Source organism: Corticium candelabrum, chromosome 3, assembly GCF_963422355.1.
Source record: "Corticium candelabrum chromosome 3, ooCorCand1.1, whole genome shotgun sequence".
NCBI lineage: Eukaryota > Metazoa > Porifera > Homoscleromorpha > Homosclerophorida > Plakinidae > Corticium > Corticium candelabrum.
The window spans coordinates 5,128,250-5,189,197 of record NC_085087.1 but is presented as its reverse complement, the minus strand read 5'-3'; the positions used below and the strand labels follow the sequence as shown (position 1 = coordinate 5,189,197).

At 36.1% G+C, this 60,948-nt stretch overlaps 7 protein-coding genes and 2 long non-coding RNA genes across 10 annotated transcripts; 2 read left to right on the top strand and 7 right to left on the bottom strand.

Annotated features, from left to right (window-relative positions):
• Positions 1–524: 524 nt before the first annotated feature.
• Positions 525–4,224, bottom strand: LOC134177660 (uncharacterized). Its single transcript, XM_062644435.1, has 6 exons — positions 4,182–4,224; positions 3,156–3,425; positions 1,355–1,936; positions 1,103–1,288; positions 999–1,056; positions 525–696 (listed from the first exon to the last, which is right to left on the bottom strand). The coding sequence occupies exons 1-6, from the start codon at positions 4,222–4,224 to the stop codon at positions 525–527; spliced, it is 1,311 nt and encodes a 436-aa protein (XP_062500419.1).
• A 102-nt stretch (positions 4,225–4,326) lies between these two features.
• On the top strand, positions 4,327–5,254 carry LOC134177291 (uncharacterized). Its single transcript, XM_062644073.1, has one exon. The coding sequence runs from the start codon at positions 4,329–4,331 to the stop codon at positions 5,133–5,135; it is 807 nt and encodes a 268-aa protein (XP_062500057.1). The 5' UTR covers positions 4,327–4,328; the 3' UTR covers positions 5,136–5,254.
• A 1,860-nt stretch (positions 5,255–7,114) lies between these two features.
• Positions 7,115–8,723, bottom strand: LOC134177280 (uncharacterized). Its single transcript, XM_062644063.1, has 4 exons — positions 8,156–8,723; positions 7,948–8,097; positions 7,805–7,871; positions 7,115–7,557 (listed from the first exon to the last, which is right to left on the bottom strand). The coding sequence occupies exons 1-4, from the start codon at positions 8,511–8,513 to the stop codon at positions 7,401–7,403; spliced, it is 732 nt and encodes a 243-aa protein (XP_062500047.1). The 5' UTR covers positions 8,514–8,723; the 3' UTR covers positions 7,115–7,400.
• Positions 8,724–21,085: 12,362 nt separating this feature from the next.
• LOC134176811 (uncharacterized) lies at positions 21,086–30,663 on the bottom strand. Of its 2 annotated transcripts, none has more exons than XR_009969361.1 (7): positions 30,549–30,663; positions 30,359–30,484; positions 24,801–24,853; positions 22,678–24,589; positions 22,019–22,609; positions 21,667–21,959; positions 21,086–21,405 (listed from the first exon to the last, which is right to left on the bottom strand). It is a non-coding gene; the product is annotated as an uncharacterized LOC134176811 (long non-coding RNA). The 2 variants fall into 2 exon arrangements; XR_009969362.1 differs by having other exon boundaries at positions 21,810–21,959.
• A 1,589-nt stretch (positions 30,664–32,252) lies between these two features.
• Positions 32,253–36,758, bottom strand: LOC134177351 (uncharacterized). Its single transcript, XM_062644124.1, has 7 exons — positions 36,647–36,758; positions 35,559–35,888; positions 34,656–34,931; positions 33,322–33,891; positions 33,109–33,255; positions 32,951–33,014; positions 32,253–32,621 (listed from the first exon to the last, which is right to left on the bottom strand). The coding sequence occupies exons 1-7, from the start codon at positions 36,756–36,758 to the stop codon at positions 32,456–32,458; spliced, it is 1,665 nt and encodes a 554-aa protein (XP_062500108.1). The 3' UTR covers positions 32,253–32,455.
• Positions 36,759–38,722: 1,964 nt separating this feature from the next.
• Positions 38,723–41,818, bottom strand: LOC134177659 (uncharacterized). Its single transcript, XM_062644434.1, has 6 exons — positions 41,674–41,818; positions 41,003–41,275; positions 39,790–40,284; positions 39,578–39,724; positions 39,392–39,461; positions 38,723–39,063 (listed from the first exon to the last, which is right to left on the bottom strand). Exons 1-6 carry the CDS (start codon positions 41,816–41,818, stop codon positions 38,889–38,891), a joined length of 1,305 nt encoding a protein of 434 aa, XP_062500418.1. The 3' UTR covers positions 38,723–38,888.
• A 43-nt stretch (positions 41,819–41,861) lies between these two features.
• Positions 41,862–46,127, bottom strand: LOC134176660 (uncharacterized). The gene is made up of 3 exons (XR_009969321.1): positions 46,016–46,127; positions 45,842–45,944; positions 41,862–42,012 (listed from the first exon to the last, which is right to left on the bottom strand). It is a non-coding gene; the product is annotated as an uncharacterized LOC134176660 (long non-coding RNA).
• A 7,780-nt stretch (positions 46,128–53,907) lies between these two features.
• LOC134177540 (uncharacterized) lies at positions 53,908–55,865 on the top strand. The gene is made up of 5 exons (XM_062644323.1): positions 53,908–54,195; positions 54,249–54,377; positions 55,208–55,345; positions 55,405–55,521; positions 55,599–55,865. Exons 2-5 carry the CDS (start codon positions 54,270–54,272, stop codon positions 55,716–55,718), a joined length of 483 nt encoding a protein of 160 aa, XP_062500307.1. The 5' UTR covers positions 53,908–54,195; positions 54,249–54,269; the 3' UTR covers positions 55,719–55,865.
• A 1,776-nt stretch (positions 55,866–57,641) lies between these two features.
• Positions 57,642–59,248, bottom strand: LOC134177501 (uncharacterized). Its single transcript, XM_062644283.1, has 5 exons — positions 59,194–59,248; positions 58,513–59,103; positions 58,305–58,454; positions 58,166–58,232; positions 57,642–57,892 (listed from the first exon to the last, which is right to left on the bottom strand). The coding sequence occupies exons 2-5, from the start codon at positions 58,991–58,993 to the stop codon at positions 57,736–57,738; spliced, it is 855 nt and encodes a 284-aa protein (XP_062500267.1). The 5' UTR covers positions 58,994–59,103; positions 59,194–59,248; the 3' UTR covers positions 57,642–57,735.
• Positions 59,249–60,948: the final 1,700 nt, after the last annotated feature.

The following is a 60,948-nucleotide window of genomic DNA, read 5'->3' as shown; positions in this document are numbered from 1 at the left end:
GAGTTAATCAAGTATATAATCTCGCCATCACACATTGAAGTGTCATCTTTGTTGTTGTGATCGATGTACTTACATTCTTACAAGGCATGCAGACAAGCTCATCTATCAATTGTTTGCTCTGTGTGTGAGTGTGTGTGTGTGTGTGTGTGTGTGTGTGTGTGTGTGTGTGTGTGCGTGTGCGCGTGCGTGTGTGTGTGTGTGTGTGTGTGTGTGTGTGTGTGTGTGTGTGTGTTAACTTATGTAAGCGTTTGTTTAATTAACAACAATTTATGTCGTTTTCTACAAATCTCCCTCTACATTTTACAGTGTAGCCACATAAATTGCAACACTGCATGCCGTCTATTTACCTTACAAGCAAACTTTCTGTCTTTGTGAAAATGCATACATAGTGATACTCTCATCTTATATAGCACACTACCGACAAAATGCATAAATAGGTGTACACTAGCTGCTCCACAGTGACCCGGATGTTTGTCTAATTAATTAAGGTGGACCAAATAACAAACACATTTTGGCAAAAAGCCTCACTGTGATTCAACTGCTAATTCGTAAGCTGCATTTTCTTGAACAGCAATATCTGATAGTGAATCATGAGATGACTCTACCATGACTTGCCACACTTGATCCTCTTCAACGTACTCGTAGACACCTTCCTCAGCAGTTGGATTAGATATCCCCACTGTAACTGTTTCTTCACTAAAAAGTAATTTTAGTTCAAATACAAATAGCAACGTCATATAGGTAGAGATATATAGCAAAACAAAATGTAATTAATTAATAATATATATGGCATATTGATTTCAATAACATTTATGTGATAGTTATTTTATCTACCAAATTTTTAATTTAATGTTTCGCTAATTGGGTTTACATTTATAAAACTTGGTTTGTGCAACAAACGTTTATTCGTTCGTCGTTTATTTGTATTAGTAGTAATGCGCATGCGTAGTGATAGTTTGCGTAGATTATCGAGATACTCGTTGCTTCACGCAGATTACCTTCTAATAAAAGTTGCTTTCTGTTTGTCGTATTCATCTGTAAGAATTCTCTGTTCTCCTTGTAACAAAACGATTCAAGACAATACAACAATTTAATTAGATACTTGCAACCCAAGCAGTTAACTTTAAGCTGTTGAAGAAACGAGTCATACCACTTTTTCCATTGTCTAGTCTGCGAGTTAAGAAATTCAAGCGTTGACGATGTTTGTAAAAGAGAAAAGCAGTTGGTAGAGCAAAGACAAGAATACAGATCGAGACGACAATGAGTACTGTAGTCCACATTTTTATGTCTAGATCAACAAAGCAAAGTTGTAAATAGTTTTCAATTAAATTAGTAAATGATAAAATGATCTAACTTTCCGACGTGTTGGATCGTCTAGTGGAGTCAAGACTTGACGTTGTAGCTATTGTCGATGTCAAACGCCTTGTGTAGCCATTTGCTACTTCCGTGGTAAATTTATCGGTAGGCACTAATCTTTTCGTTGTACCCGATGTATCCGTTGTAGATGTATCTGTTGTACTCGGATTATTCGTTGCAGAATAAGATGTTTTTAATTGAAGCTTGAAATACAATTTCGTATCTCCATCTTCATCTTTTGCTATGATTTCGTATATTCCACTGTCTGATTGTTGTACGTTTGGTATGATTAAGAATGGATGGCGATCAAACACACGATCCGTTGTCTTCTCATTATGACAAAAGTGTAGTTTATCGTGTAAATGTTTCACAGTGTATTGCATCGTTAGTGTGGAATTCACAGACACGGTGATTATTGATGCATTCGACACCACAGTTTTCCCATTGTAAATCAAAATGAATGTGTTTGGTGATGTGCTGGAAACACGGGTTCTATTAGTTGTTGTAAGTTTTGTTGTATGTGCTTCATATTGAGTGATATTTTTTGTACACTGAAACGTAGTTGGACTAGGAGATGGTTCTAAGCATAGAAACGACATATTTAAAATTACAAACAACAAATCCAAATTGAATAGGAGAATGACTGAATATGTAAGATTACACATTGGTATTAATTATTGAAGATTGAAGTCATTAGGGTTTACTATTAGATGCATACTTTTGTTGTAAAGTACAGCAGCATGTATTTTGTTTTCTTGTAAGAGTAAACAAAGACTGTTTAAATATTGTAGAGCAAAGTTTCAGTAGTCATATCTATAGTTTTCAGTTATTTCAAGAAATTTATATTTTAACAAATTAAAATTTATTAGATTTATATTAAATTTTTTGTTCCGTTAAGGTTTCTAATATAATGTACACAAATTTTATGAATTTTAAAATTCTTAAACAAAAAGGTGGTCTCACCATCAATGTACAGCAGTTCAAACTAACCAGAAATAACAAGGGTAACAAACTGTAAAATAATATTTTGTACGGTTGTGCTACGTAACTCATTTAGCAGGCGCGGATCTACCATAATTATAAGGCAAAGACGTGCTTGAGCACAAAGGTCCCTTGAGGGTTGTAACTCATTTTCCGGATGTTTCTCGGCAATATTTATGCGGCAATCAAGGTTAAAGCGACTATGAAGCTATTATTAATGATTTTGCTAGGTTTAGAACGGAACTTACGAAACCTTATTGATAAAGAGTTTTCATACGATGATCCTTGCTGATAGTCATTGCCACATCGTTGTCAGTTGACCTCTACTAATATTATCTGGGCATCATCAGTTGAACCCTTTATTATTATTATTAAGTGGGCACCAAGCAAATTTGAACACTGGATCAGCGCCTGGTTAGGGCATGAGTTTATTGCTTATTACTTTAGTAAACGTAGTTACACGGGCTTAACATATTGCAACTAATGTACACCATAACGTTTTGGAGATGAGCCAGAAACTTGTATTGTCAATAAATGTCTATAAAATTATGAGTAAAAATATACTTTTTAGGTAATGCAAGTTATAATGTTTAATTTAATTAACATGCATAAAATATTTTAAAATTATAATAATCAAAGTTTGTCTGAAATCAAGAATACATGATAATGTATAAAACAAATTATTTTCAATATTTCAAATATTGTAAAACATAAGTTGTAGCTAACTCACTACAGAGCCTGTGAAAAGGTATATTTCAGATTATCAGTCATATACACTTTCTCTCTGATTTTATTATTTAGCGCATTTTGCAACTTACTTTGAACAATTTGAATTTGAAGAGTCAGCTTTGATTTTCCAAAACAATTTTTCGCTATTACAGTAACATTTCCGGCGTCGCTAAGTTCTAGAGGTCTGAAGTAGATGCAACCGTTTTCTGTGTTAATCGAAGACACATTGGCGCTGTTATTGTGTGTTTTGTTGATTTTGAGAGAAGGCTTGGGACTTCCTGTGATATTGAAACAAGCCTCGACGGTAGATCCCAATACACCGAGCAAGTTGTCGGATTGCCGTGAAATAGTTGGACTAGCTAATTGCACAAAGAAAAATATTTTATTATTATTATTAATTGTAGAAGATAATTTGGTTAAATAATAATTAATTGCACGTTTTTTATTTAAATATTAATAATTTTACTTTAGAAATTAAGCCTCGGTGCACATGTGCGGCAGATGCATACAATGGTCTGTCGGTCTGTCGGTCTGTCGGTCTGTCTGTCTGTCTGTCTGTCTGTCTGTCTGTCTGTCTGTCTGTCTGTCTGTCTGTTAATATATATATTTTCAAAGAACAACACTACTACATTCTAGTCTGGCCCAAACGGCCGACGCCATAATTTAACTACGTGCGAATGAAGAATGTCCCAGTCTTGTCAACTTTCTGCTAATTACACTAGCATTACACCTTTGCAAAGCTACCGACATGCATTTACGCCACAATAACTTAAATTCATGACTGTTCTTTCTTCCGTCTTCCTCTATAGACTGGAGTGACAGGCGGTGTAGGAATTGAGCTGCCTGTTTGTCTGTCCTTTTGTCTGTCTGTCAATACATATATTTTCAAACATGAACTGCGATACAGTATCAATAACCGCTAATTACTTGTGTCAATAAAATGTTCTTAAAGCAACTGCATACTAGTAACTACATAAAGGGACATAGATGTTCCTGTCTAAATAATTAAAGAGCAACTTGTGTCTGACTGTCTGTCAACGTTCTTCACTTGACGGTTGATCTTCTTTGATAACACTTTAGCATTACATGATTGTAGAGCAACTGATAAGCATCACTTCCAATAATTCTTGAACAGACCTTGGTTTTTCTTGCCAACATTCGCCAAATTCGTCTGTCGGTCTGTCTGTACACGTAGAGGATCTGTAACAATAAAGTAATTTGTCTGTCTGTCTGTCTGTCTGTCAGAAGAAGTTATCAAAAGCATGAACTCAGAGAGACATGTTGCAAGGATCAGGTCCTTACACGGAAAAGGAGCTGGAGCATGGCTAGAGGTAATACCAACTTCAGACAAGAACGCACTGAAGCCGAATGAATTTCGTGTAGCGTCTTGTATGAGGTTGGGTGCTGGTTTGCCTTTCAGCCGGCTGCTTAAGACGTGTGACTGTGGAACTGAGGTGGATCGCGAGGGCTATCACCTTTTGACATGTAAATATGGAGGTGGACCTGTGTGGACGCATAACTCCATAGTGTCTGCATGGAGTGATTGCCTAAGCGATTTACTCATTCCCCATCAAATAGAACCGAGACAGCGATTTGTAGACAACGAAAACCGGCCTGACATCACGCTTTACGACACTGACACTGGGATCACAAAAGAATGTGATGTTTCGATAGCTCACCCTTGGAGCAAAGACATTATTAAAGGTGCAGCCAGAGAAGGTGGCCATGCAGCAGCTAAACGAGAGGCAGCAAAGTCAAAAAAATACTCAGAGGAATCGCTTGCGGATGGATCGAAGCCTATAGTTGTCCCACTCGTCTTTGAACACTTCGGCAGGTGGGGCTTAAAGGCTGACGAGCTGATGAATGAACTGGGGAAGAAGGCGAGAGGCTTTGATGGAAGAAGAATTGCGGTAGAGTTTAAAACCTTCTGGAGGAAAAGACTGTCTATTACTCTTCAAAAATGCAACAGCAGAGTGATTTTGCGGAAGCTGTCAAGGCTTTCTGTGCGCTCATTAGGAGATGACAGTGTTTTGGGAGTAGATAGAGACATTCAGTGTTTTACTCATTAGCAATAGTCTCGGACTACAAGTAGAACATTTCATTTTAACAATAACTGTTTGTAGTAGTGAAGATTGTTGACAATAAACTTGATTCTGTCTGTCTGTCTGTCTGTCTGTCTGTCTGTTTGTCTGTCTCTCTTTGTCTGTTTGCCTGTGTTTGTCTGTCTGTCTGTTTGTCTGTTTGTCTGCCTGTAAAAGAACGTATTGAACACATCAATGCTAATACAGAAAAGGGTACGTAAAACACAAGAGTTCAAATAGTGTCTGTCTGCCTGCCTGCCTGCCTGCCTGCCTGCCTGCCTGCCTGCCTGCCTGCCTGCCTGCCTGCCTGCCTGCCTGCCTGCCTGCCTGCCTGCCTGTCTGTCTGTCTGTCTGTATGTCTGTCACCGCTGTGTCTACTTTCACAGCAAATTGTAACGACCAAATATAGGACTTCTTCAGATAAGAAGCGATGTTTCCTATAGAGTTTTGGTTCATGGATTTCAAAGTTAAAACTTTGTTTTTAATTATAAGTGATTTTTCGGTGCACATGCGCAGTAAAAGTATATAGTATAACGTGCACCAGTATATTATTGCGCATCGAAGCATTGGCAGCCACGAGTCTTTCATTATTTCATTACTAATCTGTATTGTTTTAGAATTTCGACTTACCACCAACACGTAGAATTACCGTTGCCGAATAAAACGTCCCATAATTACTTCGTTGAACTGTATACCGGATGAGCAGATCATTAGATTTTGTAATCACAAGAGGTGTCATGAGCGTTTTGAAACGTGTGTAAAACGTTTCCGGAGTTGGGGTTCTAGCAAGTCTTGGCCACTTGTAAGTAGAAACTTTTCCCAAGTCGTCGACTGTCCAAGTGTAATCGCTGGACAGTGCAGCTGTAAGTGTGACGTCAGACAAGTTTGGAAAAACTTTTAGACGTAGTCCAGCAGGTTGATAAACCGTTATGTTGTCTTTGTACAATATTATTTCGCCATCTAAAACATTAATTAATTAACAAATGTTTTTGAAATTTTGTTAACTTGTAACAATAATAAATTACAAACAATATAATAATAATGCTAATGTTTAATGTTAATGTTAACATTATAATTAATGTTTTTACCTAATTGGAACTACGTAATTACTTGGTTTGGTAGGGCAGTGGACAGCGTTGTCTGAAGAGGCTGAGTCTAAACTAGCAATCAGAATAGACAAGCCAAAAGTAAGCAGATTAACGTTAACGTCCTTGACGAGCATCGCCAATTCTCTATCTAGAGTAAAGAGTGAATTAGAGTTTAGAACAAGTGTGGCTTACTTTAGCAAAGTAAAACAAAATTTTGTTAAATGTTTGCAAATTCAAGTGCTGGTAGTTACATTTCCGAACGGAAAGTGAAGGTCTTGATGGCCTTGTCGATATCGCACAATTGTGGCGTGACAGCTGTGAGGTTTAGCACGTTTATGATATCCCGTATAAACCATCTTTAATTAAAACTAGTGACCGAAGCTGTATTAATAAATTGCACCGTCTATTTTACACCTATGAGCTTCTAAAAACCGCGATAGATAGAAATGTTTGAGAAAAATAATATTACGGATGAACGTTATTTTCATATTAATTAAGCCTAGCTACTTGTAACTTCTATCTAAAAATAGTACAAAGCAACTGTTGTTTTCATGACCACAAAGTCCGTATGTATAATTACGTAACACAACTAGAATATTATCTGTAATCGGCAGAGTAATGAGAATTAGTGCATACGGAACACACTAATTAATAAGCTTCTGTATAAATGTTGTAAGCCACGAAAGTGATTGATTTCGCGTTAGCATTTGGACACAAGAAAGTTTATTTCTAACCATCGCAAACATGAGTTACACTGTTCTCGTAATTATTATCGAGTAAACTATCCAAAGTCAAATTTTGCAAAGATTCAGTTTGAGCTGCATTTACTCGATTTACCTTTAATTGCTTTTGCAATTATAGTCTCTAGTCTTTACTAATAGTCATACTTATATGTGTTGCCGATCTTGTTGGAGTTAGTTGACATAAAATTTAGGCCGTTCCCCAGATCTCTCTTTGGATTCTAGCCACATAAATTACAACACTGCAACTTAAGCCATTTATTTGCCATACAAGCAAACTTTGCTGTCTTTGTGACATTCACTCATCTAATAGTACAGTACTGACAAAAGCAGCTGCTCTACAGTTACCCGGATGCTGGTCATATATTATAGTCAAGTGAATACAAAACACTTTTGGCAAAAAGTGTCACTGTAAATAGCTGAGTTTAGACTGCTACTTCGTAAGCGGCATTTTCTTGAACAGTAACATCTGATGGTGAATCATGAGATGACTCCACTGTGACTTGCCGCACTCGATCCTCTCCAACACATTCGTACACAGCGTCCGCAGCCGTTGAATTCGATATCATCACTGTTTCCTCACTAAAAATAATTTTAGTTTAATAATAAATATCAATTCAAAAATAGTCATTTGAGTTAGAACTAACTGATTCTACTAATAATAATGTGATAGTTATTTTATCTAAATATTGTTAGTCTAACTTTCTAGCTAACCATAAAAATTCGTTTTAGTATTCGTTCATATCTGTGTCGTTGTTTGTGTAATGTGCATGCGTTGTGATAGTTTGAGTGTAGTATCGAGATGCTTGTTGCTTCAAGCACGGATTACTTTTTGCTAAAAGTTGCTTTTTGTTTGACGCCTTCAACGTTTGAATCTGTAGGACTTGTTTGTTCTCCTTTTCGACAAAACGATTCAATTTAGATATTTGCAATAAAGATATAGTAAATAACTGTTGAAGAAACGAGACATACCTCCAATTTTTCCTTCACTAAAGTTGGCTAGCCTGCGGCTTAACAAATTCAAGCGTTGACGATTTCTGTAAACAAGGAAAGCAGTTGGCAGAGCAAAGACAAGAATACAGACAGAGACGACAATGAATGCTGTAGTCAATACTGCAATTTCTAAATAAAGAAAGTTGTGAGTACTTTTTTGCTAAATTAAATGAAAAATAGATCTAACTTTCCGACGTGTCGTGCACATGTAGTCTAGACTCATTGTGACCTGATATTGTAACTATAGTCGATGTGAGACGCCTTGTGTAGCCATTTGTTTCATCCGTGGTAACACTTTCCGTAGGCAGCGATCCTTTCCCTAGATCTGATGTAGCTGTTGCAGAATAGGATGTCTTTACTCGAATTATGAAATACAATCTCGTATTTACATCCCCATCTTTTGCTATGATTTCGTATATCCCACTGTCTGATTGTTGTACGTTTGGTATGATTAGGAATGGATAGCGATCAAACACACGATCCGTTGTCTTCTCATTGTGACAAACGAATAGTTTATCGTGTAAATTTGTCACAGTGTATTGCATTGTTAGTGTGGAACTAACAGATACCGTGATTATCGATTTGCCCGACGCCACAGTTCTTCCATTGTAACTCAAAATGAATGTGTTCGCTGCTGAACTGGAAACGTCGGTTGTTTGATTATGTATTTGTTGAGTTTGTGTTTGTATTCTACTGGTGGTTGGAAGTTGCGTTGTATGTGCTTCATAGTGAGAGCTATTTCTTGAACACTGAACCGTAGTTGGACTTGAAAATAATTCTAAAGATAGAAATGACACTGAAAGACAGTTTGACTGATTTTATTATATAGCGCATATTGCAATTTACTGTGCACAATTTGAAGATGAAGAGTGAAGTTTGAATTTCCAAAACAGTTTTCTGCTGCCACAGTTAAAGTAACATTTTTATCGTCGCTACGGTTTAAAGGTCCGAAGTAAACGCAGCCGTTTTCTTTCTTAATAGAAGACATAATGTCGTTGTTATGGTCGCTATTGCGGATTTTGAGTGACGGCTTGGGACTTCCGGTGACATTGAAACAAGCCTCGACAGTAGATCCCGATACACCGAGCAAGATGTCGGATTGCCGTGAAATAGTTGGTCTAGCTAATTGCACAGAGAGAAAATAATATTTCATCTTCAACAACTTTAACTTAATAGATAGTCCGGTTCTAGTCTGGTTAAATTGTAATAAAATAATTACTCGTTTTTATTCACAAATGTTTACAAGTTATAGTAATTATGCCTCGGTGCACAAGCGCATTCGATGCTATGCTCGTCTGTCTGCCTGCTTTCCTGCCTGCCCGTCCGTCCGTCCGTTTGTCCGTCTGTCTGTCTCTCTGTCTGTCTGTCTGTCTGTCTGTTAAATAAAATTTATTTTAAGCATACAGTTATAATACAATGCTAGCAAGTTAACTATATAAAGTTCTGTAACTATATGAGAGTTTACTAGGACTAGATTTTAAAAACCAACAAACAGGTATCACTTAAAAGAGAACAATGCGGTCTAACTGTCTGTCTGTCTGTCCGTCCGTCCACCTGTTTGTTTGTTTGTCTGTCTGTTTGTCTGTCTGTCTGTCTGTCTGTCTGTCTGTCAGTCTGTCTGTCTGTCAATACATATATTTTCAAACATTAAACTATTATACACCATCTAGGCAAAGCAACTAAATACTACTCAAGCCAATAGGGCTTGGTTCTAACTACGACTATTTATGTTTATGCGGCTCTCTCTTGAAACAATCTTCTTTATTTTTCTGTCAATCACCCTGCATTTGATCGTTTTAGACACACAGAAAACACAAATCTCCGGTGTCTTGAAGGTTGATGCATTTGGCTTTCCTTCTTCGTCTCTTGATAGCTGTCTGTCTGTCTGTCTTTCTGTCTGTCTGTCAGTCTGTCTTGTCATTCTTTCATCTATTTTCAACATCAATGCGGTCTGTTTGTGTGTAATACTGTGTCTACTTGCACGGTAAATTTTTATGAGAGAAATAGACTTCTACGACTAACAGGGGACATTTACTTGCATTTTGTTAAGTAATGTGTTTATAGTGCGCATACGTAGTAAAGTCTGTAATGCTTATTGCTTACCGAGGCATTGTCAGCCCTGCCTGGTGCTTTCATTATTTCATTTATCTGTATTGATAAATAATTTTGAATTACTACCAACACGTAGAATTGCCGTTTGTCTGTCTAGTATCGCTGTCTACTTGCCCAAGATTTTACAGGTAAGAATTGATGTTTTCTTGAAGTATGATTCGCGAATTTGCACTGCTTCGTTCTTAATTAAATTATATACAATTTTGCAGTGCGCATGCGCAGTATACTATAATGTGCAGCAGTTGATTGCAGACTGAGATATCCGCAGCCTTTTTGGTGTTTTCATTATTAAATTTTGTATTGTTTTATAGTTTTGGCTTACCACCAAATCGTAGAATTGCCGTTCCCGAAACAAACTCTCCAAAATTACTTTGTTGAGCTGTATACCGGATGAGCGAATGATGGAATTTTGTAATTACAAGAGGTGTTATGAAATTTTTGTAATATGCGTAAAACGTTTTCGAACTTGCTGCAGGTCTTGGCCACTTGTAAGTAGAAACTTTTCCCAAGTCGTCGACTGTCCAAGTGTAATTATAGGAATTTATCGCTATAAGTGTGGGGTCAGAATAATTTGGAATAAATCGTAGACGAAATCCAGCAAGCTGATAAACCGTTATGTTTTTCTTGTACAATATTACTTTCGTCCCTAAAACATAAACAAATGTTAATTTATTTAAAAAATTGTTAATTAAATTATAATAATAATACATTGCTTTTAAGTTAATAATAATAGACAATATAAGCCACTAAAGCCTAGCGGTTACAGTTCTGGTTCTCTGAGTCTGACCAGGATAGTCTTAGTTCAATACCAGATGCGCCAGCAATCTAATAAAATAAGTCTGTCGGTTATTGTCATCTAGATACCTTGGTTGGTCGATGCCTAGTTGAAGGTAAAGACCCACTCGCCCCACTGAAAGGGTGATGACGACAAATATTAATAATACAATATTAATAATAAAATATTAATAATACAATATTAATAAAGCAATATTAATAATAAAATATTAATAATACAATATCTATAATACAATATTAATAATACAACGTTAATAATAAAATGTTAATAATAAAATATTAATAATACAATATTAATAATAAAATATTAATTAATATTACATGTATGTTAATGCATGACAGGGAGACGATATCTAGTTTATTGACCAGAGGCGGATCCAGGCATGTGAGCGAGGGGCGCGCTACCCCTTCAAGCAGACTGAGGCCTATGTCTCTAGACGCAGTATCATGCTATGTTTATAGTAGGTGTACTTAGCGCGAAACGACAACTTAATTTAGTGCATGCGGTAAAAATAGGAGTTCACAAGATAGGACGTTCACAAGTCTTTGCCTCTTGATTTAGATCAGGTTTTGGATCGATTTGCCACAGCACATCCTAGGCGCATGCTCCTCGTTAGTCCTGTGCAAGATCAGTTTGTGGACAATGGCTGTGATCTGCAGTCATTAATTATGACTCGGAAGCATACATACATACATACATACATACATACATACATACATACATATATATATATATATATATATATATATATATATATATATATATATATATATATATATATATATATATAGTGTATATAGAAGTACAAAGAATACGTAGTTTTAATATTGTAAAGGCTTTTTAATTCTCTTTGCACTGACAATCTCTGCATACGACGTAAATCTGTGCGTATTAGTATGCCAAATTCATCTTTCAAAATCAGAAGCGGTGTGATCTCGTTGTTCGATCTTGCATTCAGTGATTGTGACTATACTTACGGTACATACTGTACGTGTACATACACATTAAATGTGTGTGCGCGCGGTTGTGTGTTATTTATTCCCTCATAAGTTGCCCCTTCTTAATTAAACAACTTTCTGACCACGCCCATAATTGATTTCACACTGTCGCGATCCCCCTTCTGTCGGATCCTAGATCCGTTCCTGTTGACCGAGGTCTTGAGGGGCTTCCCGAGATAAATAGCCGAGGATAATTGTCGAGCAGAAAGCCCCCAAAAGACCTCGGTCAATAAACTGGATATCGTCGACCCTACCATGCATTAGCCTATTTGTTGCATGTCTAACATCCTACTGTAATTAGAGTTCATAGATTATTCAAGTTGAATTAGAGTGGTTGTGTATTGCAATAACCGCTAAAGTTTTATGTTAAACAACCACTTTTTGACAGCTGTGAAGTGTTGTTGACGTGCACGTCAGCCCCATAAGGCCACGTGCTTAAAAGTATTTGTACAGTACATTAGCCACGTGTTCTGCCAGCGTGATGTCGGATTAGAAAGAAGACCGTAACAATGACCCGGACGACGGCGACAAATAGGACGCGTTGTTTTCAAAAAGCATGCCACTAGTATTAGCCAGCTTGACAGCAGATTTGCCAAAAAGACGAGTACAGCAAGGGTACAATTTGCAAGAACACGACTGCCTGCAACAGTTGGGTGATGCGAATATTTGAAGCGTGGAGAAGTAATCGAAACAAGGATGCTCCACAAGAAGAGCAGGTACTGACAGACAGATATTCTCTTAACGAAGGATTCACAACTAGATGCAGCCAAATCACAGACGGATTGTCAAAAGTCTGATACATTTACGTTGAGCACGGATCCAAAAATCATAGTGGTAGACTAGGTGCATGATTTACGGCATTCAAACAAAAAAGTCACAAGGTAAATTAAAGTCAAGCTCCAACGTGACTGTGTAAGGTAATAGAATTTTGTGGTTTATGGTTTATTAGATACGCTAATGAAGAAGCTGGTGACTGTTAATTGGCACGTAAAAATGTTGGATCTCTCTATCTAAGTAAGTTGCCAGCAGGATTTTTCCGAGAAGCCTTCTATACTATAAACCTTTGTTATCTACACCATCATTTGGTCCTTGGTATTCAAAGCAAGTAATCGTTCATAAAAATTTGGCTACAATGATTAAAGTGTTGACAGCTGAAGCTGGTCTTACAGTTCGAGCCAACCACGCTCTTTGAGCTACTAGTGCGACAAGACTGTTTCAAGCGGAAGTTCCTGAACATGTCATTCAAGGCAGAACCGGCCACAAAACCCTGCAAACACTGAGACAATACCGAGAGCCATCTGAATTGTAGCAAATGGCAGCGTGCAAAGTTTTGGATAATAGCCATGCACACACAGATTACAGTGACGCAAAAGTCAAGCAGTCGGGAGAGACACGAAGTAGTCCAAGTTGAACAGCCGTATGAAACGGAAAGAGAGAATCCATTTGTCATTTCTGACTGCGTTTTTACAAACTGTAGTACTGTGAACATTATCATATGGTAAAGAATAAGCTTGTAATCTAAAATAGGTATGCCCATGTATTGATTGCTAGTTTTTCTTATTTTTGATATTTTTCGTTTTAAGCTAGTTGTTTTTTATGTCAATAAGCAGTATGCAGATATTGACGGGTCAATAAACGTTTATTGACCGCTAAATATACCACATGTGTTTGGGTTGCTATGGTAGGAGTAAAATATAATGAGAAATATCCTAGCAACGGCGGAATAAACACCCAAACATTCAGCAAAATATTAATAATATAAAATTAATAATACAATATTAATAATACAATACTAATAATACAATACTAATAATACAATATTAATTATACAATATTAATAATACAATATTAGAAATGCAATATTCATAATAAAATATAAATAAAAGATACAGTGTTGATAATACAATATTAATACAATATTACAATATTATCATACAATATTAATAATGCTGTCTAATAATGTCTCCTTTCTAATCAGCTGTAATGGTCTATGTACTTCTGAAGCACGGTTTGCCTCCGGTACTTGTAATATACTTTACAAACCAGACTGATCTGGTACAGCACAACCAATACAATATTAATAACACAATATTAATTAATAATACAATATTAATTAATAATACAATATTAATTGATAATACAATATTGATAATAATACAGATCAGGCACAAGAGCTTGAGCATAGCTTGTGTAGACTACCAGAAAGCCTAAAATAGCGTGACATACAGTTGGTTGCTCCAATGCCTTCAGATGCATAAGATCAGTACAGTCTTGATCAGATTCCTGTCACGTGTGATGAAGAGTTGGAGTACATCGATGGTGCTTTCTTGCGGAACAGTACGATCAAGACAAGGCTATTGCAGATCAGGAAGGGTATTTTTCAAGGTGTCTCACTTTCTTCACTTCTCTTCGGCATGATCCTCAATCCTCTAAGTAAGGAGTTGGACAGAACCGGTTACGGCTATGGGATGACAACTGGGCATGGTGAGACTGCCCAACGTCAGCTCATCAGTCATCTGCTTTACATGCATGATCTGAAGCTGTATGGCAGAAACTCTGATCAGTTGGATGGGTGGTTGCACACGGTTTGTACCTTCTCTGATGACATCCAGATGAAATTTGGTCTGGACAAGTATGCTGTTGCACACATTGTCAACGGCAGACTATCTGGACACAACTCTGGAGTGACGGTAGGAAAAACGGACACCATCAACTGTCTGGAACCAGGTCAAGTCTACAAGTATTTGAGTGTAAAGGAGAGTAACAATATTCAGTATAGCATGATGTGGGAGAGACTTCGTCATGAGTACTTTCGCAGAGTGAAGGTGGTTCTCCGGATTGAGTTGCATGTATGGTCGGAACGAGATTCTAGCCATCAATGAGTTTGCACTACCGGTTCATACTTACAGTTTTTGGCGTTATTCTATGGCGGTGCACAGACCTGCAGCAGCTCGATCGAAGGACCAGAAAGCTCCTTTCTATGCACGGTGTCCACCATCCTTCTGCAGACGTTGATCGACTGTACGCTCATTGCAGTGATGGGGTAGGGAGTTACAACAGATTGAGTCGACATATCAATCTTGTATTGTGAGGCTGGACTGTTACCTTGTTGATAGTTCTGATCCTTTCATACAGATGATACGGGAGTGTGACTCCGGAAAATCTTCACATTCGATCAAGCGCATGGCTTGTCGCTTTACCGCACAGCTGCGGAGGAGTCTTGCTTCGGACGACAAGTCGCAGAGCTTACACAGAAATGCATTCATCTCGGTTGAAGATGGCTTCGAGCAAGCGCTTGAAACAGATGCGAGACATTACAGTACGTGTTGCAGTTCTCTTCGTGTGCTGTCCTGGAGCGGAAAACCTATATACGGGCAGTATCGCTGTCTCACTGAGCAACCACCTGTGGACATGAAAGAGACCTACGGATGGCTAAAGGCAGCGAATCTTCCTGATACAACTAAGAGACTGGTTGTTGCTGCTCAAGACCAAGCTCTTCGGACTCGGTACTATGAGCGCAAAATTCTACATCGTGATGTCATTCCTACTTGCCGCATGTGCAATGTAGGCCTGGAAACAGTCGACCACACTGTGGCAGGCTGTAGTGCTTTGGCACCGATGGACTACACTGATCTACACATTAAATGTGGCCTCCATCATTCACTGGAATGTTTGTCGTCATTTTGGGATTCCACTGGAGAGCAGATGGTACCGGCATCATTCTGATAGGCTTGTGGAGACGGATGACATTACCATGATGTGGGATGCCACCATCTCCACTGCCAGGAAGATCAAAGCCAATCGTCCAGACATCTGTCTCAGAAATAGAAAGACAAACACTTGTCTACTTATTGATATCAGAGGTCCTGCCCATGGCAAGAAACACGCTGAGAAGTTGGTGAAGTACAGCGACTTGCGATTGGAGATAATCCGCATGTGGCATTGTCGAACACTGGTGGTTCCGGTGGTCTTGGGAGTTTTTTTTTTTTTTTGAGCACAGTGCACGCAGGTATTGCGCGGTGGCTGGACATTATTCCAGGTTCTCACAATCTGCAGCACTTACAGAAAACAGTGCTTCTGGGAATTACTCGCATCTTTCGCAAAGTCATGTCTTCTTTTTAGACAGCCGTGATGGTCTAAGTACTTCTGAAGCAGGGTTTACTTCCGGTGCTTGAAATAGACTTTGCAAACCAGACTGGTTGAGCACAATAAATACAATTTTTAATCCAATATTAATAATATAATATAATAATACAACATTAATAATGAAATATTAATAATACAATATTAATAGTGCAATATTAGTAATACAATATCTATAATACAATATTAATAATGCAATATTAATAATACAATACTAATAATACAATATTAATAATAAATATTAATAACACAATAATACAATATTAATAATACAATAATAATAACACAACATAAATAATACAATGTTATAATACCATACTGATAATACAATATTAATAATACAATATTAATAATATAATATTAATAATACAAAATTAATAATACAATACTAATAATACAATATTAATAATAAATATTAATAACACAATAATACAATATTAATAATAAATATTAATAACACAATAATACAATATTAATAATACAATAATAATAACACAACATAAATAATGCAATGTTATAATACCATACTGATAATACAAGATTAATAACACAATATTAATAATACAATATTAATAATACAATATTAATAATATAATATTAATAATACAATATTAATAACACAATATTAATAATACAATATTAATAATGCAATATTAATAATACAATACTAATAATACAATATTAATAATAAATATTAATAACACAATAATACAATATTAATAATACAATAATAATAACACAACATAAATAATACAATGTTATAATACCATACTGATAATACAATATTAATAATACAATATTAATAATATAATATTAATAATACAAAATTAATAATACAATACTAATAATACAATATTAATAATAAATATTAATAACACAATAATACAATATTAATAATAAATATTAATAACACAATAATACAATATTAATAATACAATAATAATAACACAACATAAATAATGCAATGTTATAATACCATACTGATAATACAAGATTAATAACACAATATTAATAATACAATATTAATAATACAATATTAATAATATAATATTAATAATACAATATTAATAACACAATATTAATAATACAATATTAATAATACAATATTAATTATACAATATTAATTATACAATATTAATAATAAATATTAATATTACAATAATACAATATTAATAATACAATAATAATAACACAACATAAATAATACAATGTTATAATACTATACTGATAATACAATATTAATAATACAATATTAATAATACAATATTAATAATACAAGATTAATAATACCGTATTAATAATACAATATTAATAATACAATATTAATAATACAATATTAATAATACAATATTAATAATACAATATTAATAATAAATATTAATAATACAATATTAATAATACAATATTAATAATACAATATTAATAATAAATATTAATAACACAATAACACAATATTAATAATGCAATAATAATAACACAACATAAATAATACAATATTATAATACCATACTGATAATACAATATTAATAATACAATATTAATAATACAATATTAATAGTACCATATTACTAATACAATATTAATAATACAATATTTATAATACACTATTAATAATACAATATTAATAACACAATATTAACAATACAATAAAAATAATAAAAAATTTAATTATACATATTGAAAATATTGTTAATAGTACAATTTTAATAATGCAATATTATTAAACAATATTAATGTTATAATATTAATAACAGAATACTACTACTTAGAACTCTACACTGGTTGATTCACGTTTCTGGCTACGCGGCGGGAAAGGGTGTGGCTACGTGAGACTAGTTTGTTAATTAATTACCACTTTTGGTAGGGCAGTAGACATTGTTGTCGAAAGAGCCTGAGTCTAAATTAACAATAAAAATGGACAATCCAAAAGTAAATAGATAGAAGTTCACATTCTTGACCAGCATCGCCAATTCTGTGTCAAAGAAAAAATTGTATTGTAAATAATGAATTAGACGTCACAAAGAATGACGTACCTTAGCAATGTCGAATAAAATTTGGGTAAATCTTTGCAAATTCAAGTGATGGTAGTCGAATTCCTGAACACAGAATGAAGCTCTTTGTGACCTTGCAGATATCACACAATTGTGGCGTGACAACTGTGAGTTTCAGCACATCTAGGATATCCCGTACAAAGTTATTAGCAATATTGAAACTAGTAATTGAAACTGTGTTTACACCGTCGCTTTCACGGTAGATAGAAATTGTCGCAAAGATTACATACAAGACATTAAAGGTCATCGCAATCGTAGATTCCCGAATAAGTGTTGCAAGCCACGAGAGCGATTGATTTCGCACTATTAGCAGTTGCACACAGGACTGAGGTAAGTTGCAGTTGCACACAGGTAAGTTTTTTACTACAATCGCAAACATGAGTTAGACTGTTCTGGTAAAAACTAGCTCTTTCATGAACGTTTTGGCGTCTGATTGTCGGTTCGCCCATTTTTCTCTGGTTATCATCTTTGTTACAAGTCGTAAGTCGTAACTTGCTTGTGTTATTAGCTGCTATCAAAGGTCCACACTCTACTAGCAAATGGTTAGCTGTTTCTTCCTGTAGACTTTAGTCGTTCCAGCAATAATATCTCTAAGGGCAGTACCGTAATGTGGTCCATTTTGAGACGTAGAACATTTATATGGGTGCTTTAGTGGTGCCTATATTGCAGCATAGCATCATATACATGTACTTAAAGAATTATTGTCCTTGGTGGATACCGCGCATGCCATCCATGCACTGCTGTCAGTTCACGTTGGCATGCCCTTATTCGAGTAACACCGAAGTAAGTCGACAATAGTTGCCTAACATTGGCTAGTCACTTGATTAAAAATTTAAATTTACGAGTTAGTTAAAAATATAACTCGTTATCACACATTGAAGTGTCATCTTTGTTGTTGTGATCGATGTACTTACATACTTACAAGCATGCAGATAACTACGTCTATCAATTTATTTCCTTCATGTGTGTGTGTGTGTGTGTGTGTGTGTGTGTGTGTGTGTGTGTGTGTGTGTGTGTGTGTGTTTGTGTGTGTGTGTGTGTGTTTGTGTGTGTGTGTGTGTGTGTGTGTGTGTGTTTGTGTGTGTGTGTGTGTGTGTGTGTGTGTGTGTGTGTGTTTGTGTTTGTGTGTGTGTGTGTGTGTGTGTGTGTGTGTGTTTGTGTGTGTGTGTGTGTGTGTGTGTGTGTGTGTGTGTGTGTGTGTGTGTGTGTGTGTGTGTTTGTGTGTGTGTGTTTGTGTGTGTGTGTGTGTGTGTGTGTGTGTGTGTGTGTGTGTGTGTGTGTGTGTGTGTGTGTGTGTGTGTGTGTGTGTGTGTGTGTGTGTGTGTGTGTGTGTGTTATTAACTTATGTAAGCTTCGGTTTAATTAACAACAATTTTATGTCGTTACCTTTACATTGTACAGTGTCTCCACATAAATTTGCAACACTGTATGCCGTCTATTTATCTTACAAGCAAAGTGTCTGTCTTTGTGAAAATGCAAACATACTCTCGTCTTATAGCACACTACTGACAAAATGTTTAAATAGGTGTAGGTACTGGTAACTGCTCTACAGTTACCCGGATGTTTGTCATACATTAATTAATTAAGGTCAACCAAATACCAAACAGTTTTGGTAGAAAGCATCGCTGTGTTTCAACTGCTAATTCGTAATGTGCATTTTCTTGAACAGCAATATCTGATGGTGAATCATGAAATGACTCTACCATGACTTGCCACACTTGATCCGACTGTCGTCGACTGTCCAAGTGTAATCTCTGGACAGTGCAGCTGTAAGTGTGACGTCAGACAAATTTCGGAAAACTTTTAGACGTAATCCAGCAGGCTGATAAACTGTTATGTTGTCTTTGTACAATAGAATTTTCCCATGTAAAATATTAATTAATTAACAAATGTTTTTTAAAATTTTGTTAACTTATAGCAATAATATATTACTAATAATATATTAGTAATGCTAATGTTACATTAATGTTTTTACCTAATTGGAACTACATAATTACTTGGTTTGGTAGGACAGTGAACAGCGTTGTCTGCAGAGGTTGAGTCTAAACTAGTAATCAGAATAGACAAGCCAAAAGTAAATAGATTAACGTTAACGTCCTTGACCAGCATCTACAATTCTGTATCTAGAGTAAAGAGTGAATTGGAGTTTAGAAGTAGTATGACTTACTTTAGCAAAGTAAAACAAAATTTTGTTAAATGTTTGCAAATTCAAGTGCTGGTAGTTACATTTCCGAACGGAAAGTGAAGATCTTGATGGCCTTGTCGATATCGCACAATTGTGGCGTGACAGCTGTGAGGTTTAGCACGTTTATGATATCCCGTATAAAGCATCTTTAATTAAAACTAGCGATTAAAGCTGTGTTAAGAAAATGCACCGTCAAATTTACAACTAGGAGCTTCTAAAAACAGCGATAGATAAAATATTTGCAAAAATAATAATACTGATTTTAACGCTATTTTTATGTTAATTAAATTTTAAGCTTTGCTACTTGTAACATCTATTTAAAATAGTACAAATCAACTGTTGTTTAACGTCACCACAAATTCCGTATGTATGATTACGTAAGACAGCTAGACTATTGCCTGTAATCGGCAAAGTAATGAGAAATATTGCATACGGGACATAAATGTTGTTGACGTTTACGTAATATTAATTAATTAATAAGCTTCCGTATAAATGCTGTAAGTTACGAAAGTGATTGATTTCTCGTTAGCAGTTGGCCACTAAAAAATTTATTTGTAACAATTACAAACATGAGTTACACTGTTTTGGTAATTATTATCAAGTAAACAATTCAAAGTCAAATTTTGCAGAGACTCAGTTTGAGCTGCATTTTTTCGAGCTACTTTTAATTGCTTTTTGCATTTATAATGTCTAGTATCTACTAATAGTCATACTTATATGCGTTGCCTATATTGTTGGAGTTAGTTGACATAAAATTTATGCCGTTCCCCAAAATCCTTTTTAGATTGTAGCCACATAAATTGCAACACTGCAACTTAAGCCATTTCTTTGCCATACAAGCAAACTTTCATGTCTTTGTGAAAATGCATTTACTCGTCTAATAGTGTACTACACAAAAGCAGCTGCTCTACAGATACGCGGATGTTTGTCATACCTTATAGTCAACTGAATACGAAGCAATTTTGGCAAAACAGCGTCACTGTAAATTGCTGAGTTTAGACCGCTACTTCGTAAGCGGCATTTTCTTGAACAGTGATATCTGATGGGGAATCATCAGATGTCTCCACTGTGACTTGTCGCACTCAATCCTCTTCAACACATTCATACACAGCGTCCCCAGCCGTTGAACTCGATATCATCACTGTTTTCTCACTAAAAATAATTTTAGTTTAATAATAATATTAATTTAAATAGTCAAATGAGTTAGAACTACATGATTATACTAATAATAATGTGGCAGTTATTTTATCTTAAATATTGTTAGTCTAACTTGTTAGCTAACTGTAAAAAATAGGTTTGTGCAACAAATGTTTTTGTATTCGTTCGTTTCTGTGTCGTTGGTTGTGTAATGCGCATGCGTGGTAATACTTTGAGTATATTATCGAGATGCTTGTTGCTTCAAGCAAAAATTACCGTTTGCTAAAAGATGCTTTTTGTTGGACGCCTTGTACGTGTGAATCTGTAGAAATTGTCTGTTCTCCTTATTCACATAACGATTAAATTTAGATATTTGCAATATAGATATATTAGTTAACTGTTGAAGAAGCTAGAAATACCACCAATTTTTCCTTCACTAGAGTTGGCTAGTCTGCGAGTTAACAAATTCAAGCGTTGACGATTTTTGTAAACAAGGAAAGCAGTTGGCAGAGCAAAGACAAGAATAGAGACCGAAACGACAATAAGTGCTGTAGTCAAAACTGCAATTTCTAGATTAAAGAAAGCTGTGAGTACTTTCTTGTTAAATTAAATAAAAAAATGATCTAACTTTCCGACGTGTGTTCACGTGTAGTCTAGACTCATTGTGACCTGATGTTGTAACTATTGTCGATGTGAGACGCCTTGTGTAGCCATTTGTTTCTTCCGTGGTAACAGTTTTCGTAGGCAGCGATCCTTTCCCTAGATCTGATGTATCCGTTGCAGAATAGGATGTCTTTACTCGAAGCATGAAATACAATCTTGTATTTACATCCCCATCTTTTGCTACGATTTCGTATATTCCAGTGTCTGATTGTTGTACGTTTGGTATGATTAGAAATGGATAGCGATTAAACACATGATCCGTTGTCTTCTCATTGTGACAAACGAATAGTTCGTCGTGTAAATTTGTCACAGTGTATTGCATTGTTAGTGTGGAACTAACAGATACCGTGATTATCGATTTGCACGACGCCACAGTTTTTTCCATTGTAATTCAAAATGATTGTGTTTGCTGCTGAACTAGAAACGTCATTTGTTTGATTATTCATTTGTTGAGTTTGTGTTTGGATTCTACTGGTTGTTGGAAGTTGCGTTGTATGTCCTTCATAGTGAGATCTATTTCTTGAACACTGAACCGTAGTTGGACTTGAAAATAATTCTAAAGATAGAAATGACACTAAAAGACAGTTTGACTGATTTTATTATATACCGCATATTGCAATTTACTTTGCACAATTTGTAGGTTAAGAGTGAAGTTTGAATTTCCAAAGCAGTTTTTTGCTGCCACAGTTAAAGTAACATTTGTATCGTCGCTAAGGTTTAAAGATCCGAAGTAAATGCAGCCGTTTTTTGTGTTTAATAGAAGACACAACGTCGTTGTTATTGTCCATTTTGCTGATTTTGAATGACGGCTTGGGACCTCCGGTGACATTGAAACAAGTCTCGACAATAGATCCCGATACACCGAGCAAGATGTTGGATTGCCGTGAAATAGTTGGTCTAGCTAATTGCACAGAGAGAAAATAACATTTTATCTTCAACAACTTTAACTTAATAGATAGTCCGGTTCTGGTCTGGTTAAATTGTATTTAGAATAATTACTCGTTTTTATTCATAAATGTTTACAAGTTATAGTAATTATGCCTCGGTGCACATGCGCATTCGATAGTGTGATCGTCTGTCTGCATGCCTTCCTGCCTGTCCGTCCGTCCGTCCGTCCGTCCGTCCGTCCGTCCGTCTGTCTGTCTGTCTGTCTGTCTGTCTCTCTGTCTGTCAAATAAAATTTAATTCAAGCATACATTTATAATACAATGCAAGCAAGTTAACTATATAAAGTTCTGTAACTATACGAGAGTTTACTAGGACTAGATTTAAAAAACAAACAAACAGGTATCACTTAAAAGAGAACAATGCAGACTACCTATCTGTCTGTCTGTCTGTCCGTCCGTCCGTCCGTCCGTCCGCCCGTCCGTCCGTCCGTCCGCCCGTCCGTCCGTCCGTCTGTCTGTCTGTCTGTCTGTATATATGTATGTATGTCAATACATACATTTTCAAGCATTGAACTATTATACACCATCTAAGTAAAGCAAATAAATACTACCCAAGCCAATAGGGCTTGGTTCTACTTACGACTATTTATGTTTATGTGGCTCTCTCTTGAAACAATCTCCTTTATTTCCCTGTCAATAACCCTAGCATTTGATCGTTGTAGATACACAGAAAACACAGATCTCCGGTGTCTTGAAGGTTGATGCATTTGGCTTTCCGTCTTCGTCTCTTGATAGCTGTCTGTCTGTCTGTCTGTCGTTCTGTCTGTCTGTCAGTCTGTATTGTCTGTCTCTCATTTATTTTCTACATCAATACGGTCTGTTTGTCTGTAATACTGTATCTACTTGCACGGTAAATTATTATGAGAGAAATAGACTTCTACGACTAACAGGAGACATTTACTTGCTTTTTGTTAATTAATATGTGTTTATAGTGAGCATACGTAGTAAAGTCTGTAATGATTATTGCTTACCGACGCATCGGCAGCCCTGCCTGCTGCTTTCATTATTTTATTTATCTGTATTGATAAATAGTTTGACTTGCCACCAACACGTAGAATTGCCGTTTGTCTGTCTATTATCGCTGTCTACTTGCCCGAGATTTTACAGGTAAGAAATGATGTTTTCTTGAAGTATGATTCGCGGATTTGCACCGCTTCGTTCTTAATTAAATTATAAGCAATTTTACAGTGCGCATGCGCAGTAAACTATAATGTGCACCAGTTGATTGCGGACTGATGTATCCGCAGCCGTTTTGGTGCTTTCATTATTGGTATTGTGTTATATTTAGCTTACCACCAAAACTCTCCAGAATTACTTCGTTGAGCTGTATACCGGATGAGCGAATGATGGGATTTTGTAATTACAAGAGGTGTTATAAAATTTTTGTAATATGTGTAAAACGTTTCCGGAGTTGCTGCAGGTCCTGGCCACTTGTAAGTAGAAACTTTTCCCAAGTCGTCGACTGTCCAAGTGTAATTAAAGGACTGTCGTTTTAAGTGTGGGGTCAGAAAAATTTCGAAAAAATTCTAGACGAAATCCAGCAAGCTGATAAACCGTTATGTTTTCCTTGTACAATATTACTCCAGACCCTAAAACATAAACAGATGTCAAATTATTTCAGAAATTTGTTAATTAACTTGTAATAATATACATTGCTACTAAGTAAATAATAATAGACAATATAAGCCACTAAAGCCTAGCGGTTAGAGTTCTGGTTTTCTGAGTCTGATTATGATGGCCTAGGTTCAATACCGAACGACGCCAGCAATCTAATGAAATAAGTCTGTCGGTTATTCTTACCTATATACCGGGTTGGTCGTTGCATTGTTGAAGGTAAAGGCCCACTCGCTCCACTGAAAGGATCATAATGACAAATATTAATAATACTATATTAATAATAAAATATTAATAACGTAATATTAATAATACGAAATAAATAATACAATATTAATAATACAATATTAATAATAAAGTATTAATATTACAATATTAATTAATATTACATATATGTTAATGCATGGTAGGGAGACGATATCTAGTTTATTGACCAGAGGCGGATCCAGGTATGGGTGTGGGCACCCCTTAGGCAGACTAATGCCTATGTCTCCAGACGCAGTATCATGCTATGTTTTCAGTAGGTGTACTTAGCGCCCAAAAAGGGACAACTTAATTTAGTGTATGCGGTATAGATAGGTGTTGACAGGATAAGACGTTCACAAGTCTTTGCCTCTTGATTTAGATCAGGTTTGGATCTATTTGCCACAGCACATCCTAGGCGCATGCTACTTGTTAGTCCTTTGCAAGATCAGTTTGTGGACAATAGCTGTAATCTGCAGTCATTAATTAAGACTCGGAAGCACACACACACACACACACACACACACACACACACACACACACACACACACACACACACACACACACACACACACACACACACACACACACACACACACACACACACACACACACACACACACACACACACACATATATATATACATATATATAGTATATATATATATATATATATATATATATATATATATATATATATATATATATATATATATATTGTGTTTATAGATACATTATAAATATATATACATATATATATATATATATACATATATATTATTTTTTATAACATTCTTGGAAACTAACCCAAAACCAATCCAAACCCCCACTCTACAAAAAGTCTAGAACGTCATCAGAGCAATCTACAGACAATCTTTCTAGAATTATCTTTGCATTATACAAGCAGAATTTAATAGAAAGCCGTTGGTGGAAGTAGGACGTGGCCTGGCTAATTGTGAGGTGACTGTGGAATGTTGTTCTTCTGCAGATTGATTTTAAAATCTGGAGACTAGACGGCTACCACAAGCTCAGACTTTCAACAACTAGTGGATAAAACACACCTCCATTCTCACTAACAATGTCTTTATATGAGCTGTCTTTCTCTCTTTCTACAGCTTCTGCCGCAACCCCTGCTTATATATATATATATATATATGTGTGTGTGTGTGTGTGTGTGTGTGTGTGTGTGTGTGTGTGTGTGTGTGTGTGTGTGTGTGTGTGTGTGTGTGTGTGTGTGTGTGTGTGTGTGTATATAGTATATATATAGTATATATAGAATTCCAAAAAATATGTAGTTTCACTATTATAAAGGCTTTTTGATTCTCTTTACACTGACAATCTCTGCATACGACGTTGATTTGTGCGTATTAATATGCCACAGTCATCTTTCAAATCAGAAGCGGTGTGATCTTGTTGTTCGATCTTGCATTCAGTGATTGTGACTATACTTATGGTACATAGCATAGGCGAAGGAAGCCTCTGCTGAGTGGGGGGGCACAACGGTTTGTCAGGCCATAGAAATCCAAGAACACTGCTAACTCTATGCCTAGGAATACTAAGCAACATAAAACATACTTAGATTTTACCAAAATAGCTTAGTCTTCTTTCATTAACGTCTCCACGGTGATGACCAGCCAAGATGACATGGATAACGGAGAGCATTTTGTGGGGGCACGTGCCCCCACGGCCCCCCCAGTTCCGTCGCCACTGCATAGTGTACGTGTACATACACATTACATGTTCGTGCGCGCGGTTGTGTGTCATTTATTCCTGCATAAGATGCCCCTTCTTAATTAAACAACTTTCTGACCATGCCCACAATTGATTTCACACTGTAGCGCACCACCTTCAGTCAGATCCTAGATCCGCACATGTTGACCGAAATCTTGAGGGGCTTCCCAAAATAATTAGCCGAAGCTAATTATTGAGCAGAAGCCCCGAAAAGACCTTGGTCAATAAACTGGATATCGTCGACCCTACCATGCATTAACCTATTTGTTGCATGTTTAACATCCAACTGTAATTATAGTTCATAGTTTATTCAAGTTGGATTGGAGTGGTTGTGTATTGCAATGACTGCTAAAGTTTTATGTCAAACAACCACATTTTGACAGCTGTGAAGTGTTGTTGACGTCAGCTCCATAAGGCCACGTGCTCAAAAGTATTAGTACAGTACATTAACCACGTGTTCTGTCAGCGTGATGTCGGATCAAAAAGAAGACAGTAATAATGACAAGGACGACGACGACAGATAACACGCGTTGGTTTAGAAAAGCATGCCACTAGTAGTAGCCAGCTTGACAGCAGATTTGCTGAAAAGACGAGTACAGCAAGAGTACAATTTGTAAGAACACGACTGCCTGCAACAGTTGGGTGATGCGAATATTTGAAGCATGGAAAAGTAATCGAAACAAGTATGCTCCACAAGAAGAGCAGGTACCGACAGACAGACTTTCTCTCTACAAAGAATTCACAACTAGATGCAGCCAAACCACAGACAGATTGTCAAAAGTCTCTTACATTTACGTTGAACACGGATCCAAAAATCATAATGGTGGACTAAGTGATTTACGGCATCCATACAAAAGTCACAAGGTAAATTATAGTCAAGCTCCAACGTGACTCTGTAAGGTAATAGCATTTTGTGGTTTGTGGTTTATCAGATACGCTAATGAAGAAGCTGCATGGTGACCGTTGCCACTTAAAAATTTTGAATCTCTATATCTAAATAAGTTGCCAGCAGGATTTTCTCGAGAAGCCTTCTATTATTAACCTTTGTTATCTACACCTTTATTTGGTTCTTGATATTCAAAGCAAGTAATCGGTCGTAACACTTTGGCTACAATGATGAAAGTGATGACAGCTGAAGCTGGTCTTCCAGTTCGAACCAACCACGCTCTTCGAGCTACTGGTGCGACAAGGCTGTTTCAAGCGGGAGTTCCTGAAAATGCCATTCAAGGCAGAACCGGCCATAAACCCTGCAAGCACTGAGACAATACCAAGAGCCATCTGAATTGCAGCAAATGGCAGCATGCAAAGTTTTGGATAATGGCCATGCACACACAGATTACACTGACGCAAAAGTCAAGAAGTCGAGAAAGACACGAAGTAGTCCAAGTTGAACAGCCGTCTGAAACGGAAAGAGAGAATCCATTTGTCATTTCTAACTGCGCCTTTACAAACTGTAGTACTGTGAATATTATTATTTGTAAAGAATAAGCTTGTAATCTAAAATAGGTATGCCCATGTATTGATTGCTAATTGGTTTTTGATTTTGATATTTTTTTCGTTTTACGTTAGTTGTGTTTTATATCAGTAAGCAGTATACAGATATTGACCAGTCAATATACGTTTATTGAACAGTAAATATACGACATGCGGTTGGGTTGCTATGGTAGATGTGTAATATAACGAGAAAAAGAATCCTAGCAACGGCGGAATAAGCACCCAAACATGCAACAAAATATTAATAACAAAATTTTAATAGTACAATATTAATAATACAATATTAATAATAAAATATTAATAGTATAATATTAATATTACAATACTAATAGTACAATATTTATAATACAATATTAATAGTACAATATCAAATATACAATATTAATAATAAAATATTAATAATAAAATATTAATAACAATATTAATAATAATACAATTTTAATAGCACAATATTAATAATACAATACTAATAATACAATATTAATAATACAATATTAATAATACAATGTTAATAATACAATATTAATCATACAATGTTAATAATACAATATTAATAATACAATATTAATAATACAATATTAATAATACAATATTAATAATACAATATTAATAATACAATATTAATAATAAAATATTAATAATACAATATTAATAACAATATTAATAATAATACAATTTTAATAGCACAATATTAATAATACAATAATATAATATTAATAATACAATAGTAATAATACAATATTAATAATGCAATATTAATAGTACAATATTAACAATACAATATTACTAATACAATATTACTAATACAATATTTATAATACACTATTAATAATACAATATTAATAATACAATATTAATAATACAATATTAATAATACAATGTTAATAATACAATATTAATAATACAATATTAATCATACAATGTTAATAATACAATATTAATAATACAATATTAATAATACAATATTAATAATACAATATTAATAATACAATATTAATAATACAATATTAATAATACAATATTAATAATACAATGTTAATAATACAATATTAATCATACAATGTTAATAATACAATATTAATAATACAATATTAATAATACAATATTAATAATACAATATTAATAATACAATATTAATAATACAATATTAATAATAAAATATTAATAATACAATATTAATAACAATATTAATAATAATACAATTTTAATAGCACAATATTAATAATACAATAATATAATATTAATAATACAATAGTAATAATACAATATTAATAATGCAATATTAATAGTACAATATTAACAATACAATATTACTAATACAATATTACTAATACAATATTTATAATACACTATTAATAATACAATATTAATAATACAATATTAATAATACAATATTAATAATACAATGTTAATAATACAATATTAATAATACAATATTAATCATACAATGTTAATAATACAATATTAATAATACAATATTAATAATACAATATTAATAATACAATATTAATAATACAATATTAATAATACAATATTAATAATACAATATTTATTAATAATAAAATATTAATAATACAATATTAATAACAATATTAATAATAATACAATTTTAATAGCACAATATTAATAATACAATACTAATAATATAATATTAATAATACAATAGTAATAATACAATATTAATAATGCAATATTAATAGTACAATATTAACAATACAATATTACTAATACAATATTACTAATACAATATTTATAATACACTATTAATAATACAATATTAATAATACAATATTAATAATACAATTGTTGAACACTAGCTGGTGGTTCCGGTGGTCTTGGGAGCTTTGAGCACAGTGCACGCAGGTATTGCACGGTGGCTGGACATTATTCCAGGTCATCATAACCTGCAGCACTTACAGAAAACTGCTTCTGAGATCTACTCGAATCTTTCGTAAAGTCATGTCTTTATTCTAGTTACACAGTCGTGATGGTCTAAGTACTTCTGAAGCAGGGTTTGCTTCCGGTACTTGTAATAGACTTTACAAACCAGACTGATCTGGTTGAGCACGACATATCATACTAATATTATAATATTAATATTACAATATTAACATTACAATATTAATATTACAATATTAATAGTACAATATTAATATTTTAATATCAATAATACAATAGTCATACAATGCTATAATATCGAAATACTAAAAATGTTATAGTTACGTCTCTTACCTAATAAAAAACAGCTAAACAAATTATACGTATATGATAATTACCATGTTTGGTAGGGCAGTAGATAGCGTTGTCGGAAGAGGCTCAGTCTAAACTAGCAATAAGAATAGACAAGCCAAAAGTAAATAGATGAAACTTTACGTTCTTGACCAGCATTGCCAGTTCTGAATCTACAGTAAAGAGAAAAATCTATAGTGTAATAATGAATTAGAGTTTACAAAGGGTATGACTTACTCAAAGTCAAACAAAATTTTGGCAAATCTGAGCAAATTCAAATGCGGGTAGTTACCAGATTCCTGAACACAAAGTAAAGCTCTTGGTGACGTTGCAGATATCACACAATTGTGGCGTGACAGCTGTGAGTTTCAGCACGTTTAAATATGATAACCCGTATTCAGTAAATATTAATATTGAAATTAGTAACTGAAACTGTGTTTACATGCACTGCCGCTTCCTTAGCTATAAGTCTCTAAAACCACAATAAATATATTGTTGCAAAGAATTACGAATTTGGACCCTATTCTCCTGCTAAGCGTGCTACTGTAGTGTACTCATACGGGAGTTCATGAGGACAGTAGGAGGAGAGTTGTAGTGTATTCATACGGGAGTATACTATAGCCACTGCCCTTTTGTGTTACCTCTATAAGGTGCTGTTACACCAATACAGTTGTCTTTGGCTTTTGCCCCACCTTTGGTGCTATCGCTGCTACACTACTTTTAACTAATAAAATATATTGAAAATCGTGTACAAACAATTGGTGTTTCACGTGACCACACTGTCCGAAACTCCGCTAGAACACTTTGTAATCGTCAAAGTAACGAGAGTTATCACAAACGGTCGCTTTTAGTTACGCAATTTTATGTTCTCGTATATACATGTTGTATATGACACGAAAGCGATTGACTTCGCGTTAGCAGTTGCGCACATGCACTTGTGGGTTACAATGTTCTTGTAAAATTCTTTCATGACTGTTTGGCGTACTAGATTAGCGGTTAATTAATTCGTCTATTGTTGCACGGCGATATCTTTGGTTGCCATGTCTTGCTAATGTAATACAAGTGGCAAGTCGTAACTTACTTGAATTACTAGCTGCTATCAAAGCTGCAAAGTTTGTACTTACAAACGGTTTTACTGTTTTTCTCCACCGGTGCACGTGATGTTTATTGCAGCATAACATCTTGCATAAAACAAATTTCGAAGTTTCTGGTGGATACATGCCTTCCACGTAATACACTTTCATGCAGAAACGTATAGATGTATAATATGTATAATAGCAATCGATCTAGATGGCCAAATTATTCAAAATAAAACTAAGCATTTATCAGAACCTTTACTGAGTAGTTACAGTAATGACAACCTTGAAAGAATATATGTGGTCTGGCTCGTTTCTGAAGTTGCTAGCGTGAACGCGGTTTATGCTATTGCTGTCAAAGGAAATTGCAATGCCCTTTTTCGACTAAGAAGGCAATTAGAAGAAACTGCGCTACCTATGTGTTAGTGCTAGAGAAATGTATTATTATTATTATTATTATTATTATTAATAGTTGATTAACACTCTGCTAGCTCTAGCAAAATTATTTTCAAATTTTAAATTTACCAGTTAGCCAAATATGAATCATGCTATAGTCATCATACATTGAAGTGTCATCTCTGTTGTTGTGATCGATGTACTTACAAGACAGATATTGATATCTATCAATTGTTTTTATGCGAAACCGCGTTAAGTAAACGTTTGTGCAAGAAAATTTGAACTAGTCAATTATCAGGTAAATAATGAAAGTAAAAATTTTGCAAAAATTCTGTCTAAGCTGCATTTTTCAATCCATCTTTAAGTCCTTTTTAAAATTAATATCCAATCTCTGTTAATTGTCATACTTATAAACATTGTTTGCTATAGAGATATTTCAGACGTTTATATAGATTTTTATGTAGTTTTTCAAATCTCTTTTTAAAGCTTAGCCACATATTGCAACACTTCAAGCCATTTAGTAGCCTTGCAAGCAAACCGGTCTGTAGCACACGACTGACCGTGACATGACAAAAGCTGAAACAGTGCATGTCTAGCAACTACTTTACAGCTACCCGGATGTTTGTTGTACAATAAGGTCAACTGAATACCAAACAGTATTGGCAAAGAGCATCATTGTGATAGAACTGTTGTTACGTAAGCTGAATTTTCTTGAAAAGCAATATCTGATGGTGAATCATGAGATAACTCCGTCGTGACTTGCTGCACTGAATCCTCTGGAAAACCTTCATTTACATCGTCGCAAGCTGTTAGATTCGATATTCTCACTGTTCTCTTACTGAAAAAATAAGTTTCGTTAATTACTACTATCAACGCTATTACGTAAGTGTGTACCAATGTATGAGGCTCCAATGTAAATCAAATCGTATTTAATTAAAAATTTAAATAATCAAACGAGACAATAACAAAGAAATACTATTGTATTCAAAATTTTGTTCATTTAACTTGTTAACTATTTTTGGCTATTTAGAACTCATTTATGCACAGATATTTCAGCATTTGTTCGTGTTTGTCTCATATGTTTTAGTAAGAATGCGCATGCGCCGTGATCTAGTAGATTATCAAGATGCTCGTTGTCTCACGCACAATATATATATATATATATACCTTTTAGCAAAAATTCTTTTTTGTTTGATGCTTTCAACGTTTGAATCTGTGGGACTTCTCTGTTCTTTTTTTGACAATAACATTCAAGACAATATACAACAAATTGAATATTTGCAAATAAGAAATTAGAAATTAACTGTTGAAGAAACAAGACTTACCAGTATTTCCTTCACTAAAGTTGGCTAGCCTGCAAATTAAGAAATTTAAGCGTTGACGGTATTTGTAAACAAGGAAAGCAGCTGGTAGAGCAAAGACAAAAGTACAGACCGAGACGACAATGAGTGCTGTAGTCAACACTTCGATTTCTATAAAATAGGAATAGCAAAGTTGTAAATTGTTTGATAATTTAGTAAATGATAAAATGGTCTAACTTTCCGAAGTGTCGCATAGTTTAGATGCGTTGTGACACGGTGTAGCAATTGTTGATGTGAAACCCCTAGTGTAGCCATTTTCTTCCTTGGTAACTCTATTTGCTGGAAGCGATTCTATCCCTAGACCTGGTGTATCTGTTGCAGAAAGTGATGTCTTTACCTGAAGAATAAAATACAATCTCGTATTTACATCTCCAGTTTTTGCTATGATTTCGTATATTCCACGGTCTGATTGTTGTACGTTTGGTATGATTAAGAATGGAAAGCGATCAAAGACACGATCCGTTCTCTTCTCATTGTGACAAACAAATAGTTTATCGTGTAAATGTGTCACAGTGTAGTGCATCGTTACTGTGGAATTAACAGACACTTTGATTTTCGATTTACTCGACACAACAGTTTTTCCATTGTAACTCAAAATGAATGTGTTCGTTGCTGAAATGGAAATGTCTTTTGTTTGATTATGTATTTGTTGAGTTTGTGTTTGGATTCCGTTGGTGGTTGGAAGTTGCGTTGTATATTGAGTGATATTTCTTGAACACGGAAACGTAGTTGCGCTAGGAGATGGTTCTACCAAACAAATGAGATATTTTAAATACAAACAACAAATACAAAGTGAATAATAAAATGTCTACTAATATGTAAGATTTTACAATGTAAGTAATGAAGACCGAACTCTTTAGGGTTTAGTGCATGTTGTACTGTAGTGGTAGTAGTACAACTAGAACATGTATACATATTAATTTTGATTTTAGGACAATGTTAAACAAAACTGTTTGTCTATTTCAAACTAAAGTTATCCTAGCATATTCATCGTGTTTAGTTGATTTAAAAATATTATTTCTAAAAATGCAAATTTAATTATATTTTATCAAATTTCATATAGTTTACATTAATTACGGTTTCTAAATATTATGCATACACATTTAGCAAATTTCTTTACTTTTAAACAAAAAAATTTTAACGTTAATCTAAAATACTTAACAGTATTGTTTATTGTGTGTGTTTATTAAAGTTTGTGCTGCCAATTATAAATTGTTGTAAGTAAAAATTAAAAGAAAACTACAGATTTTTAAGGAATACACAATTAAAACAACAAATGTTACTTTAATATACCATGTTTTAAAAGCTACGATAATCAAAGTTATTCAGCAATTGTATTTATATATTGTTAGCATTATTTAAAGTATTTAGAGACACTGTAGTCAACAGTTGTAGTTAAAGTGTAAATCAATACACAACGTGTGAAAGGTTACGTTACGAAACTAAAAGTAATAGATGAGTTTTGTCTGATTCAATTAATTGTATATTAGTTAGAGCATATTGCAATTTACTTTGCACAATTTGTAAGTGAAAAGTGAAGTTTGATTTTCCAAAACAATTTTCTGCTGTGACAGTAAAGTTTCCAGCATCACTGAGTTGTACAGGGCCAAAGTAGATGCATCTTTTCCTTAGGTTAGGAAAAACTGTGGTGATGTTGTCATATCGCATGCCTTCTTTGATAATTTTCAGTAAAGGCTTGGGACTTCCAGTGACACTGAAACAAGTCTCGACAAAAGATTCCAATTCACCTACCAAAATGCTTGATTCTCCCAAAACACTGGGTAGTTCTAAACACGTAACAAAAATAATTATATCTATTACTATTATTAAATATTTTAAAAGCATTTAATATTTATTACTAGTAAAAAGAATATTTAAAAATTTTAAATATTTTAAATATGCAAATTAATATTTATTATTTATTTATTTATTTATTTATCTATTTATTTATTTATTTATTTATTTATTTATTTATTTATTTATTTATTTATTTATTTATTTATTTATTTATTTATTTATTTATTTACTTATTTACTTACCTACCTACTTACTTACTTACCTACTTACTTACTTACTTACTTACTTACATACTTTTTATTTATTTTTTTATTTTTATTTTATTTATGAACATAAACTACTGTGTTTAAATTTTTTTAAAATTTGTAACATTTAATGTTTATGTTACTCTCCCATCGTTATGATTTAGGTATACTGACTGTGCAGATCATACAGTACGTTGTAATACATAATCTGATTTGGTCTTTGAATAGCAAATAAATGTCATGCAATATCGTTAAACGTCTGTCTAGTGGCCTGATGCATCTTTAGCTCTATCATCAGATAAAATTGAAATGAATTCATTAGGTAATCTAAAGCGATACCAAATCACTGCTGTTTATGATTTAAAAGCTTACCTGCTACGTGTAGAGTTGCCGTTCCAGAACGAAAGTTCGTGTTGTCATTCATTCGAGCTGTATATTGTAGGCGCGCACCATCGAATTCCTTTGTTATAGTAGATGAACGGAGCTGTCTGTAAAACGTCCTGAAAAAAAATTTTGTTTTGCCTGACAACTTTGGATACTTCCCCCACTCCAAAACAAAGTTAGCTTTAGTAATCCGTCCGTGCCATCTGTATTTTTCAGACGTTAAACCATGTAGTCTGATGTCCGACTGATTTGGAGTAAATATGATATCAGATCCAACAAGTTTGTACACCGTAATATTTTCCTTATACAGTATAACTCCTATAACAAATTCCAGCTAATCAATATCAATCAATTTGTACAATTTATTGAATATTTATTGAATGCGAGTATGAAATTCTGACTTTGGCGAACATTTTCTGACACAATGCTAGAGTTTCTGGCAGCTAGGGTTTCATAAAGTCTGCCACTCTAATCGCACCCTTTCGGCATTCTAATTAATGGTCTATCTTTTGCTAAAAGGGTGACTTTCCTTTTGTCTCGGACACGCACTCCCGCTCGGCGTCCGAGGCAATCAAAGGTGAGGGGCTGGCTACACGAGACTGCACCCGGATGAATTGAAACGACAGGATGTTTTCAATCTTGTGTCGCTTTCGTTCTCGCAGCTTGACGTTCTTACGCAGAACTGGGTTAAAAACAAGACATGACAAGCTCCGGAAACCACAGCGTACCCGTCAAAGTCACCTGACTATCTAATCGAACACTTACTTCCAACGTTTATCGCTGAAGCGGCAGCGCGAAAACATCAAAAGAACTGTACCAGCTAGACCTTTCTTCTCCGCCCGTCAGTAAAAATGAGGGAGGAATCGACCTGCTATAGTCCCAACGAGGCGACCGGTTCTCTAGATCTTACACTGACAGTCTAGACAGCATGGACTCGTTCAAGACAAATCGCCGGATGTATGGCGCACTCAGTTAGAGGGCGTTGGCGAATTTGTGGGTTTTGGTGCATGAGTTGGCATTGAAAAGCTGAGGTCTCAATCTAAGCTAACAAATCAAGCATGAGTATGACAACTTACCTTTTTCCGTAGGGCAAACTACTGTTTCGTCACAAGAGAGCGACTCCAAAAGAGCGACAACAACTGATAACCGAAAGACAAATAGATGAAAGTTTAGTTGCTTGTTGAACATTGCCTTCTGCACATAACATATATATATATATATATATATATATATATATATATATATATATATATATATATATATAGGTACAATATATCCACTCAAACTATGTATATCATAGTATACTTTATCATACTCTACAGAAAGAGAACTTACTCCAGCAAAGAACAGCGTATACAAAAGGTCATCTAGAGATTGTGATAAGTTACCTTTGCCAACTCCGGTATATACCGATACAGCAGCAGAGGCTATATAGCTCTTGGTTGCTAGTCACACGACTATGGCGTGACATTTGTCTTGTGTTTATATCCTGTCTTTTCGCGCCACGTCATCCTTCCGGTCAAGAAAGGGTTTGGTGAAAGAAAGGTCGATGTTGCCGTGTTGCCGCTTCGCCGAAATTAGTGAGATAAATACCAGATTTGATTTCCTAGACACCAGATCCGTATTTCAAGCCAACCAACGCTTTCTCACCTTTTTGGTGTTTTGGTCAGCGTCTGGTATGTAGGCGATTGTTACAAATTCTCTCGTTTGTGACACAAATTGGATGTGTATACGCGATAGAAAACGAGCTGCATTTATCTAGAACGAAACAACTTTCGAGCATTTCTTTTCGTCGGCGACCGCAATCGTTTACTGTTCTATACGTCATGCTCCCGTATTAGTCCCTGTATAGTCACTGTCCCGTCCGTAATTACGTAACTTCTAACACCGTTGCTGCAATCCAGTTGAAACCCGGAAAGAAGGTAAACAAATTAATAGAATGGACAAAAGACGTCTGTAGTTCTCGAATTTAAAGTTACATCTTACACAATAAGACACTTGCAGGTCAATTTAATTGACGTGATTTTGAGTCAATCTTTTGCAAAATCCGGCAATCGGACGTTTCCAATAATTGGTGCAACATTGATTGCTTTTTTCATGCAATAATTTCAGTCTGGGCCCGTCTCGAAAAGTGCTATTACTTAGTTAAACAAAAGAGCATACAGCTGACTTCCGGATCGATCTATTGAACCAACCTTCCTTTCTACAATCTTTACCATAAGCATTGGCGGATGTAATTACATGAGGGCATTGGAGGCACGTGCTTCCCTTCAGAAACGCCCTCTATAACAATTGCTCTGTATTTCTGTCCGCAATCGCAGCATAGCCTTATATAAGCAGAGCGTCGCGTCGTAACTTCTATAATTAAAGGCTTGTTCACAATATCTGCCGGAGAGCAATGTTAAGACTAATACTTTCTGGGAATGACAATATCAGAGATAAATCCAATAATCCTTATTAATCCATTGATCTTTTTATTAGATATAGCTAGTTAGTAGTAGTTAGGACCTATATATTATATAGTAGCGATTAAGCTTCTGCTGACTACTTCATATATGTATTGCGGCCGGTGCATATTTTTCTGTAATTAAATTTATTAAAACGTTGGATGGCAGATGTAGCTTTTGAAGAAACAGCGAAAGAGCATCCTATCTGTGGTTTTCACCCTTAATTATGTCTTCAGGCAGAGTCTACCACATTCACGTTCAAGAGAAAGCATAACAGAGTACATGCACGTACTCACTGTAGTGAACCAAGCCTGGTCTAGCACATAAAATCATGTCATTTGCTAAACTCTTTGTCCAAATATTTGTGTTGACTTTCCCATGTTATGATATATATGGGTAACTTCAATTAGCTCGTGATCGAAATTGACAATTATATAATTTAATTAGCACGTGATCGAACTTGACATAATGTAGTCTAGTTCTCGCTTTTGACCGGGACCGGAAGGGTTAACTTAAATGTTTTTGCAGTTAACATCCAATCTCTATTTATAAAATATACTAAACGTTATCCGTATAAGCAAGCTTTGTAGTGTTGTTAGTTAGTTTCGATGTCAATTTCACGTCGTTATCTAAAAGTCGTTAACTAGACTTTGGCTACTTAAATTGTTGCACAGCAAGCCATTACTTCGCGTTAAAACTATAGACTTCTCTCTGCAAAATGCATAGACTCTTATTATACTACGCTACAAACACAAAAGCACATTGAAAAAAGATCTGTAGCTACTTGACAGTTACCCGGATGTTTGCCATGCGGTACTTAAAGTCAACTGAATAGCAAACAGTAGCAAAACACAGTACTTTAAAACGCTGATTAAACTGTTGCTCCGTAAGCTGCATTGTCTTGAACAGCAATATCCAAGGCTAAATCATGAGATGATTCTGCTGTGACTTGTCGTACTTGATTCTCTTCGCAAGATTCGTAGACAGCGTCTCCACATGCAGCCGTCGGATTCGCCGTCGGATTTACTAGACTCACAGTTTCTTCACTGAAAAATTATTTAGTTAAGTGCTAATAGCAATTAACGTTATAGATATATCAATGTACGACACCTCAATGTAAGACAAAGCTTATAGTTAATTAACTAGAAACTTAACAGTCACATGAGTTTATACATAATAACATCTAATTTAATAATAATGTTATAATTATTTTATTCAATAATTTATACTTTATTTTGTTTATTAGTTTACTTTACACAACTCTGTTTGTTCAACAGACATTTTCACATTTGTTGGTGTTTGTGTCGATAGTGCTAGTGATAGTGATAGGTCAAGTAGATTATCAAGATGCTCGTTGACTCACGCGCAGTTCACCTTTTAGTAAAAATCGCTGTTTGCCTTGATCCTTCAACATTTGAATCTGTGGTGGGACTTCTCGGTTCTCCTTTCAACAAAACGATTAAAAACAACATTTAATTAATAATATAATAAAAAATATAATTAATAATATAATTAAAATTATGCAACCAAGTATATAATTGTTGAAGAAAGGAGACTTACCAGTTTCTTCTTTATTAGAGTTATCTAGCCTGCGAGTTAACAAATTCGAGCGTTGACGATATTTGTAAACAAGAAAGGCAGTTGGCAGAGCAAAGACAAAAATACAGACCGAGGCGACAATGACTGCTGTAGTCCACACTTCAATTTCTAGATTAATTATAGCAAAGTTGTATAAAAAATTTCCAAGATTATTAAATGATATATTATCTAACTTTCCGACGTGTCACGTAGTTCAAACACGTTGTGACTTGATGGTGTAGCTGATGTGTCCACTGTTGAAGGTGATGCTTTCACTTGAAGCTTGAAATACAATCTCATATTTACATCTCTATTTCTTGCAATGATTTCGTACATCCCACTGTCTGATTGTTGTACGTTTGGTATGATTAAAAATGGATAGCAATCAAACACACGATCCGTTGCTTTCTCATTGTGACACACGTGTAGTCTATTCTGTGGATTAGTCACAGTGTATTGCATTGTTAGTGTGGAATTAACAGACACTGTGATTTTCGATTCGCTCGAAGCCACAGTTCTTCCATTGTAACGCAAAATGAATGTGTTCGCTGCTGAACCAAAAACATCAGTTGGATGATTCTGTATTTGTTGTGCTTGTATATTATTGGTAGTTGAAAGTTGCGTTGTATGTGCTTCATATTGAGTGATATTTCTTGAACAGTAAATTGTGGTTGGACTGGAAGATGGTTCTAGACATAAATATTAGATATTTCAATTTATAACAACAAATTCAAAATAAATAATAGAGCGACTAAAATATGTAACGTAACACATTGGTATTAACAGAAATTGAACTCATTAGATTTACTATTAGGTGCTTTTGTTACAAGTACCACATGTACTTTGTTTTCTTGCACAAAATTTGTTTGAATATATTTCTAAACTAAAGTTTTATAGTGGTATTTATTGTTTAGTTATTTTATTGAGATATTAGTAAAAATTCAAAATTAGGTACACTTATATTAAGTTTACTTATAGTTCCATTAAGCACCAAAAGTTAATGCTGCACATTTTGTAGGATTTTGTAAATTAAACAAACGGCAGTCTGAACATCAATCTAATTATTAAAACTAAAAACATACAAACAAAACACATGACAATTAAACCTAACAACAACAATTTCTATAACCTATTTTAATCTAAAACAAACAACAAGTTCTTTATTCTATTTTAATCTAAAACTAACAACAACATTGCTATAATCTATTTTAGTCTAAACCTAACTACAACAATTTCTATAATCTATTTTAATCTAAAACTAAGATTGTTTGTTCCATTTAAAATATTGTAAAGCTAATGTTGTAGCTAAATCACTGCAGAACACGTCACATGGAATATTACAGGTTATCAATTTTCAAACAAGACGGCTTGGTCTGACTTTATTATTTACAATTTATTGCAATTTACTTTGGAATATTTGAAAGTAAAGAGTGAAGTTTGATTTTCCATAACAATTTTCTGCTGTTACAGTAACATTTCCAGCATCACTGAGTTGTAGAGGTCCAAAGTAGACGCAGTTTCTCGTTGTGTTAGTAGAAACCGTGCTGCTGATGTTGTCATTGCCTTCTTTGTTGACTCTTAGTGAAGGCTTCGGACTTCCGGTGACCTTGAAACAAGCCTCAAAAATAGACCCCAATTCACCTACCAAAATTCTTGAATGTCTGGAAACCGTGGGTAGTTCTAAACACGTAACAAAACAATTACATTATTATTGTACTTAAATTCTTTAGTAATAAAAATACTAACCAAAATTAAATTTTTAATATTAAAATTAATATTTTAGCTTTATTATTGCTTTATTAACACAGAAAATAGGTATAATTATTACTTCAAAAAAGTTTAAAATTTGTTATTTTAATGTATATTTTAACTGTGCTCTATCATGTTTTAGTTGTACAAGCTATACCATTTACTGATTAGTTTCAATAGCAAATTTATATATCAAAACGGTTGAACGACTTAGTGTAAGATTTCTAAGGTTCAGCTGTATCATTGTCGTCAGATACATTTGAAAATACTTCATTGTGTGATCTCACACTTTGACAAGTCATTGTTAGAAATTTATGATTTTAGCTTACCAGCTATACGTAGAGTCGCTGTTCCTGAATGAAAGCTTGTAGAATTTTCTAGTCGAGCTGTATATCTTACGCGAACGCCATCGTATTCCTTTGTTACACCAACAACGCGGAGACTGCTGTAATGCAACCTGAAGATTTTCCTCATTTTGATTGACGATTTCATTGGTTTTGGCCACTGGTAGGTAAAATTATTTTCAAAAGTGTTGACAGTCCAACGAAAGTTACTAGACGGCGTAACTCGTAGTCTTATGTCGGATCGATTTGCACGAAATGTGATCCGAGATCCAACAAGTTGATACACCGTAATATTTTGTTTGTACAGTATAATATCTAAGTCTTCTATAATAAAAACAAGTTAATCAATATCAATGAATTTGTACAATTTGTTGAAACTACCCAAACATTTAGACGGTTTATAGTCTATGGTAAGATTTGTAGAAGTGGTCTATCAAACAGTAATACTACCATATACGAATGCGTTTGTCTGTCTGTCCGTCTGTCTGTCTGTCTGTCTGTCTGTCAAAAACCTTTTATTTCAAACATACATCTATAATACAATGCTGGCAAGGTAACTATATAAAGTTCTGCAACTACAAGAGTTTACTACGACAAGATTTTAAAAACCAACAAACATGTAACACTTAAAAATGAACAATGCAGTCTGTCTGTCTGTCTGTCTGTCTGTCTGTCTGTCTGTCTGTCTGTTTGTCTGTCTCTGTCTGTCTGTCTGTCTGTCTGTTTGTCTACATGTCTACATGTTTGTCTGTCTGTCTACATGCCTTTTTCTGTCTGTCTGTATGTCTCTCTGTCTGTCTCTCTGTCTGTCTCTCGGTCTCTCTGTCTGTCTGCCTGTCCATCCGTCTGTCTGTCTGCCTGTGCGTCATTGCTACGTAAAAATAATGATGGTTTATTTGTACACAAGTGGCTGTTTTGTCTCATAATCATGTAAAAACAGAGGATCGTACGACTCCTGTATTTTAGGTAGTTTATAGTAGTAAGTTGTTATAGTTGTTGTATAAAGGACGCAAGTATTTAGCGATATGCTATTGTATCATAGTTGAAAGGGACATAATGACAGACAAAGACAGAGACAGAGAGACAGAGAGACAGACATACATACAGACAGATAGACAGACAAAGAGACAGACAGACAGACAGACAGACAGACAGAAAGACATACAGACAAACAGACAAGGTGCTTGCACTTTTCAATATACTCAAAAAATCTTTTTCAACCATCAATTTGTCTGTCTCTAAAACCAAGTGTGAAGTTTTCAGTCCCAAAGTTACTTATCTCACTGGCTTTGACGAAATTCCTGTGAGTCATGATGGTTCGATTTTTCTGGGTATACCAGTTGGTACATCTAGCTTCGTGTCTACAACGTGTGTTCAGGATGAACATTCGAGGGACCAATTTTGTGACCAACTCGAGACATTGTTATGTTCCTAGACCTAATCATTTGGCTAGATCTGTGGAGCCTACCTTGCTATCTGAAGCTGCTTCCATCCAAGATTTTCAATCTCGAAAACGTTTGTTCATCTTCTTGGTGAAACATTTGTGAATGATCAGGTCTGGACAAAGGCATGTCTCTCTATTCGTATGGGTGGATTTTGTCTAACCCCACTATCTCCCATCGCTGGTCCTGCTTTTGTTGCTTCCTGGTCCCATACTATATCTGAGCTACCATCTCGTTTCCTACATCTGAAAGTCATCATAGATAAATTCACTTGTGATGCTTCTAGCTCTGTTGGACATGCTTTTCGATCATAGCTTCCAACAAAGAAAAGGATCTCAGATTACAAAGGAATTAAACAACTACAACATCAATTGTCCATTTCTAAGTTCAAAGAAAATTTCCAGCACTTGGTTGATGCAGCTCCAGCTGCAAGAGATGAAGCAAGGTTTTATTCTCTTCAAGGAAAGAGCGCAGGTGCATGCCTGCATGCATTACCAACCTCGTACGGATTCGCACTCAAATCTTGCGAATTTCGCTTGGCGTGTCGTGTGAGATTGGGTCTGCCTATCACCATTTCAAAATGGGTAGAGTATTGTAATTGCAATGCACCAATAGACGACAGCGGATACCACTTACTTACCTGCAAGACAGGGGAGGCCCTATTTGGTCCCATGAGTGTATTGCTGAAGTGTGGTCGGAGTGCCTTAGAAGTCTACGAATTCTCCATTGTCGTGAGCCAAGAAACAGGTATACCAACTCTGAATGTAGACCTGACGTTATCATGTTTGATGCTGAGTCGGGTTCCAATATTGATCTTGACATCTCATTGGCACACCCTTGAAGCTCAGAAGCTCTGCTGAGGCAACAGGGTTGCAGCTAATCGAAGAGAAACTAGAAAGACGTCTAAGTACGAACAACAGAAACTGCCTGGAGGCTCAGTAGTCAAAGTCTTTCCACTGGTTAAGGAACATTTTGGATCATGGGGATAAGAAGCGAGAAAATTTTTGCAGAAACTGGCAGACTTTTTCTTTAGGTAAAGCATGAAGACCAAAATGCTGCGGAATATTTGGACTTTTGTTGAAAAAGATTCTCTGTGCAATTACAGAAGTGTAATATTCCACTTATGTCAAAGAAACTTAGCATGTTGTGCGGTGGGTCTGAGAGGCTTGTCTCTCTCAGCACCCAATTTTTTCCTCATTAGTCTTAGTTATATATAAGTGATTTAGTTTGCTGTAATGTTAGCTTTCAATGAACATTAGTCTAGTTGTATTAATGTACTTCTTTGCAGAATTGTATTATAGTTTGATATAAGAAATATATGACAGACAGACAGACAGACAAACAGATGTGGAGTTGGACATAACCTTAGCCCACCCGTGGAGTTCGGACATATTCCCTCTATCTGATACAATTGATGGAGCTGCAGCATCAAGACGAGAAGACAGAAAAAGGCAAGATACGGAAAAGAAACATATCAAGTAGGTATGTCTGTACAGGTGATTCCTCTAGTATTAGAACATTATGGGAGATGGGGATGAGGAATGCAGAGCGCTATCTAAACACTTTGTCAAGAAGATCAAGAGTTGACAAAGGCCAACAAAATGCAAGTAAATTCAAAGACTAATGGAGGAAGCGAATTTCCATCAAACTGCAGCTGTGCAATGCTCGTGTGTTCCAGAAAAAGCATCTGACACAAATAGCATTCTAGCATAAACAAGGACTTTATTTCCATAAAATCTTATAGAACTTGAAATCTGTATGAACTCGTAATTATCCTTTATTTGCTTTTGTACTATAGTTCATGTTTGAAAATATACTAGCATTGACAAACAGATAGACAGACAGACAGACATAAGTCCGAATTCCACTGTAATGATAAAAAGCTTAGAATAATTGCAGAGAGAAACAAAGAATTGAACTACAATAAAAGAGATATTTATTCAGAACATTATTAATTAGAATTTTAGTCGACCTGTATGTCTCAATAGATGGACATTTAGTCTAGCAGATTTTACCTATAGTGTTCTTGTAAACTTTGCTCTTTGTGTTCAATAGTGAAATAAGACAGACTGACAGAGACAGACAGACAGACAGACAGAAAGACAGACAGACAGATGAAGTAGATGAGAACATACAGAATAGAGGGAATCAAAGTTGTTTGCATTAAACTAAATCTGAACTCACTAGATTGCTTGTATTTAGTGTTAGAAATGTAACGTAGAGTTTGTGTTTCAATAAATGAAATTGACAGACAAGAAGATAAACAGACAGACAGACAGACAGACAGACAGACAGACAGACGGACGGACAGAGAGACAGACAGACAGCGAACCAGAGCTTTTGGTAGTGTGTCTGGAAGTCTTCAAATCTCTCACTTTGGGCTTTTCGATCGCGCTGCACGGTGGTCGCTATTCTCGCCTATGTAGTCTCGCGTAGCCAAACCCCTCCTCTTTTGGCTACGCGAGACTACGTCTTGTGTACCCGCTCGGCGTCCGAGGTGATAGGATAGGTGGAGATATCGCCTTGCCTCCTGTTTCGACACACAACAATATGTGTGACAGTTTCAAATCGCTTTGACCGCACTCAGCTAGTTAGAGGACATACGCGAATTCGTGGAAATGGGCACTGGACGATCGACTGTTGAAACGATAAGACCCCTTAGGTAATTATTACTCCTAGTTAACAAATCAAGCATGAGTATGAAAATTTACCTCTGTATGTTGGGCAAAGTAATGTTTGATCACCAGAGAGCGACTCCAAAATAGCGATAACAATAGACAAAACAAAGTTTACTTGCTTGTTGAGCATTGCTGTCTATAGGTACGATATGATTGCAAAGCATTATAGCAATTTATCATACTATAAGCAGAACAGATGCTGCTTACTGTAGCAAAGGACAGTGTACAGAGGTTGTGATAAGTTTTCTCAGTACGCAATCTGTAGCTCTTGGGTGCTTTGCATGTGTCATACGACTGTGGTGTGACATCTGTAGCAAGACACTTTTGAAACATCCCGTACATGCAGGCATTTATTAATATTTATTCATTGTTATTCATATTCTAGTATATAATTTGATTATCACTATCGTCTTGAGAAGATATACCTCTATAGCAGTCACCTGTTGCTATAACAACGCTCTAAGACGATTGCGAGCTCTCCTGCGATAACTCTTCTTGAACAGCACGGATGCATGCCAACTCGTGCTCCTGAGCTTGCTCCAGTGCAGACGTATAGTATCTCATCAAATTGTTGCATCTGGTTGTTTCTCTCATCATGAAAGGACTCGTTTCAACCCAGTGGCGTAGGAATGTCATCCAGGTTGGGGCCAAATCTTCTTAGGCGCGGCAAGTGTAGCCTCGGGTAACCAAGACGTCAGCGCGTAAGTGTAGTTTTTGCATTAATTGTCGTACTGGAGCTCCTCGTTTGCTTCCACTTGTAGGTCGTTTTCACTATGACCTATTTAAGTATAGTGACCATAGGCCAACTGTTGATTGGGGACGTGGGCTCTGTGGCTCACGTGGTTCTTACGCCTAGGCTAGGCTGAGCCGCTCGATCCCTTTCCGAAGAGAGTAGACTTCTGTTGTCGGCGCTTCTTGCATGTCGCACTCGTGCTTCAGTTGCTGTTCCAGTCTGAGAGCCCCAAAGTGTAACGAACCGTTGCGTACTTGAGCAAAAATCAATTTAGAACTTTAGCTATATACAACACGTAACATCTCGCGTCAACTTGCAGCTCTGCTTCTAGAACAGTGCCTATCAGATGGTTCTATAGACACATTGGTATTAGTGAAAATATAACTATGCTTTGCTATGTTAGAGGTACATGCTTTGGTAGTAAAACAACCACAACACGTACTTTGTTTTCTTGCATGCATGTAGAAGTACAAGTACGGTTCAAAATTATATATATTGTATTTATGGTTTCTAGTTGTTTAACCGACTCTGTTGCCCGCAAGGTCGATTAAGTTGGCGCCGATTACTGTCTTTGAAGGACGAGCCGTCAGATTAGCAGCAGTCATCCGTCGAAGTAGTTCTTGGAACGTCCACATTTGCTCTTCCGGGGTAAAATTAAAGATTAGGATGTCGTCGACAAAGCGCTCGACATTCTCCATGCCTTCAAGCAGAATCCTTTATGCTCTCATCAGGGTCGCACCCGATTTTACCATTCAAAATGGCATTCTAAAAAAATTCGTACGATTCATCGGGCGAAGAGAATGCGGTCTTGTGAACATCTTCCTCGGCCAGGAGCACACGCCAGTATCATTTGCTCAGATCGATCATTAAAACCACTTGTCGGTGCTAAGGTTCTGGATTGTCTCCGCAACTGTTTTTGTTGGTTCTGGATCAACTTCTGTTATCTCGTTGAGGTTTCTGAAATCGATGCACAACCTATTCGTGCCGTTCCTTTATTCACGATGACTATTGAAGATAAATACGGGGATCTTGACTCTTGGATGACATTCATTTTGATCATGTCGCTTAGCTCTTTCGCAGAGTTTCCCTCACACTGTAGAGACTGGGTAGGGTCGTGACCGAATTGGTTCGTCCGAAGTCAATTTAACGTGGTGCTTTAACAAGTTTATCTCTTCAGGCACATCGGTGAATACAGGACTGAACTCTTTAATCAGGCGTTGCGCTTGTGCGCGTTGTTGGACGCTTAGCTCCACCCCCAATTTCACATTATTGATGGTCTCTTGTTCACAACACGGGCTCACGTCAAGGAGTTCGTCATCATTTACCGCGTCGTCTGTGCCTCCTTCACCGTCAGGTACTATTATTGCTGAGCTCACCAATTCCAGCACCGCCTCTCGTTCCTTCGATGTGTTACGTTTCTGGTCCTCTCCATTAATTCGGGAGTAGTATCACTTCAGCAAGTTGACTTGAAAGACCTTTAATTTAATTTGACGTTGACGACATAGTCCACCTTTCCCGCTCTTCTTTCGACTACATAGAGACCTTTCCACTGCATGACAAGCTTGTTTCTATCCGTAGGCCGCAATAGCAGCACCTGATCACTTTCCTCGAGTTCGCGTCGTTTGCATTTTTGGTCGAAGTATCGTTTCTGCAGTGTTTGCGACTTCTGTAGCTCCTCTCTGGCAAGTTTTAGCGTTTCTTCCAGTCTCTCCCTAAGTTCGAACACGCACCGGTATGACGTGTGCACACTGGGTTCGTCTTCCTCTTTGGTCCAAAGGCGGCGTAGTATGTGCATGGGACCTCTTACCGCTCTTCCGTACAGTAACTCAAAGGGGGCAAAGCACGTATATTTTTGCGGAACTTCTCTACAGGCAAACAACAAGGTGTCAATGTACCAGTGCCATTGCTTGAGCTGCTCCGAACATAGTCTCTTTAGTATCCGCTTTAATGTACGTCAAAGTACTCGACCTACCCGTTACACATCGTGTGATACGGTGTGGTTGTCATCTGTCGAATGCTAAAGACACTCGACACCTCTTGCCTACACTCGGAGACAAAATGGCTCCCCATGTCGCTACGAATTTCCTCAAGAATTCCGAGACGACTATACAGACTAACAAGAGCGTCTGCCGTTGCTTCTATACTAATATGCTTCAAGGCTTTTGCTTCCGGATAACGTGTCGCGAAGTTCACTAGCGTCAAATATACCTGTGTCCTTTGTCTCTCACTGGATGGATAGGACCAACGATGTCCACGGCCACTCTCTTCAACGGCGAGTCGATCAATGACATTCGCTGCAGAAGAGCTCGGGGTAATGTCCCTTTCCGAACAGTTCGCTGACATACGTCGCACGACCTGCAGTATCTCGCCACGTGCTCTCGCACGGCTGGCCAGTAGAAGTTGGTAAGAACTCGGTCCGTGGTCTTTCGTATTCCCATATGTCCTCCCATGATAGAGTTGTGCGATAAGTGCATTACCTTACCCCGCAAAAGTTTAGGGACTACGACTTGCCGGATAGGATCTCCTCTATTGACACTTAAATGTTTGGAAAGATTCATAATTCATCTATTTATTATATTTTATTATATTTTATGGTATTATATTTTAAGGTATTATATTTTATGGTATTATATTTATATTATATTCATAATCATATTGTATTAGTTTTCTACCGTTTTACTAGTGATTCGGAAAACCAAAAATATGCATACACAGAGAGTGAAGGACAAACCAAAAGACAGCATAAAAACAAACAGACAATCACAACAGAACGTAGAGAGACGAGACAGTGAGGGAGACAAACAGACAGACAGACAGACATACAGACAGACAGACAGACAGACGGAAGGATGAACAAACAGACAGACAGATGGACAAAGACAGGCAAACAGGTGTAGTTCTGTTCAGTAGAAAAGACTTTCGATAATGACTTTGGGTGCTATCACACCGACTTTAGGTTAACCTATTTAAGCAAGATGAGTAAACACTACAATACCCAGGCCCTCTTGCGCGCCCGGCAAAGTGCTTCGTACATTGTCTTCGCATTCGCGCATAAATTACACCTCGAATTCGGCGTAATGTCTGGAACATGCAGAACCGACTTTGTTTAGAATCTCAAGCTGATAGTGTCGCGCGCAATGACAGCGAACAGCTTTCGTGTTCAGTAGGTAATTTTCTTTGTCCGCTTTTTCGACTTAGACACCAGTTCTAACTGTCATGAGCCTGTAACCTCAATTTTCTGCTACATTGACGGAGTAAGATCTGTGTGCAAGACCGTCTGTCGTACAGAGCGAGAAGGACTGCAGCAGCTGCAGCTTCTGCTCCAGTCCTTCTCGCTAAGTAGACACTGTAATCAGCCTGACTGCAGTTCGACTAGACATCGAACTCGACACTACCACAAAGCAAGGTCCAAAATCGTCTAGTTGGATCACTTGACCTTGAGTCTAGACCTGCGGCTTCATCCACGCATGGAAGCTATTTCGCTGTCCGTTCATCAGTTGCACGCGACATTATCGGTTTGAGATTCTAAAAAAGCAACTTCGGTTCCGCATGCGTAAATACATTACGCCGATTTCAGGGTAACTGATGCGCGTATGCGAAGACCACGTGTACCAGACCCTCTTCTCCGGGCGCGCAAGTGGAGCTGTGTACGAGGCTACACCTTGTTACAAGCAGTTTAATTATGTAATTTGGCCTAGCTAGAACGTTGTCAAATGACTTGATATTCCATTTGTAAAGTCTCACTAATCAAGTGTATATATAAGATAGACCTACAAGTCCAAAGAATGACCTTATCTTTGGCATCAATTATACTGCTGTTAGAGGATGTATGGATCGATGCACTAGTATTAATGAAGATAAGACGAGTAGAAGAAGGTCTGATAGAAGAATTTCAAGTTCTTCCAACTACAAGCCATATGGGTTTTAGGGTTTGTTACGAACGGAAGATGCTACTGCAGACGTGCTGGGTGTTTTAGACGTCAGTTCAAAGACACAATCTTGATAATGTCCTTGGCATATGCAAGTCACATGGCGTACAAGCATCTATCAGTGCGATGCAAGAAAATCTTCCTCCGCGACACCTAATCCTGAGACCAACACGCTCTGCTGTGATACGTCAATGATGAAGTAGATGTATTCGCATTGGCTTAGTGAGGCACTGAAAGTGAGCGGCTTCGATATTGATCTAGGATTTCAAAAGAATGGTACAGTCTAAAACAGATCTTTAGCAATGGATTTCAATAATAATTATATTGAGAAGGATTCATAGGCTCTGAAGTTGAAGCCAAATGCCAGGTACCTACTCGAGGAGCTGCTGCCTAAAAATTGCTGACATGCTGTTACGGCTCGGCGAAATACATTTGCTGCTAGCTATTTTATTAGTATTGTGCATTACTCTTTCTCTGTAGGGGTCTGTTGAACATCTCAAGCTAGAGGCTGGAGACTCGGTTCTAGATGTTGGTGCAGGATCCGGAGGATTTGCTGTCTATCTTGCAGAGGTAATAATCTAGGAAGAGAAGTCTTCTATTTTCTTTGCTAGCGCTAGAGGGTTCCACTGACAGTGTTCTCCCAAAATCTTTAGGCAAAAGCACGTGTTAGCTAAAAAACACGTGGAGCGCGGCGAGGAGAGAACTGGGTACAACTCTCGAGGGGAATGTCAATGTGTGTTGAAATTGACATTAGTTAGCATTGACATTTCTATTGTTTGGTCAGTTGACCACGCAGTCTTACCTAGAGTCTATGGCAAGTAGACCAAATGGCTTAGAAATCACATTGTTGTTGAATGCGTCACAAGCGGCTCAACAGACGACTAGGGCGGCCGACTGTGCAGGCGGCAAAGGCAGAGCAACAGGCGGCAAAAACATCTCAGCGAACGGCAAAGGGATGTCAATACGGCTACAGATAGAACGATTCCTCAATGTACTGTACTCCTTAATGCAGATGCTGAGCAGGGAACCACGGTAAGAACACGCATTGCTCTGCCATGTCAGAAATGTGACTTGCTGTAAGTTAATTAATGAAGTGCAATCTTGCATAAATTAGTAGACTTGACCTCCCAGAGTCTAGTCTTACGTGGCCAGACCTTTTACATACGTGGGCGAATGGGGAGGTGATACAAAGTAGTTACCGGTACATGGTCTCCACCCAATGAGCGTTTGAGTATTACTATCGTGTATTCAGCTTTCTCACGACAGTTTTAAGTATACTTATTATATATGTATAATCAGAGATGGCTTACATTTGGTCAATGCTCTTGGACAATATTTCTCTTTCTCGTTTGCTTGTTTGTGAAATTGCTGTGGTTTACGTACGTTGTACTACTTGTTTGTAACGCTATTGACATTTCTATATCAGTGTCACGATCATTCAGTCCATTGCAGGAAGCTAAATTGTGGCAGCGGGCAATAACTAAACGTACTGTGAGCGGATTTACACCGTGGTTAGCAAACTACAGTTAGGTACACGTGTACCCATGGTTAGGTACGTATCCATGGTTAGCGTACGTACCCATGGTTAAGTACGTACCCATGGTTAGATAACCATTACTACTTTAGAACTACTTCGTTTACATTGGCAAATCTGCAAGTCATCATTCTATTAGCACCAAATCATTAGCATTAGACATCAAGGCGCGTTCGTCTCTCTCTTTTGGCGTTTGTATTGCACATTGAACTTCATTACTGGCAACGCCTCCAAAACTCGTCGTACATTGCAGTGACACCTTAGTCCGCATGCGTAGCCAACCTCAACCAAGGTTTAGCCAAGGTTTGCGTTCACATGCGCAATTTTGGGTTGAGTAAATTGAGTAAATATAAAGTGGTCGAGAACTGCGCCAAATATTCAGTGTTGCAGTACGGTCCACGAGAGCGCTCATTGGGTACATTTCATTATTATGCAGTGAATGTGAATGACAATGTGACCCTAAGTGTGACAGCAGCCTGAAACGGCGTGTGGCATCCACTTATCAAACGATGTACACACTATTATACTCAAATGCAGCCCCTTATCACACGTATCTCGCCTTTGCACCTGGTGTTCACGTGCAAGTACTGTGTACTTAGATACATAGCGATACATGCCAGCTACTTTCTCCTGAATCACGTCGACATCTCAGGCAACTGAAAAGGGCAACACTAGGCGTGGCATATCAAACGCCCAATTAACGGGGTGTCCCTCTCCTCTTATGGTTTCTAGGGAGAACACTAATACTATATAATTTAGTACTTTATGATACAGTAACACGATAGTTTTGAAATATTACTTTATGTAATTGTGGCTTTTTGTCAATCCATTGCTTTTAGCACGTGTTACGCTAGATAATTTTTGGTAATTTGTCAACAAGCCTTTACAAATTTTATGTATGCGTAATATATATTAACTAGTTTTACGGTATTCGTGTGCGTCTCGCGTTTGGTAAGTAACACGTCCAATAAAGTATTCTGACTGTCTACTGAAACGCCCCGTCCTAGCTAGACAATATGTATTTGTTGAAACCCTAGCTGTCATGGAAGTAAACATGCAAATCTCATAGTACTTTAGATTACGTATATAGGTCTGGAATAAGTAGTCGTCGTTTTTCGATCGTTATCAAGACAATTGAAATGTACAGTATAAGTATGCTGTCAGTAACGTTGTAACGATCGACAGTGGTATGGTATTTACTGACATAGAAATTGATATCGGCAAGAATTGACTATCAACAATGTTAGATGCAGCACAGTATAGTAAAGGATTGATCGTAGTACGGGAATAGTTGTGTGAATAGTTGACTGTAGGTGGCATTCAGATAATAAAGGTGTTTCTTGGTTGTCAATTACACACAATCCCTAGCTACAATACAAAAGGATGGGCCTACGGAACTTTATGAGGCTTTTCCTTCGCCGTTTGGTCACTTGCATGAATTGTTCTTATACTGATCTGTAGTCGGACACGGAACCGATATATATATATATATATATATATATATATATATATATATATATATATATATATATATATATATATATATATATATATATATATATATATATATATATATATATATATACATATACATACATATATATATATATATATATATATATATATATATATATATATATATATATATATATATATATATATATATATATACATACATACATACATATATACATACATACATACATACATACATACATACATACATACATACATACATATGTATATATATATATATATATATATATATATATATATATATATATATATATATATATATATATATATATATGTATGTATGTATGTATGTATGTATGTATGTACACCGAGTGCTTGACGGATTGCCATATAGGACCACTCCCCTTTCTGTAGTGAGACCCGTATTTGAAGCCTCGCTACACTCGGCAACTAGACTTCTACGCATGTGTTAAAGCAATGGAAAGCAGAAACAACTTTAGAGTCACAAACAAAGTGTAGTCTGTAGACAACTTTACCTTATCAGGCGTGGATATTCCTCAATTAGACTGTTGGTGTTTTCTGGTTATTACATCGTTTTCACTTTACTTTATTATTATCGCAGAACGTTGGCGCTGTTGTTACAGCCGTCGACTACTGTACAAATCTGGTAGCTTTGTGCAACGAACGATGCAAGGAGAAAGGTCTTTCTGACAAGGTAACCGAAGTTTAGAATTTGGATAGTCCTGATTTATATTGTGTTTGGAGCAGATTACGTTTCTAGCAAGGGACATGAGAAACGTGCAATTTGAGTCTGAACGGTTTGACGCAATTTCTTTTTTGGGTAGTCTCATTCATCTAAATCGTGGAGACCATCTTTCCATCTTCATAAACGTCAGGGTAAGTGAGTTCTAGTGAGCATGGTGTACCTGAAACGTGTAGTGAAATACTGTAGCAGTTATATCAAAGCATTCAGCAAATGGTAAAATCTTGATTCAAGTATGGTATTTCTAAACTTTATCAACAAATGAGATTACAATATTTTACTGTAAAGAGTTGAGAATTTGTTATTGGTTGATGTGGAGTTTAGCAGTTCAATCCAAAACATAATCTGTTTGCATCAGTTAAAGTTTACAGTACAGCTTCAAATCTCTCTTACAGATAACTTTACAGTTTTAGTTGAATTTCTTTAATAGGCCGGTGTTAATGCTTATATAATAATTGATTTAAACTAGATGCTATAGTAATTGTAAGGCAGTTGGTGTTTGATATTTAGACTTAATTTAACTAGATTTCAAATTTGCCTACTAGCTTCTCATTTTTTTAGTTTTTGCCTTGGTTTACAAAATTTCAAAATAAATATGTATTATCTTTATTATGTTTACATACATTACAATAAAGAAATTATAACTATATTACAGCAAGTCAAGAATTTACAACTCTTGCAAGGACATTAGTAATGATTGCTGTATTTTCTGGTTCTTTGAATTAGCTGTCCTACTTTGGCCTCCTCTTTCGGCTGCAGTAGACAAGGCTAACTAAGAAATTTAAAATAGCAACCAAAAGCTTCGAACATGCGTGTCTTTTAGAATTATCCTCGTTAATATAACAATTAAGCTTATTCAGAGTAAGGTAGACAAGCGCGCGCACACACACACGCGCACACACACACACACACACAGACACACACACACACACACACTATTTGCATCTAACTTGTTTTGCTATAGAATTGGTTGAAGCCTGGTGGTCGAGTGATAGCCCATGACTTCGTAACATGTGATTGTCCCGCATCATCAACACAAGAATTCAAAGACTATCAGACAAGACTGCATTTTAATGACGTCACGGTCGCTGAGTACGAAGAGGTATAAAGCAAATACTTTTGTCCTTACTGGAATGTATTTAATTAATTAATATAAACCAGATATTTGCAACGGCTGGACTCCGATTGCTCGAATATCAACCAAGAAGAGAATTCTACATTCAAGACACTACTAAAAGACAAACCAAAGCGAAAGAAAACTGGAACGAAATACTGAAGGTCGACTGTTCTGACATAGAACCTAAACCAAAATTGTGTGTGTATATGTGTGTTGGTGTATGCTTCACTATCTCTAGGTTGTGTCTAAGGAGACTCTGGAGCATTGTTACAAATTCTTTGCAGAAAAGCGTAAATGGGCCGAGGAAGGTGCTCTGTTCCCATGTATCTTTCTAGCTGAAAGGCCTCGTGATATGTAGACCGATTGAACACGTTTCCTGTGATGGCATCTATGACCACGGTTGTTTCGCGCATGCTACTTTGCGCTGGCTTAGTTTACGCATTCTCAGTTCAGGTATTAAAGTTATGTGTGAAGTTGCGTCCGTGGTGTCGACGCCATAGATTGTGATGGCCGCCTGTTTTAGTTTCGTTTCGTTTTCTCTTGCTAGATGTGCGACTTATCACCAACACGTAGAATTACCGTTGCCGAATAAAACGTCCCAGAATTACTTCGTTGAACTGTATACCGGATGAGCAGATCATTAGATTTTGTAATCACAAGAGGTGTCATGGGCGTTTGAAACGTGTGTAAAACGTTTCCGAAGTTGGGGTTCTAGCAAGTCTTCGCCACTTGTAAGTAGAAAGTTTTCCCAAATCACCGACTGTCCAAGTGTAATCTCTGGAAAATGCAGCAGTAAGTGTGACGTCAGACAAATTTGGAAAAACTTTTAGACGTAATACAGCAGTCTGATAAACCGTTATGTTGTCTTTGTACAATATCATTTTCCCATCTAAAACATTAAGTAATTAATTAACAAATGTTTTTTATATTTTGTTAACTTATAATAATAATAAATTACTAATAATATAATATTAATGCTAATGTTACATTAGTGCTTTTAACTAATTGGAGCCTACATAATTACTTGGTTAGGTAGGACAGTGGAGAGTGTTGTCTGAATAGACTGAGTCTAAACTAGCAATCAGAATAGACAAGCCAAAAATAAATAGATTAACGTTAACGTCCTTACCAGCATTGCCAATTCTGTGTTTAGAGTAAAGAGTTAATAGAGTTTAGAAGAAGTATGACTTACTTTAGCAAAGTAAAACAAACTTTTCCTGTAAATCTTTGAAAATTCAAGTGCTGGTAGTTACATTTCCGAACAAAAAATGAAGCAGGTCCGGATACAGATGGGGTTCAGGGGGTTGCAACCCCCTCTTTTCCAATTGGAGTGGTTCAACAATTTCATATAATTTCATCAGAAAAGAGAAAATTAGTAATGCTATATATAACTGCTACAAAGTGAACCCCTCTTTCAAAAAATCCTGGATCCGGCCTTGTGAAGGTCTCGATGGCCTTGCCGATATCGCAGAATTGTGGCGTGACAGCTGCGAGGTTTAGTACGTTTATGGTATCCTGTATAAAGCATCTATAATTAAAACTTGTGATTGAAGCTGTATTAATAAATTGTACCGTCGATGTTACAGCTATGAGCTTCTAAAAACCGCGATAGATAGAAATGTTCGAGAAAAATAATATTACAGATTCAAGTGCTATTTTCAGGTTAATTAAATTTTAAGCCCTGTCACTTGTAATATACCTAAAATAGTACATAGCAACTGTTGTGTCACGTGACCACGAATTCCATATGTATAATTATGTAAGACAACTAGAATACTGTATGTAATCGTCAAAGTAATGAGAATTATTGCATACGGGATATAAAATGCTGTTGATGTTTAAACAATAGTAATTAATTAATAAGCTTTTGTATAAATGTTGTAAGCCACGAAAGTGATTGATTTCGCGTTAGCAGTTGGACACAGGAAAGTCTATTTCTAACAATCACAAACATGAGTTACACTGTTTTGGTAATTATTATTAGGTAAACTATTCAAGTCAAATTTTGCAAAAATTCAGTTTGAGCTGCATTTTCTCGATCTACCCTTAATTGCTTTTTGCAATTATAGTGTCTAGTATCTACTAATAGTCATACTTATATGCGTTGCCGACCTTGTTGGAGTTAGTTGACATAAAATTTATGCCGTTTCCCAAAATCCTCTTTGGATTGTAGCCACATAAATTGCAACGCTGCAACTTAAGCCATTTATTTGCCATACAAGCAAACTTTTCTGCCTTAGTGAAACTGCCTTCACTCGTCTAATAGTACACTACACAAAGCAGTTGCTCTACAGTTACGCGAATGTTTGTCATACCTTATAGTCAACCTAATACGAAACACTTTTGCAAAAAAGCGTCACTGTAAATAGCTGAGTTTAGACCGCTACTTCGTAAGCCGCATTTTCTTGAACAGTAATATCTGATGGTGAATCATGAGATGACTCCACCTTGACTTGTCGCACTCGATCCTCTTCAACACATTCGTACACAGCGTCCCCAGCCGTTGACTGCGATAACATCACTGTTTCCTCACTAAAAGTAATTTTAGTTTAATAATAAATATTAATTTAAAAATAGTCAAATGAGTTAGAATTATACTGATTATACTAATTATACTGATAAAAATGTGAGTTATTTTATCTTAAATATTGCTAGTCTAACTTGCTAGCTAACTGTAAAAACTAGGTTTGTGCAACAAACGTTTTTGTATATCGTTCGCATCTGTGTCGTTGTTTGTGTAATGCGCATTCGTCGTAATAGTTTGAGTATATTATCGAGATACTTGTTGCTTCAAGGACAAATTACCTTTTGCTAAAAGTTGCTTTTTGTTTGACGCCTTCAACGTGCGAATCTGCAGGACTTGTCTGTTTTCCTTAATCACAAAACGATTCAATTTAGATTTTTGCAATAAAGATATATTAACTGTTGAAGAAACTAGAGATACCGCCAATTTTTTCTTTACTAGAGTTGGCTAGCCTGCGACTTAACAAATTCAAGCGTTGACGATTTCTGTAAACAAGGAAAGCAGTTGGCAGAGCAAAGACAAGAATACAGACCGAGATGACAATGATTACTGTAGTCAAAACTGCAATTTCTAGATTAAAGAAAGCTGTGAGTACTTTTCGCTAAATTATATGAACAAATGATCTAACTTTCCGACGTGTCGTGCACATGTAGTCTAGACTCATCGTGACCTGATGTTGTAACTATTGTCGATGTGAGACGCCTTGGGTAGCCATTTGCTTCTTCCATGGTAACACTTTTCGTAGGCAGCGATCCTTTCCCTAGATCTGATGTATCCGTTGCAGAATAGGATGTCTTTACTCGAAGCATGAAATACAATCTGGTATTTACATCCTTATCTTTTGCTATGATTTCGTATATTCCACTGTCTGATTGTTGTACGTTTGGTATGATTAGAAATGGATAGCGATCAAACACACGATCTGTTGTCTTCTCATTGTGACAAACGAATAGTTTGTCGTGTGAATTTGTCAAAGTGTATTGCATTGTTAGTGTGGAACTAACAGATACCGTGAATATCGATTTGCCCGACGCCACAGTTTTTCCATTGTAATTCAAAATGATTGTGTTCGCTGCTGAACTAGAAACGTCAGCTGTTTGATTATGCATTTGTTGAGTTTGTGTTTGGATTCTACTGGTGGTTGGAAGTTGCGTTGTATGTGCTTCATAGTGAGAGCTATTTCTTGAACACTGAACCGTAGTTGGACTTGAGAATGATCCTAAATATAGAAATGACACATTACAGATTATCAGTTTTAACTAGAAGACATTTTGACTAATTTTATTATTTAGCGCATATTACAATTTACTTTGAACAATTTGAAGGTGAAGAGTGAAGTTTGATTTTCCAAAACAGTTTTCTGCTGCCACAGTTAAAGTAACATTCTTATCGTCGCTAAGATTTAAAGGTCCGAAGTAAACGCAACCGTTTTCTGTGTTAATAGAAGACGCAATGTCGTTGTTGTTTATCCCTTTGCTGATTTTGAGTGACGGCTTGGGACTTCCGGTGACATTGAAACAAGCCTCGACAGCAGATCCCGATACACCGAGCAAGATGTCGGATTGCCGTGAAATAGTTGGTCTAGCTAATTGCACAGAGAGAAAATTATACTTCATCTTCAACAACTTTAACTTAATAGATTGTTCGGTTCTGGTCTGGGCAAATAGTAATTAATTAAAATAATTGCTCGTTTTATTCACAATTCTCTGCAATTTATGGTAATTAACTTCGGTGCACATGCGCAATCGATAGCTCTTCTGTCTGCTTGCCTTTCTGTCTACATGTTCGTCCGTTCGTCCGTCCGTCCGTCCGTCTGTCTTTCTGTCTGTCTGTCGGTCGGTCGGTCTGTCTGTCTGTCTGTCTGTCTTTGTGTCTGTTTGTACATAAAAACCTTTGATCCAAATACTGGTCAGAATGTGGATTTTGATGTTTCACTTGCTCATCCAGGGAGTCAGAACATTATTAAAAGGGTTAGCACCAAAACGATCATTCTGCTGCTGCCGCGACAAGAAAAGATAAGAAAATAAGAAAGAGCTCGTTTCAGGAGGATATGTATCAAGATTTGTTCCTCTTGTTATAGAACATTTTGGAATTGGGGCACAAAGACAGCAAATTTTTGCAGCATTTTTCATGCAGAAGCCAGTTTATTGCTTTATGTTTCTAGCGCATTGAAGAAAAAGATTCTCTACAATTCTACAAAGATGCATGCAATGCCAAAGTTATTCTAAAAACTTTCAATACTGTCACCTAGTCATGATGATATTTATTGATTATGTGATTTTGCCATTCAAAGGCCTCTAAGCCAAGTCCATTAGCTAATTTAATCTATGACTTCGGTGATTGCTTTTCACAAATTCGTAGCATATCTACACAACTAGAATCTATATGTAAATAAAGTATCTCTTTGTCTGTCTGCCTGTTTGTCGACGTCTCTGTCTGTCTCCGTCTGTCTGTCTGCATATTTGTGTGTCTATTTGTCTGTATGTCTGTATCGACTTGCATGGTAAATATGTATGAAAAATTGACTTGTACGACTAACTGGTGATATTTATTTGCATTTTGTTCTTGATTAATATGTGGTTATATTGCGCATGCGTAGTAAAAGTCTGTAATGTTTATTGCTTACCGAGGCTTCGGCAGTCTAGCCTGGTGCTTTCATTTATCAGTATTGTTATATAATTTTTTCTTACCACCAACACGTAGAATTGCCGTCTGTCTGTCTATTAACGCTGTCTACTTGCACGACATTTTACAGGTAAGAAGTGATGTTTCATGAAGTATGATTCGCGGATTTTCATCTTAAAGCTTCGTTCTTAATTAAATTATAAACAATTTCTCAGTGCTCATGCGCAGTAAACTATAATATGCACCAGTTGATTACGGACTGAAGCCTCCGCAGCCTTTTTGATGCCTTTTTTGTATTATTTGTATTGTTTTATAGTTTTGATTTACCTCCAACACGTAGAATTGCCGTTCCCGAAAAAAACTCTCCAGAATTACTTCGTCGAGCTGTATACCGGATGAGCGAATGATGGGATTTTTTAATTACAAGAGGTGTTATGAG

Coding starts and splice junctions, on each gene's coding strand:
- LOC134177660 (XM_062644435.1), bottom strand. CDS start 4,224: ATGTTGGCAAGAAAAACCAAGGTCTGTTCAAGAATTATTGGAA. Junction 1,937..3,155: donor TCAAATTCAAATTGTTCAAA/GTAAGTTGCAAA, acceptor TTCTATGCTTAG/AACCATCTCCTAGTCCAACT. Junction 1,057..1,102: donor GTTAACTGCTTGGGTTGCAA/GTATCTAATTAA, acceptor TTTTGTTACAAG/GAGAACAGAGAATTCTTACA.
- LOC134177291 (XM_062644073.1), top strand. CDS start 4,329: ATGAACTCAGAGAGACATGTTGCAAGGATCAGGTCCTTACACGGAAAA.
- LOC134177280 (XM_062644063.1), bottom strand. CDS start 8,513: ATGCAATACACTGTGACAAATTTACACGATAAACTATTCGTTTGTCAC. Junction 8,098..8,155: donor TGTGCACGACACGTCGGAAA/GTTAGATCTATT, acceptor TTCTTTATTTAG/AAATTGCAGTATTGACTACA. Junction 7,558..7,804: donor AAAGCAACTTTTAGCAAAAA/GTAATCCGTGCT, acceptor AATTATTTTTAG/TGAGGAAACAGTGATGATAT.
- LOC134177351 (XM_062644124.1), bottom strand. CDS start 36,758: ATGTTCAACAAGCAACTAAACTTTCATCTATTTGTCTTTCGGTTATCA. Junction 33,256..33,321: donor ACTATGCGACACTTCGGAAA/GTTAGACCATTT, acceptor CCTATTTTATAG/AAATCGAAGTGTTGACTACA. Junction 32,622..32,950: donor AAAAGAATTTTTGCTAAAAG/GTATATATATAT, acceptor TTATTTTTTCAG/TAAGAGAACAGTGAGAATAT.
- LOC134177659 (XM_062644434.1), bottom strand. CDS start 41,818: ATGAGGAAAATCTTCAGGTTGCATTACAGCAGTCTCCGCGTTGTTGGT. Junction 40,285..41,002: donor TTACTTTCAAATATTCCAAA/GTAAATTGCAAT, acceptor ATTTATGTCTAG/AACCATCTTCCAGTCCAACC. Junction 39,725..39,789: donor ACTACGTGACACGTCGGAAA/GTTAGATAATAT, acceptor TAATTAATCTAG/AAATTGAAGTGTGGACTACA.
- LOC134177540 (XM_062644323.1), top strand. CDS start 54,270: ATGAGAAACGTGCAATTTGAGTCTGAACGGTTTGACGCAATTTCTTTT. Junction 55,346..55,404: donor CGGTCGCTGAGTACGAAGAG/GTATAAAGCAAA, acceptor AATATAAACCAG/ATATTTGCAACGGCTGGACT. Junction 55,522..55,598: donor ACTGGAACGAAATACTGAAG/GTCGACTGTTCT, acceptor CACTATCTCTAG/GTTGTGTCTAAGGAGACTCT.
- LOC134177501 (XM_062644283.1), bottom strand. CDS start 58,993: ATGCATAATCAAACAGCTGACGTTTCTAGTTCAGCAGCGAACACAATC. Junction 58,455..58,512: donor TGTGCACGACACGTCGGAAA/GTTAGATCATTT, acceptor TCTTTAATCTAG/AAATTGCAGTTTTGACTACA. Junction 58,233..58,304: donor TAGTAAAGAAAAAATTGGCG/GTATCTCTAGTT, acceptor TTTGTGATTAAG/GAAAACAGACAAGTCCTGCA.